At 33.7% G+C, this 60,662-nt stretch overlaps 3 protein-coding genes across 7 annotated transcripts in view; 2 read left to right on the top strand and 1 right to left on the bottom strand.

The window, feature by feature from the left end:
• The first annotated feature begins 413 nt into the window (after positions 1 to 413).
• Positions 414 to 40,002, top strand: LOC105317109 (thrombospondin type-1 domain-containing protein 4). Of its 3 annotated transcripts, XM_066087876.1 has the most exons (17): positions 414 to 761; positions 4,457 to 4,528; positions 9,847 to 9,904; positions 10,050 to 10,129; positions 11,433 to 11,484; positions 11,833 to 11,935; positions 12,629 to 12,762; positions 26,318 to 26,522; positions 30,759 to 30,931; positions 31,418 to 32,033; positions 34,949 to 35,078; positions 36,498 to 36,699; positions 36,931 to 37,101; positions 37,658 to 37,828; positions 38,116 to 38,301; positions 38,700 to 38,853; positions 39,392 to 40,002. In XM_066087876.1, exons 2-17 carry the CDS (start codon positions 4,521 to 4,523, stop codon positions 39,526 to 39,528), a joined length of 2,580 nt encoding a protein of 859 aa, XP_065943948.1. In that variant the 5' UTR covers positions 414 to 761; positions 4,457 to 4,520; the 3' UTR covers positions 39,529 to 40,002. The 3 variants fall into 3 exon arrangements, with proteins under 3 accessions (XP_065943948.1, XP_065943947.1, XP_065943949.1); XM_066087875.1 differs by lacking the exons at positions 414 to 761; positions 4,457 to 4,528 and adding an exon at positions 7,055 to 7,095; XM_066087877.1 differs by lacking the exons at positions 414 to 761; positions 4,457 to 4,528; positions 9,847 to 9,904; ... (2 more) ...; positions 11,833 to 11,935; positions 12,629 to 12,762 and adding an exon at positions 20,187 to 20,511.
• A 3,309-nt stretch (positions 40,003 to 43,311) lies between these two features.
• LOC105338281 (uncharacterized) lies at positions 43,312 to 54,614 on the top strand. Of its 2 annotated transcripts, none has more exons than XM_034468443.2 (15): positions 43,312 to 43,402; positions 44,045 to 44,202; positions 44,616 to 44,772; positions 46,138 to 46,242; positions 46,539 to 46,638; positions 46,773 to 46,870; positions 46,984 to 47,061; positions 47,204 to 47,281; positions 47,682 to 48,086; positions 49,022 to 49,126; positions 49,444 to 49,537; positions 49,741 to 49,838; positions 50,440 to 50,517; positions 50,955 to 51,032; positions 53,654 to 54,614. In XM_034468443.2, exons 2-15 carry the CDS (start codon positions 44,048 to 44,050, stop codon positions 54,338 to 54,340), a joined length of 2,316 nt encoding a protein of 771 aa, XP_034324334.2. In that variant the 5' UTR covers positions 43,312 to 43,402; positions 44,045 to 44,047; the 3' UTR covers positions 54,341 to 54,614. The 2 variants fall into 2 exon arrangements, with proteins under 2 accessions (XP_034324334.2, XP_034324335.2); XM_034468444.2 differs by having other exon boundaries at positions 43,328 to 43,398.
• A 956-nt stretch (positions 54,615 to 55,570) lies between these two features.
• The window catches only part of LOC105338280 (activated RNA polymerase II transcriptional coactivator p15), a 14,761-nt gene continuing 9,669 nt past the window's right edge, over positions 55,571 to 60,662 (bottom strand). For both annotated transcript variants that reach the window (XM_011443323.4, XM_011443322.4), the window contains 3 exons: positions 59,274 to 59,402; positions 58,354 to 58,459; positions 55,571 to 56,286 (listed from right to left, as the gene is read on the bottom strand). In XM_011443323.4, the coding sequence (XP_011441625.2) occupies positions 56,204 to 56,286; positions 58,354 to 58,459; positions 59,274 to 59,402 (318 nt within the window). In that variant the 3' untranslated portion in view covers positions 55,571 to 56,203. The remainder of the gene's footprint in view (positions 56,287 to 58,353; positions 58,460 to 59,273; positions 59,403 to 60,662) is intronic.

Raw genomic sequence — 60,662 nt, 5'->3', positions numbered from 1 at the left:
TATGCTTTGCTTAGAACCTTGATTACGGTGTATCGAGATTATCTGTGACTGGAAAAGCCGAATAATCCGAGAAGTATGACTTCAGCACGGATGATTACGTAATCAACAGCAGGAGTCCCATCCGAAGGCTGGACAGTCTTCTCTTGGATTTTGTAAATACAGCCACTGATTTCACTGAAGTACCTGTCAGCCAATTGAACATGGACTTCGCTCTACAGAAACGTCTTTCTTTAGCTGTATTTTTTTGTGTAATGGTATTAACATTTTAACTTATTAATACTATAAAATGTAATCCCATGGCCTATCAGGGGGCTTAATCAAAACCTTAAACCCCAAGACTCCCTCTTAAGTAAATATAAATCTGTACCGCACATTTTGACGATATGAAGAAGAAAAAAAATTAATCACGCATGCTCGAGATAAAACGATGGGATCACCGAATACATGTCTTTTAAAGTTTTTGAAGCTTGATCCCGAGCATTCCCCGGATAGCATGACATGCTGGTTTCCGTGAGGGGTGCATGTTGATCATTGGTGCGGATGTCACCTGTTTGACTTCAATAAAACTAATCATACCTGGAATTCTATTACGTCTGAGTATTGCTACCTCACGGGTTTCGTCTAACTGAGCTGTTCTGTTTTAAATGTCACCTGTCTTTATTTGAGGAAATATTGTTTTAAAACCCGGAGATTGTCAAAGAGAGTGTGGAATAATATTGAAATAAGACTTCAAGATTCATATTTTTCAACGATGAATTAAGGTGAGTACATGTTTATATGAAACAATTGAGTGTTGCGACACCCCCCTCCTTGCGAGAAAATTTGGTCGACGATTGTACAGGTTTCGTCCCCCACCCCCACCCCGTGCGAAAAGTATGAATTCTGATAGTGTAGTCACTTTTCATATTAGGTATTCAATCACGTTTTGAAGATTTTAATATCTGATATATCCTTTAAATGCATTCATTGTTTTGACCCTTTGAATGGAAAACTCGAAAAAATGATTCGACAAATTGAGAAAGATGGAACCAATTTAAAGTCAAACTAAAAATGCACCCGCCATCGGCTGGAAACTTTTTGGCTTAAGTAAATATTACACTCGAAAATATGTCAACAGCGATCGCTCCTTAAATCTTGGGTTTGCTGTCAAAAGAGAGAATTCACATTTCAAAAATTGGGACCTCGCCTGATATTGAAAACTCTGAAAAAGAGGGGAGTGTATATACTGTAGCATTTCTATTACAGACATATTCCATGTTTAACCTCTTTTGGGATTCTTCTTTTTTCTTCGCCCGACTTCGCCTGCCTAATTAGTAACAAACTACCGATCGAAGTGCACAGCATTTTAAAATTTTAAAAGAAAATTCGCATTACGTGTCATATCAGGCTATGAGAGAATGAAGGGTATTTGCTGTGCCATAAATTAAGCCCGTATTAAAATCATGTCACTCTCAATGTAAACCCCCGGTTTAATGTGCAACTCGTCGGCGCTTACTGTGTACGAATTAAGTATGTCAATGAAATTCACTGCTTTTCATTACTTTTTACGACAAGTAGTTTAATATTCAAGCAAAAAGTGTCTTTGCTGACATAAATTTACTTTCTGGTAAGACGAGTATGCTCAAATTGAGAGGACATCTACATGATAAATCATTTTGAGGTCGCAGTATTCATTTTACAACGTTGCTTTACATATTGACAAGTTTACACGCACGAAGATCTGGTTGAGAAAATATAAAGTACATCTAGTTATATAACTCAAAATTACACTGGTATTTTAATTACCTGCACGTTGTAAATGTTCGAATATTAACATGAGCTTTTGGGGGCAATAAATTGAGATACTCAGACATAAATTCAGATCTTGCCACATTAATAAATGTGTGGTATCATCACATATAAAATACATGTTTAATCCTTTTTTTTTTTTTTTAGAACGGCCACTAAGTAAATTAAGAATGATAAAATGGCAGTTCAATTAAACAATTTTCTAATGGGATTTTCGATATCAGAAATCTTTCATCAGTCGCTTAACCAATGTTCTCTTCGTCTGAATAAACAATATCATCAATTCTATTGTAATAAGTCAAAGCTAATAAATGAAATTAACGCAATGACTATAGAAATTATTAATGTAATTAACGCATAGATTTGTTTCTATATGAAAGGGCCTCGACATGGGTGAAAAAAAGAAGCATTTTTATACTAAAATATTTTAAACTTTGTAAATTAGAAAGAGTATCTATTACTAGCGGAATTCAAGACGGGGCGAAAACGTTTGCAAGAGTAGGAGAGCGAAAAAAAAACGGGACCAAAATACCCATGTATACAATGTGCGGGGGTATTTTTTAGTGTAGCTTTTCATCTATTTTCTTGCATTTGTCTGTAACTAAACAAATATACCAAACCCAAAAACATCATTGTCCAAAAAAAAAATTGTCAATTCTTGACCGCATGACAGTCATACGGCAATACACATAATGTGTGTAAGATACAGGGCGGAGCTGAAAAGACCCCTCCCTGTATCTCTTATAACACAATAGGAAATATTCTCTTCTCATATACATACCCTCTGCTCATATAAATGCTATTCATATATGTATGATATATACGGATATAATGGGACAAAATTGTACAATATTTGAACGACACAGAGTGGGCAGATTCGTTTTCTAACCGATTTGGGTTTTTTGTGCCTGCCGAAAGAGATAGATACTTTAAAAAAAATAATCAGATTTACCTGTAGGATATTCACAATTTTTTCAAAATTCAAAATCACAAATTTAAATTTTCCATTGGAAAACAATACGTAAAGAATTAATTACTATTGGAAATATAGCTCTATACTAATACTATATATGGGAAAAGGCATTCATGCAGGATTTTAAAAATCCGAAAGAAATTATCAAAGCCCCGCAGAATATTCTTTACACCATACCAATAAATATTCCAAGATCAAGAATTTCCCTTTTCAACGAGATATCTATTTTCAAATGATAAAATCTCATTTGAGATATGAGAAACATAAAAAAAAACCCGAAAGTGATCAGAAGTTATATAAGTGAACCCCAATAGATATCTTATCTTTAATGCGCAGTTTTCGGAAACACTGTTTACGGGTGCGTTGTACAACCTTTGTAACAATATATAATCGTCCAGTAAGCTTTAGTCTGGTTCCTATTTTTTTTCATTATTTTTTCTCCAAACTTACTTGTTTCCATAATTGATTTATTATGATTATTAATGGTCTAATTATCATGACCCTTGGTGAAAACAAAAATATAAGCAATGAAAGCGGAGAAAAAAAAAATAATGGTCATAAAAATAGAATGTAGTCTAAGTTGTTGGGAGACCTTCTGGAATTAGAATCCAATGTCAAATATGCCTGGCATGTCGACTGGCCCTGTAAAGCCAGATTTCGTTAAACAAAATCAGTGTAAAGCACATGGTCTCATGACATTTCTGTGGAATAATATTTGTATTAGAATCCTGTTTCTTACACAGCCCACAGCATATTCCAGGTGCACAGTTAGAAGGGAACTGCTAACAATTCTTTTTTTTTCGAAACCGCCCCAGGTTTACAATCCTATTATGTTAAAATTTTAAAACACTACCTGACTCTGTGTGAAATGAAAATAGGCTTTCAATATCCAGTCGGCAAACACGTTGTCTACATATTTAACTTAAAATACATCAAACATAAACCCGTGAAATGAGAAAGATTACTCGTGAAGGTAATTTTCTTAGGAATTATTAGAGAGTTTAAGTAGCCAGTTTGTGTATCTTATTCATTACATTACACCCTCCCTCTGAGGTTTTCTTCATTTCTCCTCTTTGGAATTCATTTCTTTTGTGCTGATTTGGCATGATTTTTGTCTTTGATAAAACGGGTCAAAGAAGAAATATTTTGAAGGTAGTCTTTGGATGGTAGTCTTCTAAAAGATCTTTGGAATACCAGCAAGTCTGAATGTTTGGATAATCTCTGACTTCGATTCTGATCGGTTTCGACACCTGTTCTGGGGCCCTTTGCCTTTTAAAACGCTTACGGCTGGATTTAGCAGCCAGAATAAATTAAGACTAGAATAAAAGGTCACTTTGTTCTTTATTAACTTTAGTCATTTGTCTGTCCTTAATCCATGTGGAGGACATACGTATACGCTTCCATGGTCAAATATTTTACCAACGAAAATACTAACTGCTAGCAAAATTTTTGATTTAAATTAAAAACATTATTCTTACAAGAATAATTAAAATTTAAAAGTATTTGACAACAGATAGTTTTATCACCCGAAACATTGGAAACAACAAATATTCTGAAGATTGAGAATTCAAACAGTAGTAATAGTTTTGTGTCACAATGTAGTTGTTGAAAGATTAATCCACACCTGTGTTAGCATTTAGTCCATAAACATCAATCTAGATTAAGGATATAAAATCCATTTTATTTCTATTGCAGAAACGAGACTAATTCAAAATGGTGGATGACACGTGACCCTGAGGTGTAAATCATCATCAGCAACATGGACAGGTAGTGCCAAAGCAAGTCGTTCACTGATTAATTCGACTCTTAATATCTGGAGCAAAGAGCAAAGCAAACATTTGATTCTCAAACATATTTTCTTAATGGAAACATTAATTCTTCTCCTAATATTCCCATACAGAGGTTAAATTCTTCCCATGATGTTTGGTCATTGCTCTTTTTCACGCAGCAATCAAATTTTGTAAATGGACCATTTATCATCATATGGCGGCTTCACAAGATTTTCAATGTAGTCACTCTTGTTCCATTTCCTTGTCATAATAACTTCAATTCGTCATGTGCATTTTACTTTAAGTTAAACGTCTGAGTTTTGCATATCTTCTGTTTTTAACCATTTTAGCAATAGTTGTACTTCGTGATTCTTTGAAGAAGTTTTGAATAACACTCTCATGCGTTATCGCCAAACCAGAAGTCTAGACTCTTTAAACGCCGATATAATCGGAAGAAATTGAAAAATATTTACGTTAACAGTCCTCCGAGTATCGTTGAATGGAGCTATCAGTTTGGCTCATCAAAAGGGGTATTTTGGGAGGTCTTAGCAAAGACAGCCAGGTATACTGTGGCAATATGCATCGCAAAATATTTTATGTCATATACCGATTGCAAACCATTGAAAACTACTACCAATTATGACTTCATGTACTATTATGTGTACGTTCTTTTATCGCAATTGTTTATGTATTTGTTTACCATACTGTGCATGTATATTTACATTCTTTCAGCGCATGGTGCATATATACATTCATTCTCCGTAATATTCCATCACCTCTCTGTGCATGTGAATATTCGTTCAGCGCATTGTCCATGTACATATTCGTTAGCAGTATATATTTATAACACATGAGAGGACATAATTATCTATGCATTTTGTCTTTTTGTGTACATAGAAAGAATCTTTTTATCGAAAAAATCTAGACAGAAACGGTTACCTCGCATCAATTGTACGAAACTTTGTTAAGTTTGAAAAGGTGGTATTTACTCGTTAAAAGTTAAGAAGGTTTCCGTCAATAAGGGTGTTTTAATGAGTTCACAGACAAGTAATTCACTAATACAAGTAGTCGATCTGTATCTATCTCTCTGCTGTTTGTTCTAATAACACAATTTGTCTGTACAAACAAGACATAGACCGAATACACAGAACCCCTATTTGTCAAGCAGACGACACTTTCTGATTGAAGTAAAAAGTACTATTTAATATTTTCTGACTATCTGATTCAGTAAATATATATTAGCAACAAAAATCCACGGTCATCGCTCGCCATTAATCCGATGACAAGAGATTCCGTGGATTGCCAGATCTGATAGGCCACGGTAATTTGGAGCAAAGGCGTGTGTTGTCCGCCATGTTTACATGGTATATCATGATGACCTCTGCTGTTTTTCAGTTAACACCTGGCTATTACACAGTCATTTGGTCACCGTCCAGCTACATGCCTGCTTCTTTATTTCTAAACAGAAGATTTAAAGATGATGTTTTTGTACAAGTATATCGCCCAAGGTCATTGAAACAAGGTCATTTGTTCACAGGATTTTTTTCTTCAACAAATTAAATCGGGGTAGCATTAAATCGAAATATCCTTAAAGAGGTTGTGTGGTCTTACGAAATACGCTTATTAATCTCAATTGAAGTACATCTTGACCAATGAAAATTAAAAATCGCATGCATTCTGTTCGATTTCCGATTAATTTCCACATGATGATGTACACTTGAAATTCGAAAAGTAGATATTTACCATAATATGGGCATGACCACTTATATAACCTCATTAAATTTTATCTTTAAAAAACTATCGGGACCCTTTGAATATTGGTACAGTGCAAAATGACTCTATCGGCGTGATATTGATATCATTAACAACGATTTCAATTAATTGCACATACACATGTACTTTAATTTATGTATTTTTTAATTAAAAATGAGCATAACGAACACACATCAAATAGTTTATTCTTATAAATCGGAGTACCTTCAATCATTCATTTTGTTTTCTTTCACAAAATATGTCAAATTATGCATTTCCGCTTTTTTGCAATTGTCATTCTTTTTTCCAAGAAGTAAATGTGTTGTCCATTTGTAATGTAACCTGAGATTTTATTGTTCTCTTTAAACTAAAACAGTAGACAGTTTGCATTGAAACATTTAATTTATGTCTGATCGTAATTACAGTGCCGAATATGTAGGATACACATTATTCTGGCCAATCAGACTGAGGCCGAACCCATTTATGTACCAATACTGTAAGACATTTCTTAATACATGCCATCACAAATTCCTGACAGTGTACTTTACGTGAATTTTTTATAAGCTACACCGAACCCCCCTTAGTTCTACTCTCTGAATTACAATACGATGACCACCGGTCTCGCAGATGTTTAAAAGTCGTAGAGGGTGTAATTTTAGCTCAAACTGTGGTCACAACGACACGGTGACTTTTAATGGTCTTCAAAAGCCAGGTAAATTACAGGTATCTGAGCCGATGATGTGTATTGCGATGTAGCGCTATGCCAAGATATGCTAGGAATTGTAGTATGGCTGGGTCATCTCTTAGTGCCAGGTAGGACCTTGATTTTTTTTTTTGGTAAATAGGTTCATATAAATACATATGCATTGTGATATCCTACATAATGAAGATTTTGATACATATTTGATACTTAAATTTTGATCTACTGTAATAAATTTATGAATAAATTTTGATATCTTTTTAAAAACTATTTTTACGGCTTATTATTTCAGTGCAATAAAAAGAGAACTGAATATTTAATTTTTTATGCAATATTATTTTTTAGCTGTCTTAAGTAATGTTGCGCCATTAGGTACCCGGTACTCTTAAAACATTTTTTTTAATCTTAAAGCATTGTTTGCATATTTTATCCTTTTATTGGGAATGGAAAATGAATTGAGACACTGGCTATATGGATGGACACTGAATATCTTTAAACCATTTCTCTATAATTTTTTAACATCTTAGTCTGTCTCTGCTTGAAAAGGGAGACATTACCTTTCACATAGTTATGTCAAATGTGTGAAATGTATTATAATGATAGATCGCGTCCCTTCCTACATAAGTGAAAATGTCACGTCACATGGAGCTGTTGTCTCTCCTTAATTAAGTGTAATTAGTTCTACATAACATCTCTCTTACAATGGTGGACCCGACGGCGTGGGAGGGGGTACGGAAAAGGGGGGGGGGCATAGATTTCATTGGTAAGGATTACGGGAGTATCATTAAAAGATGAAATTCTCTCTCTCTCTCTCTCTCTCTCTCTCTCTCTCTCTCTCTCTCGTTTTACAATAAAGAAACAGATTACTCATTTCGTTTATACCATTTATTAATTATCTTTTAATTGCAATACGAATGCTGATTATACTTTGCATTTAACACGATTCATTCATCTGAACCATATACAATATGACTATAAAATTGAAAGTTTCAGTGGCTATTAAAAATTTTGACTTAATTTTAATTGCCTGCCCATGTTGATATGGATCAATCGATAAATGTCTCTGGGTCAACATCAAATTACCGTCCCAGGGGAGTTGGGGTGGCTCGCTACCAGCACTGTTAATTTCATTATCACTTTCGGATCATACTTCAAACAATGACCCGATCCTGGTCAGGCCGACCCTAGGACAAGATTAGCTCTTGATGCAAATCACCGCCTACTTATTGTCTCTCTACTAATCCCGTAACCTGTCTCATTCTGTTAAACGGGAAAACCTGGCATGAATGAAACAAAATTATAGAGTAATGGGGTAATAATTGCTACAGACAGATCTTTTGACAAACACAATTTTGAGAACTAGCTTTAATCAGCGAAACGTTAGTTTTTCATTTATAAAATTGTTGACAATTTTTGACACTGTGTCAGAATATTGCGAGTGTTGAAAATAATGACATGCAAATTTGTGTACTAAAAGGTTTATAAATAAACGGCACCAAATCACAAGTTCGAACATCAACGAATGTTTACGGTTTATTATTTTATCTACCGGTATCTTTTTTTGTCATCAAAATAATTTTAAAAATGTAACCAATCCATGCATCATTTGATTATTTTGAGTTTGCATGTTTCCTTACACCGCGATGATTGCTATGACAATTTCTCCCTGGATCGGTTCTCTTTATTATATTCATGCATCCGTTTGTTCGTCTACATTTTCGAAAAATCATTCAAAATACATTGCATATACATGCAAGTCAATTTTTTCCAGACCGTGCAATGTGATAGTTAAAATTTTCACATCTCAAGGTTAAAAGTGAAGGTCATATTACTGGGTTTGGACATTGAATTGTTCTTGAATTTCAATGTCATTACGGAGTATAATTCAATTCTACATTTATAACCCCCCCCCCCCCCCCCGAAAAAAAGTAAACCTATTTGCATCGTTTTTTTTCTCTCTTTTTTACGAAGGCTATTTATTCCTTGAAATATTTGAAAACTTGCTGTTGGGCGGGGTATCAATGTCTGTCATTGTTTTGATTACATTGTTTTCCTAAATTGGTTTTAAGTTGTTAAGGTATAATAAGTAAATTTAATATTTGTCTTTAATAATCAAGTCAACGTCCTATCACTTTATATACTAGTACATGTACCTAACATTCTGATATATCGCTTCTGCAACTCCCGCTATTTTCAAAGGCGAGACCGTCCTCAGGTACAAGAATAATAAGATTTTCTTGATTCGTATTTCTGTGATCTTAATTTTGTCATGACCTTTTCCCTTTCATAAAGATTTTTGAATACAACAAATATCTAGTACACTGCATCCCGAGGTTGCATTCACATACATTCCAGGGTTGATTCTTATATCCTAAGACAAAGTGTCAGTATTCACGGATGGTTTTTCTTTTTGCAATTAAAACGAGAAAAGGGTCTATAAATATATGGACAATGTATACGTATATATCTACCTGTGTTTGTATCTTGCAGTCAGGTGAGAAAATATACGATGACACCCAGGGAACCATAACCTACTTAGTAATCGCTCTCACAACGCTGTGTTTTTATTATTCAAAATATGCGTGGTATTTCATCAGTGTATCTGCATTCATCATAAATCTTTGAAATTAAATTACATAAAATTGTTTTGAGTGAAATATATTACATGTTATAGTTATCAACTAGACAACAGTAGAATTTGAAACTCTCTCTCTCTCTCTCTCTCTCTCTCTCTCTCTCTCTCTCTCTCTCTCTCTCTCTCTCTCTCTCTCTCTCTCTCTCTCTCTCTCTCTCTCTCTCAGTGTAAAGAAATAATAACAGATTGAATACACGTTAATTATAAGTTCTCGATTTTTCATTTTTAGGACTCTCAGTAAACTGGTGATCTTGTTAACAGTCATACTTCAGCTTTCGACTGCTCAGGTATATTGATTAACAGAAGTTTATTCTATACGATTATAAAAAAATAAAACATTTTTTAAACAAATAAAAAAAATCACTTGCAAACGATTTCACGTCCCATCTCGTGCATCCTTGTTAACAATAGCTTCTGTGGTTGTTTTTTCAGAGAACATGGACCGAGTGGTCGCCATGCACCGCTACCTGTGGACCGGGGGTTCGACATCGGTACTTGCAATGCTTACCAAGGTAATTATACTAGCTTTATATCGGTACATGTAATTACAATGCTTAACAAGGTAATTATTGTATCTTTATATCGGTACTTACAATTCTTACCAAGATGATTATAGTATTAGATGTATATCGGTACATGTATACCAATGTACCAATAAATGTAACTGCAGCAGCGATATATCTGTACTTATATATCTTATTTATGTAGATAGATATACAGGTTAAATTTCGGTACTTACATAGAGTGCCTACAAAGGTATAAATTAATATATACAGGTTTAGAACTTACTAATGAAATTGTAACAACTATATATTGATACTTACTGTGCTTTCAAAGGTAATGACACCATGCAGCTATAAATCGGTACTTTCTTTGCTTAATAGTTAGAATACTATGCATCGGTATTTACAATGCTTACAGGTCTGAATAATTATACAAGAAATATTTCGGTACTACTTACTGTGCTTAGCATGATAAATAGACTCAATATCAGTACTCATTGTGCTTATTGGGTAATTTTACAGGTTATACCGTACATCCGGGGGTTTCACGTCTCACAAAATTTTGGTAAATTGGGAAAATGTGTAACTTTTTTTCATTTGCGTCAGTCAGGCCAGTTGTCATTGCACTAAGAGTATAATTACAATTTTTGTGTGAAATTTATTAGATTCATTTCTGCATTTCATCCATTATGATAGTTTTCATGAATGGGAGCGAATGGCTGGGGTCTGACATCCACTAAACAAACTTTGTAATTCATTGACGTGTTTATATGTGACCTACTTCAAATTAGTTTGGCATTCCTTCTGTATTTAGATATCGCGTCTTGAGTAAATTCCACTTGAAAATAGGTTAAGTCTAATCAAATGCAAATTGGATTTTTATCAATATATAATTTGATAAAATAAGATTAATTAAAACGTGGGGAGACTGCGTATTGTGTGGAAGCCTTGGACATCATTCTATAATAAAAACCATTTATCGATTCGGATAAAGTAACTGAATTCTGCTCCCATTCACAAATATCAAAATCTTTTCCCCACAAAGTTCACGACCTGAAAGAAATTGAGTTAGGTGGAAATTGGGTGAGAGAAACAAAAAAGGATATTGATTAGACTTTTCTATTTCACCTTGTTGAGTCCACAATTGCCGGGATCTCAAGTACAGTTAAACATGGAGAAACTGAATTAGGCCCATGCCTTCTCTTTTTTATCACAATGCATGGTTTAGCGGCGATGTAATAAAATTCAAAGTACCGTAACAGGGGTTGTCTTTCCTTTATCTAATATACCTCATTGATTTGTTACATTTCAGTGCTCAAAATTGCTATGGAAATCAAAAGCAGTATAAAGTTTGTAATGTTGAGGTAAGCAACCTATAGGTACATATATAATATAATATAAATAAACGAGAGAGAGAGAGGAGAGGAGAGAGAGAGAGAGAGAGAGAGAGAGAGAGAGAGAGAGAGAGAGAGAGAGAGAGAGAGAGAGAGAGAGAGAGAGAGAGAGAGAGAGAGATTCCTTGGTTTGAAAATAGATATTTGTCATTGGTAGTAAACAACAGAGTTCATAATATTAACTTTCAATTGATTGCTTAAAAAAAAAAATACACACAAGTCCGAATTTATGGTTGATTGTATGTGATATAGATTAATCAAAGCATTAATTAAGGACAGGTATTATCCTTAACCTAACGCGTGGTTTTATATTTCCAGGACTGTAAGGGTAAAGGCAATGACTACCGATCAACAGAGTGTCGGAAGTATAACTCAAAGAAGCACAGAGGGAGATTCTTCCAGTGGGAAAAATATATTCTCCGTATGTTTAAGTCATTAATTATTGAAGTTTTAAAAGTAAATTATTGAATTTTTTAAAGTAAATTATTGAAGTTTTTAAGTAAAAAAAAAACCTCCGCGATGGAAAAGCTAGAAAAATAGTTTAGTCACATTGATAATTCTCTACATAACCATTGTTCCTTTTTTTGATGAAAGAAAATTTCTAGATGTTTGATTAAGTAAGAAGTGTTACATCGGGTTTGGAATTCTAATAAAAGGAATTTAATATTCCCGCGAAATTTACTCATGGTATATGACTAGATGGTGGAAAATCGTTCATATTGGGAGATTATACAGACCCAGCAGCTTGATTTCCAGATACTACCTATCAAGATGGTTAAGTGTTTAAACATTGAATCATAGACAGAAATGCCATTTTAATAACCCCATTCTCCATGTCGGTGAATGCCTTTGACATGACACTCGTAAATTTTATCAGCTGATCAGTTATGATCAACTGATCAATGTACTCACTGTCAAAGTACCATCTTTTAAACATTGTTAAGAGCAGCAGTATTTGCTTTCTAGCAGTTAGAGATTAAATGCATATTTCAGATCAGTTGAATTGTGTGATTAATAATCTAGCTACATGTATCAGTTTATTAACATATTAGCTAGACTTGTTAAACTACCGGTAACACCTGTACATACATGTATTCCAACTTTGACTTTGCAGCCTCCCGTCAGTGTGCATTAACATGTAGAGCAGTTTACTATGGACTCCACCAAACATTTCGTGGAGAAGTTCGGGATGGGACATTTTGTGACGACACATCAACTGATAAAGTCTGCATTCAAGGAAGATGCATTGTAAGTAATTGGAGTATAGTTTTGAAATTATAGATGGCGAACCAGCCAAGGGTATCTGGTTTTGAAGTAGATGGCCAAATTTCTACTTACCAACAAGCATATTTGATATGTAAGAAATTAAATTGAAAAGAGACTTTACAGATAGCAATATAAATGAATTCAAACTTAATGCATGCCAAAAGTTTGTCAAGAATAAAAAGATTGAATATAAATAGTTACAGATGAAATGACTTTTAGCACTATCGATATCCTGATATGAGTTTGGCCACGGCAGGGATTTATGTGCTGTTTTACGTACAAAACATCGGCACTGTATGTGGCTAATCAGACACAGTAGGTAAGAAGTGTGTTACCTCTCTGTGTACAAACAATTTATAAACAGCAGGACACCTGTCAATAATGGTGTCCCTAAGTCTGACTATTGACATTATGTACACAGTGGTCAGGTGATGAGCTCGCAGGTGACACTTACGATTGCTACTAGTTTAATTTCGGACGACTAGCTCCCAATTCTAGTTTGGAGGTTGCATGAACAAGGCACTTCATAAGCTTCCCAATTTTAGTTGAAGACTGTGTTAATAATAGCTCCATTGGCTTGTATAAAAAATATTGTTCTAAAGCAGTTGAAGGGGATTTTGCATTTGATATTTAAATGATTTGATATCAAAGCTTATTGATAACACTTAGTTCCACTATTTGATTACCACTCCCCTTATTGAAGAACTAAATTGTTTGAGCAGTATCTGCTAATTTGTTAGCATAATTCTTTGTAATTTGTAGTTTGAATGAAATTCTGAATGTAATATCAAAAAATGTTATTATTTTTCTATAACCCCAAAATTTATTTTTGATAAAATAAATTGACTGAAATAAATTGACAGCAAAACACAAACATATAATAGTTACTTGTATGTAAAGTAAAGATTTTTTGTTAAGCATAGATGTGTATTAAATTTCCACATAAATTTGTATGAGAGAGAGAGCAGTATATATACTGTTATACATGATCAAGTATGAAAGAGAAAAATCATACTAATACAGAGGAAAATGTTCTTCTTACATGAAGTAAAATTGCGAACAAATACAGTACGGTATATTATGACATCATGCAGTATGGAAATAATTTTTTAAGATCATGTGAAAAAAACTTTAAAAATGTTGGTGTAAATTTCTCTACTTCAGGTATACCAGAATCATTTATGGATTTTTGTCAGACCATAGTTTGAAAGATTTACAGCAAATTTAGCTTTTCAGTAATTTGGATCAGTAAATATTTGTTTGCATTTTCTGGATTTGAGAGAAAACGTGTTGCTGTTGAGAAAATTGATAAACGATTTTCAGTGAAGGTGAACATTTTGCAGGGTAAATAGAAAGTAAAGTCCTGGTGTCGAGAGGCAAAATTTGGTCCCATTTGTTGATGTTAGAGATTAATAACGCAATCCTTTACAGAAAACTGCCACAAAATATCCATGATCCTTTGATCATTACGTAATCTTAACTCCTCAATATTTATTGATACCGCATAATAAAATCTCGACTTCAAACCCACAGTCAAATAAATCTTTTTTTCGATGGGTGTTTTTCCTCCTAAATGCTTTCCAATAAATGCTCTATTTTACATCAGATAATGGCGCTGATGGGGAAATATTTGTTACACCTTGCTCTTGTTGCCCATGCCTGAGATGGTAGAAATGCTTTGTTTGTGCCCTATCATTGTTTATGCTGTATCACTGAATCACACCCCACATGTTAGAGATGTCGCAGAAATACTGCCTTTGAAGTGATCTTCTAGATTCAAGATAAGTCCACTCACCAACATATAGGGATGCAGTAACATTATATGAAAGTCACAAACTTGTGTATTTTATTACCACAAAGATTTTTAGATTTTCTCTTTGGTGTTTATTATCAATGATTATCATATAATCACAGATACCTTTATTCATTTAGATTTTTTTTTAAATTTGATCATGAGGCAAAAACTTTACTGCATGACCCACTTATTCGTCCATGAGTTAAGTATGGTAATGATGGACATCTGCCACAAATTGAATGATATTAGTTTAATATGAATGCTTAATTATGAATGCTAATAAGAAACATGCACATAATTTGATACAATTTCAGACAACATGAGTTATTAAGATCATATCTGTTCTGCTAGATTGAATTTTCTATGACAACAAATACTTTGTTTATGCACAATTTACAGAAAACTGTAACAGATGTTGATGAATATATCCTGGACTAAAGAATGTACATCATCTGTCACCAAATCTACTAATTATCAAAATGATGCAAGTGCAGGGTGAAGCATAATATATTTATGCACCGATTTACTAATTTGAAAAACTATCAATGACCGATGAAATTATCACATTCCTTATTAATTGCCATATGTTGGCACTTTAATTGCAGGAACACAATCGTTTGTACCTGCATAGTTTAGAAACAAGTAAAGCACTTCAGACTTCCTGAACCAATTCAGGTCAAAGAGAGAGGAAAGCAATTGATGAATCAGAAACGATACTCTGGCCTTCGTTACGTCGGGCTTTCAATGATTGAGCTCACCTAAGGCGTTATGTAATCGGGGACCACACCTGAGTTCTCGTGAATTTATAATGGAGATAATTTCTGCAGTTTACATAGTATGAATTATTGGAAACAATTTGAAGAGGCCAATTTTACTTCAATGCCCTAGACTTAAACAATTGTGAAAACCGGCAATTTCAACCACTTAAAATCTTTGATGAAAACGGCAAGACACTGACAATGGTTTAATTAATCTCTTTTTAGCAAATACCCTTGTCCTCATTAATTTGGATTGAGGTAATCTTGATGTTCTTCAAACTCAAATTCCACTGGACCGATTGCAACAAAACTTGGCAGAGATTATCCTTATGTATTTGTTTAAATGATTGAGGGTCATACCATTTTCAATAAAATACATAAATTAGATTGATTGTACAAAAGTATTTTATTTGCAACCATTTGTGGCTTATTGTGCACAATCACAACCTTCGCATTCGTTTCTACATTAATATCACATAGTTTTATCAGTATTGGCAGTATAACAATGTTGTTGTACATTGATGTTGTATTTATTGATCCTTCATTAATAATCTCTATGATACAAATATTTCAATTAATATCATCAGTTGAGTATGATAAGCAAGAAATATATGAGTGGGTAATTAAAATTCTTCTTGTGCATGCAAGAGCTTTTGTTGTCAATTCTCAGTCAGTATGATAAGGGTTGAGATTTTTCTTCACATGGCATTCTAATAAAAGTAACATTATTTTTACTAGATGGTGAAACAGCCATTTTGTTAAGCCAAGGCATAAATATACCCCGATTGAGTCATTTCTTTGGAGCTATAACAAGAAATCTTTTGTGTTCAAACCTCTGTCTCTCTCTCTGATCCAAGTTTTCTGTTCTTTGTCTAATTGTGCAACAATAGGATAATGGTGCAGATTTTTGCAATTCTCCACATTTCCCCGGCTGCTGCACATGATGACAACCAGATCCATGTTGGAAACTTGTGTGATATACTACTGGTGAACATTCTTAGTTTATTTACAACATTTTAACATCTTTAGAAACAAAATGCAATCAATCTTGCTGGAAAATATTTTCATTTGATACTGAGGTATGCTAAGAAAATATTTGTGAATTTGTTTCAAGATTTTAGATAGTTTTCTTATTTTCTGTTTTACAAGATGGTTTGAGATTTGAAAATTTATCAACAGTTATGTTGTTTAGTCTTAAAGGGTTCTGATGCAGTATGAAGAACAAATTCTATCTATAAGAGAATGAGAGGAAAAGAGCAAAGGGAAGAGGGAAAAAAGGTGGGGATGCTTCTATCCAATCAGAAACAATCTGTTTGTGGAATCCACATTTATCACAAGAACAGTGCTATGCTAACTCTTTGTCCCCTTATTTACAAAATTCTTTATCATTTTCAAGCTGCAAATATAAAACCTGCAGTAGCAACTTGAAGTGTTACTGATGATGCTCAGATTCCTGGTCCCTGGAATATGAGGCAGTCATAAATCACATAACACAACAGGTCTTGAAGACTTGCAAAATTACCTTGCTCGTAATGAAAAGTTCCAAGCTGTGCTTTATGATTCTTATTTGAAAAAAAATGACAAGAAAAAAATGAATGGAAATATAGTGTCATATTTTTTGGATGCAATAATATATGAGTGCAAATGAACAAAATAAAAAATATGTCTCATGTAATTACAAAATAATATAGCATATATTTGAAACACTTTTAAGAATGTTGCTTTTTTGGGGAGGAGGGGGCACTACATAGTGGTTATCACTTATAATAAATGATTGAAACTTGTTTTTTTTGGTCACTTCTCTATGATCCTGAAGGCAGATGAAAAGTGACTGATATTTTATTGACAGACTCAGTGTATATGAGACACTATAAACTGATTTAATACTACGCATCAAAAAGCATGACTCCTGAAATCATATGACTTTTAATTATTCAATAAATAACAAGTCCTGATGAACATCACATATACCAGTACATAGAGAAGTGGTTGACATTTTACCTGATGTGTTTACAGCCTTGGCACACCTTATTTTGTTCTTCAGGCATGGATCTTATGGGAGCTTTTTAAGTTACCTTTGTTTTGCAAGATCATGCAAATTTTAGCTGCAATTGTAGATTTTGACATGGTATTTTTTTCTTTTGACATACTGTACTTTTTATTGTGTTTGTTCTGGTGTATTAAGGTTAATTAGCTTATCTATCTGATAAGGGAGATAACTTTAAACACGAAAACTTGCACTAGCTGTCTCGATATTTCTTCTTCCAATTACCATTGGTAGTTTCTATTTTTATGCTTCTAAAAAATAGTTGATTTTCTTCTACCCAAATATTTTAGAACCGAGGCACTGTCTATGCAATTTCAATGAGAATTTCATCTTATTTGAACCAAATTAACTTATTATGCCCCCCTTCAAAGAAGGAAGGACATATTGCTTTGCTGCTGTCCATCTGTCTGTCTGTATGTCGGTTGGTCAATAGGTCCACCAGTAGTTTCCATTCATTTTCTTCGCAGAGGTTGCATGTATTGAGATGAAATTTTGTATACACATCAAGCAATTTTCAACAGAGTTATGCCCCTTGGACTTAGTAAAATTCCACTTATTTGCGGTTTCCATTCGTTTTCTTTGCAGAGGTTGTACATATTGAAATGAAATTTGGTATACACATTTATTATAATAATATCTAGGTCAAGTTGAATTTTGGGTATGTTTGAGCAATTTTCAACAGAGTTATGCCCCTTTCACTTAGAAAAATTCCAATTATTTGCAGTTAATAATTTCCATTCATTTTCTTCGTGGATGTTTCCAAGGGAGGGGGGCATAAGTGTTTCACAAACATCTCTTGTTTTTTAAGGTTTTGAATTATAATTTTTAAGTATGATAGATATGGTTGATAAAATTAGATTGATACTCAATAGGCAAATGTTTTGATCAGAAAATCAAATTCCATCAATACAGTCTTTCCTAATTACAGATAATGGAAAGATACAGAAATTGTATAGATATATGTGCAACAAATGTTTTTTTCAAGAGTTTTTCAAAATCAATGGCTGTGACCAACCGCATTAGTAGAAGAGTGAAAAGCTATCTATTGCTGTAAAATGCGCCTATGATACAGATCTCCAAAGATCTGAAAGTCAGCAATTTGGACATCTGAGTGAGGTTAAAAAGGCATAGGACAAAAGCTCAAAAATTTTGTAGTTTAAAAATGATTTAAAAGATGACATTACAGACACAAAAATGCATCAAACATGGCAAGATTATTTTGAGAGAGCATGCAGTAAAAATTGTAATGCCATTATCGATGCAATATGTAATAAGTAATAGTATGCCGCATGCCACAAATTATGTATATTGTTTTAATCTTAGTCAACACCAATCTGAAATTTTGTGTAAATAAAAAAAAATTTGATGCTGAGAATAGATGCATAACTTTGAAGAAAATGCATTGGTTTTGAAAGTTGAATGAAAATGTCACACTTGTGTAATCTAGACAACCCTAGTAAAGAGGCAATTTCTGTTTTATTCTGCTCCTTTATATATATACCGTATAACGGGTATTTTTTACGTGCTGCTAAGTTATACTAATTTTTACTAGTTTTATAAATCCTTAAATTTTAAACGCGTAAACTTTCACAGAAGTAAAAAATCACTGCACATGAATTTTCTACATCGTACATATGAGAGTAATGTTCATGACCTTCAGCTAATGAATAAACACAATCATAATAATTAAGGACTCGTTGACAGAAAAACGATTTTCTGATATGTATATATGTGTGTTTACTGTAACAAAGTCATGGTGAAATTTTCCCCCCTTTTACCACAGATGATTTTTATTTTTACGGACATGTCCAATTCGTAAAAAAATTATGCGAAAAAATTCAAATCGCCCTATTTTAAGACTAAATCGTAAAAAATCACAGCATTATAAATTACCCGTTATACGGTATATATATATTGCTGAAATTGTAATGTAGGCTAATGATTGATTTAAATCTTTAAGTTCTCCGGCAAGTGAACTTTATTCTTGCTGATCTGACATTTCTTCTCTATCCCCATCAAACATGTTTTGCCTATAACTTACAGATTCATTGCTTCAGTAGAACTTTGTTACTGAGCCCAGCATTGTGTGTCACACTTGTATTTAACCTATTTCATCATGATAGAATACACTAGCTGTTAGATTTATAAGTAGGCAAAACCAAATTTGAATATTTTCTGTATTTGTGAAATGGAAAAAAAGTAAATTATATAGTTATTGCTCTATGCTAAGAGGGGTTCTTTTCTTTGGAAGTTATTACCGTACCATTTTCAAAATATAACTTGAAACCCTTACTCATTATATTGCAGCATGTGAAAATAAACATGCAGTCATTTGATATTCAATGATTTCTTAAATTTAAAGGCATTCAACATGAGAAATATACATGAGGTTGGTGTCTTTTACAGGATAATTATTCACAAATTTGTTGTTCACTGGTTTCTTTTCCTTGTTTTTTACATTAATTTTTTTTTTACTAAATGTAGTCTGAACAAGATAAATGGTTTCCGAGTGAAGTGACCTGGCTTCTATGACGTTAATGACAAAGAGATACTCATCTTGGACAACTCTTAGCATGTAATATTATATCCTAAATGTCTTCCATGAACCCATCTTCAAGCGGCCTGGGATGGTACAGAAAATGCCTGGCGCACCATTTAATTGCTCGTCTCTCAGTGGAGGGGGGAGGGAAATTAAAATGAAATGTGCACAATCACAATGCAGATTCTTTTTTTTATCAACTCTCTACCTGTGTTAAAAAGTAGAGGGTTAGCTCTTTAAGAAATTGTTATCAACATTGGCCAAGCCCCACCACACATATAAGGCTCTGTCAATACTTGTTAACCGACAGTGGTATTTTGGCAGTTGTGTCGGTGTGTTGGAAGTTTTCTCTTATTCACCATACTATTATTTTGTGAATTGTGAAAGTTTGCAAAATGTCTCTTAACATCTTTTCTTAATGGTACTGTTTTTTAAGAATTTTAATTCAAGGGACATGAGATAAGATTTTGGGTTGGACAAAAATTCTTGCATTTTTCAAAGGAGGTCAAAAACCCTAAAGGAATTGAGCAGAACTCATGCATGGTGCAAAATGGATTTCACTTGTTATGTAAAAATCCTGATTATTTTGCTGGTAAGTTTTAAAATTTTAATGTTTAATGAAATATTTGGTCAGATTTTTATTTTTTTTTGACATTATCAAGGAAGTTCTGAGAGTGTAATGTCAGCTTCTGCATAATGCATCTCTCTGAATGGGGTTGACAAATTGCTCCCTTATGCCAGCTTGTGCCGATTTGTTATATGAGTGCTTCTGAGAGCTTGAGAAGTATGTCTTAATGTTCCATTTGTTTTAAGAATATTACAAAGGGTTTCTTATTATTTATTGTGTCTCTTGACCCAAAGCTCATAAACTTTGTGTTTTATATGTAACAGTTATATCTGTGCATGCTGACATGGGTCATCATCTTTCATTCTCTGTGTACCAACCACAGAGCTCTAAAAATTACCGGTAACAAGTTATCTTCATTAAAATTTATCAAATGAAATAAAAGTTAAGGATTTGAAAATTGATTTAAAAAAGAAGTTGTAGCATATAATTGGTTGTATTTGTAAGTTGGACCTTAAAGGTGATGTAATCTAAAGGAAAAGAATGTAAAAACTGATTTCTTTTACTCACTGGTTTTTAACAGTATATGTATATATATGAATAATTATAATGCACAGATTGTTGATAGAAATAATTTACTTCATAAAGATGATACTGGTTTTTCCTGCATTCTTGATAAAAAAGGTATGTTAGAAATGTAAAATGTACGTAGTAGCAATATTAAACAGTCCACTTAATTGGCTCTCTCTCTCTCTCTCTCTCTCTCTCTCTCTCTCTCTCCCTCTCTCTCTCTCGTGTATTCAGTGATGCCTTCACCAAGTTGTTAATATACTCAGCGAACATTTTGGTGGTTTAATTGTCGCATTAGAAATCCGTTGGATCTCCCTTGGGCGTCCCTCTCTCCATAAGAGGATCAACTTGTTAACAGCTTTTGTTCTTCTGCTGTCATAAAATTTATCATCGTCTTTCATCTCCGTACAACCTCTTCAGATGTTTTCACTGTCGGTAAAAAGATCATAATTTAAAGTTCCTTTTTCAAAAAAATTTCATTATTTGAATTGACAGTTGGACAAAACAAGACAACTGGATTCAATATTCATGGCTTCTCTTTTCTCATGTTCAGCTCATCGTTGAATTTAAATAGATGACTTGGACTTGGATGAAAAATAACAGATTACAAAGAAAAATATATGTAAGCATGATTTACATGTATTTGAAAGAACATGTACCTTAATATGTATAATTGCATGAAAATTTAACTGAAGAAGGAAATCGGTTAAAAAGAAAAATATGTGAAAACATAATTTATGTGAATAAACATTGTACCTTAATATGTATAATGACGGGATGTTAAAGAAGGAATATCAGTTTTTGGGTGTAAAAACAGGCATTTCAAATGTCCGTTTGATAGATGGGGCTAGACCATTGTAAGAAGACTGTCTCATATACTAAGGAAGGCCTTGACCACTATTTACTGCCTTTAATTCAATCCATAGAATGATCTACAATGTATCACTTAATGGTGATGTGTCATTATCTTCTTTTAGTTGAGGTTTTTTTCTTTATTGGTTTAAATTGATGGTGTGATTTTGTGGGGTGGGGGCTGTTATTTACAATAATTGGGGGGGGGGGGGGGGGGGGGGGTGACCTATAAGATTTCAGTATTCTCTCTGTCTCTCTGCAATATCATATCACCGTCTGCTTTTCTGAAGTGGGTTATAAAGAATCTGCTGAAATGTCTAAGTTTTGGATGTGTTATGAAATATTTTAATCATTTTTTTCTCTTTCTTTATCTCTATCAATATGTTTTAAAACAATTTCTTTAATTGTCATGATCAGCATATCGGTGAATATTTGTCATTTTTTCATTCCTGTTTCAGACTTTGACTTTATTTGTGTATACTGTTAATTGAGTTTCCTACTGGTTGGCTCTCTCTTATTTTGATATGTGTACTATTCACTAAAACCTCTGTTTTCTAAAAGATTAGTGTCAAGTCAAGATTGGAAGTGTGGGCAGAGCTAGGAAGAAAAAATGTATTCAGATATCTAGGTTTTTATGTTCATGGTTTCACCGGTGACGTTTTAATACCCCTGCTCTTCTACAAAAGACGACTGCTGCTTTTTCTAATGGTGTTTGGAATCTGAAGAAATGGACATTTTATGAATTGTCATTCAATGTATTTCTACCCCACTGTCATTACAAACCTTTTTATGTACACAAGTTTACCCAGTAAATATCTTTTATCGTGAGGAGTATTTTTGAAAAGAGGGAGTGTCCTGAAATTAAAGAGAAATTTGTTTGACCGACTAGTCTAAAACAGCATTACAATCTCGCTAAAAGAGGAAAGGGATTAGCAGAGTTTTACCAGTGACAACACTGTTGATTGGACAGATGCTTTTTGGACTCTGAGAGGTCATACCAGGTCACCATGTGACCATTAAGTCTTATCTCAGAAAGTGTCTAAACCCACCTTGATTATCACAAACTGTTGCGCAAATAAAAAATCAATTTGTATTTCTCAAAATATCAAATAATTATGCTCTATTTAATTTCATAGCTTCTATTGGTATAGGGTGCATGTTTAGAGGAGGCGGAATGGGGGTTCAGTATACATCTCTGATCCTTACCCATAGTGTTATTCAGACAGATTTTATCAATTCACTATAAGTGTTACTTAATTAGATTTAATGCTTAGTAGAAATTAATTTTTAACAGTGTCTAAAAGCTCTCTTTGGAGCTAAGAACAGAAATAAACATGTATGTGGCTTAGATATGGAATGATTATTAATGTTCATTTTCTTTTGCATGTTCCTGGGGAGTACAAGTGTTATGGGTGGTAAGGGAAAAGATCTCCAAAGCCGACAGTATCTAAAAAAATATTTCCTACCTCACTCTTTCTTTTCCTGAAATAAATAAACCTAGATTTGATAGAAAGAAATGTATAAAAATTGAGATTTAATGTGTGTTTGTTGCTGATTTTTAATGTGTGTATGTAATACAGTTTTTAATGATGTAATTCAATGAGATGCAGGCTCTTTGATGTATGCAGAATAGAGGAGGATAAAGCGCTGTGAGAGAGCATTAAAAACCCTGCTGATGCTCATCTCCTCCCTGCCATGATTTAACCATTTCAAATTTGATATACAATGAAGATGAAATTCCAGGCAAATTAACACTTATCTATAAGACAGTGGGTTGGGACGAAGCGTAATAGATCATTTGCCATCCGCCTAATTATGCAGGCTGATCATTCATTTGGGAAGTGAAAGGCGGGAATAGTGCTTTGAAATGTTTTTCATTATGCAATTCAGTCTTATTTGCACAGGTGCATTAGATTGCAGGTTTATGTGCATAGAAATATGCACCCTATGAATAAAATTTGCACAGTTAAGTTTGTATTCTTATGAGTGGTATTTGAGATGGCTATTGAGGGCTTTTGCTGGTCTCTGAAATATTTTGAGAGATTAAATCATCCAAAAAGGTGCTAGTTAAATTAAACTGACTTAAGAAACTCCATGAAATGCAGGTTTAAGCTATGCAATATAAATAAAACTGAAACCAAACCAAACGTTGTCAGTGACCTTCTCCAATGCCAGTTTTAAACATATTGTCTGGTCTTTGGCTGCATGTTGTCATTTATCAATGCATTATCATTTCAGAAGCATTTTAGTATGCATAGAGTTGAGTGAAATATTTGTAGAGAACTTTATATCCAGTGGAAGAAATGCAGCGAAAACAAAACTTGGACCATTTGTCAGGGCCCCGCTGCAATAATTAATTCTGTAGTTTTGAATTCACCTGAAACTTGATACTCCAAGAATTTCTGGTATCTGTAATTTTTAACTAATTACATCATGTTTATTTAACATAAATAGTGTCAGGTGAAAATTAATTTTGGAAGATAGTTTTGGAGAAAAAAGTCTTTCCAACTGGAATCCTTTAAGCAGGCCTATATATAAATTACAACGAGGTACATAACACTCGATCATTCACTGTAGAGTTGCTGTTTTTTGCATCTAAAATATAACTGTTTCAACAGAAAATAATTATTGTACCCAAATTCTTATTCCACCCCCCTAAAAAAAAATAGCTTGAAAGGAATGGACATGCATTTTGGTAATTGATAAAAGTTGAGTTTGGTATTTTCTGCATCTAAAATATAACTTTAAAAATGTTTCAACAGAAAAGAGTTACTTTATCCAAATTCTTATCCCCCTCCTCCCCCCCCCCCCCCCCAAGAAAAAAATATCTTGAAAGGAATGGACATGCATTTTGGTAAATCGATAACGTATGTTTTGAGGGAATTTGATTGTAAAAAGAGTTCAGCAGCAGGTGCTTAATATTGCCACCCAGAGTCAAGACATGTACCCTTATTAAATCAGCCTGCTAGACAGGGGTCAGTAAATGAGGGTTATAATGATCACCAATTGGTGGGGGACACCGCTGTATTCCCTCCTAATTATCACATGCATCGAAGGCTTTGTTATATGATCATTACAATTTTCATCATTTGAACATATTTTAGCAGGTTGCTATTGTACATGCATTTAACTGATAATTTAAAAATTTGGTCTGAAAAGCATGGTTTTTAAACAGAATGACATCTGTGTGAGAATCCAGACAATGGAAATCAAAGATAAAGAAATAGGAATTCAATGTTTATTGAGGCTTGTGGTGATAATAGCAGATTGAATGTTTGTTTAATGCACTGGGTTCTTTCAATATTCTGGTTTTGTCTATTTTAAAGTTCCCGATAATGATTTATCGTAGAAAGCTTGACAAGCATTTAGAACTCCCAAGTAAAACTTGGATATATATTTCACAACCATTACCCCTGTCTAGATTTCTCTGACTCAACCGATCAGTTGTCTTTAATTAATTTATTTTGGTAATCTGCAATGGAGCTCAATATATTTACTTAGCACAGGTCGACTCTGATACGTGAAAGAAACTTCAATGCTCTGATTTCAATCTTCATATAATCTTGTAAGTCCATAATGTTATCAGGCTCATTGGACCTGAAATATAAATCTTAACTTGGTGAAATTTGTAATTAATTGTACTTTAATCCATTGCATGAGGCAATAAAGAATACACTTTACCAAATGTACATTGTGTCTGTTTTGATTTTTGCTGAAAAATATTTTGAATTAAACTTTTGTTTTATGTCCTGTCTGTTTCAAAGTGCATGGTGCTTATAAGTGATGATGCATTAAATCACAGTTTTTCACTTCTATTATCCATCATAAAATTGTTTAGGGATAAAGGCACATGTATCAATAGTTGCTTCATAAATGTTTAGAGTTGTGTCTAATGTTTTAGAGACATATACCATATGTGGGATATGTACTGGAATTGTGGGATCTGCATGCGTAGAGCACAGGTGCTTGAGGACAGGATCCACCCCCCCCCATCCACCCCACCCCCAAGTATTTAGACCCCAGGGACTTTTTTTTTTTTATTAAATAATCCTTTTATGACATATTTCTAATCTAATTTATACATTCATTAGTTTTTGGTTTTACAGGTCATGATGGGATTGTGGGATCTATGCATGTGTTCAGATTTATGTCTTGTTAAATGACAGTTGGATATGAAGGGATTTTGGGATCTGTCTGTTCATAGTTGTTTCTTGTCAGACAGTCATTAGAACAAAAAGAATTTTGGTGTCGTAAGATCTTTTTGTTCAGGATTGTATTTTGTTTTACTGAAAGGGGGTTATGATAGGATTGACAGATCTATATATTCAGAGTTGATTCTTGTCTTACAGACATTTAGATGTTTAGAAGTTTTGGGATATTTTAGTTATTAGGATTATTCCTTGTTTTGCAGACAGTGGGCTGTGATGGGATTGTGGGATCTGGAGCAGTGGTTGATCGCTGTGGAGTCTGCAACGGGAACAATCGGGATTGCCAGACAATATCTGGGATCTACACTCGAGCCTCTCTACCTTATGGATACAACCTCATCACTCGCATTCCAGTTGGAGCCTGCAATATCAATATAACAGAGCTAGGAGCCAGCAGAAACTACCTAGGTAAAGAATATATAGTTACATGTACTATAGCAATATCAGATGCAAGACAGTAAAGTAAAAGTGAATTTAACCTGATACTTATTAAAATAGAAAGTGGTATGTTATAATTGTTAAAAAACAAAGGAACATGTCTTCATGACTAGAATTATATGTGAAAGTAGGTCTGTATTGTCACACTTTTGCAATTGTTGGTAAAGTGTTAGAATACTTGTACAGATTCCGATGGTGTTATGTGTTGACAGTTAGGAGACCAAATAAAACTTGTGGATTAATCCTAGCAAAACATTAAAAGATAAATAATAACAGACAAAGGGTCATACAAGATGTACTTGGGCACACTGATGTAATGATTGTCAGAATGTGCCATAAGAACTCACATCATAGGGGCAATGGTTGTCAGGGGGAAAGGAAGGGTGAAGCCAAAGATGACTTTGTAGAACCTCACTTTGTCAGATTCACACAAATTGTGTCGTAAGTTCTGTTGCACCTGAAGGCTGTGAGTTCATTGTGCAAATAACAACAAACTGAGAACCCATAAAGCAGAGTAGAAAGAGGTTTTCCCTGTATTACCTATAGAAACGTCAGACACGGGGGAGAAAATAGGTGTGCAATTTTTACCTAATTCACTCCGACTGAAGTACCTCAGCATTTGTTATATGCTCGAGAATTTCTATTTAAGGAGAAGGGGTTTCTCAGCGCTTTGTCAAATCAATCATTTATTTTTATTTTTTTCATTTTATTAATTGTTTACTATTTGCAGAAATTTCAAATTTAGACTTCAGGATAGGCATTTTAAAAGCAATAGTGTGTAGGGCTTAAGCTCCTCTCATACAAGTATCCTCGCATCAAAAGGCCGTTTTAGAGTTGTGCAAACTTGGTAATCTTTCTGAAAACCTTTTTATTTATGTTTTGTAAACCAAAAGCTTTTAGACATAAAAAGCAGGGTATCTCTTTGTAGAGATTTCCCTGAGACAGCAAATCAACAAGGTGTGAACTTGTGACAGGTCAAGATAGTAGATAAAAGCAATTAAAGTATCTTATAGCCATCCACTCAGACCCAAAAGTAAAAAAAAAATGGAGAGGAAATTTTTGTTTCAATTACACGTAGCACACTTTGAGGCTCATTAGAACAAGCTTTAGATACAAATTTAACGAGATTATACTGTTTTCCACTGATTTTCCCTGACAGAGTTATAGATTAGCTATTATGTGTACCTGCACTGAGGGGTTGACTTCTATGTTATTCTGTGCAATGAAGGCACTTTTGAACACTGTTGATTTTATGTATGAATTAGATTCTTAAAATGCAGCTAAAGAAGAAAATTATTATTATAATATCATTGGTTAAGAAAAGCTAACATTTGTGGAAATAGTTTTACAACTTGCATATCTAATACAGAAGTATATAAAGATAAGAATCTCATAAAAATAGTTTTCAAGAAAAATTGTATAACACATTAAATAACAATTTACATTTTATAAGCCATAAAGGAAGTAGTGAAATTAATGAATGAATATCTTAAGGATGTGAGTGGGCGGGGAAGTTGTTGAGTGAGAATAATACAGCACTTCAGGGGAGAATGGTGTTAATTCAATAGTCGCAGGATGTCAACAACCTAACAAGGCCAATTTTTAAAGTTTTTTCCTTCCTCAGCAATTTCTGAAATGTAGTAAGAAATAAAACAGGCTTGGCTATAATCTACCCTAAAAGAAATAAAATAAAGAATTTTTGAGACATATTAATTAAAAATGAAATGTTAAAATCATCTTTAGCTAATTTTTATTATTTTTTCAAGGGGTGCAAATTTCTCCAAAATATTTTGCAATGTAATTTTCAGTTTATTTTATGAATATAATTTTGTCTGGTGTTTTTTTTAGGGCATTTTGATTTTACTGCAAAAATAATTCCACCTGACAGAAAAAAAAATTGAATACTCTAAAAATGACAATATGTCTTCAATTGCTCCCTATCCATACAATGTTAGTAATGGCAGCAGGACTTAATTTTCTGTTTCTCAAGCAAGATAAAACAAGGCCCTTTGTAAACACATTTATTACACAAGTTGGACATTTGGCGGACTCAAATCACATTAAGATTGTGTCAAAATTCCTGATGGCTACATTCTGTGTTGGCTGTGAAATGGTCGGACTCAATGAAATAGGCAGGGTACCTAGGTAGGTTCTAAAGCCCGGCCAACCAAGCACAGGTGAAACACTGGTTAATGATTATAAATGTGACAATCTTGTTACAAGATTAAAAAAGCTTGCAACTTTTACATAGTAAAGGTCACTCAAGGATTAGCATAAGATGAGCACTTGTCCAGGTTTTCTGTTAAATAGAATACACCTTATTGTGTTTTTTCAGGTCTAATTAATCATTTCTGATAAAGGTCCAATTTTGAATATGTTTGTTTTTTGGTAGGAATTCCTCTGTGTATCCCCAGCTAGCCCAATTTGCTTTTATAGGCAGGTAAATATTTATTTCTAGAATTGGTAACCCTAGGAAGAATGCAACAAAAGATCAAAGGAGGATTGGCACAATGTTGCTCCTTAGATGTGCAATCATCCCATTTAATATTCCGTTTTAGATAGTTTTGTATTGTGAATAATGTGATATTTCATTTCCCACCAATATTGAATGAAGGAATTCCAATACGACCCGACACACTCTAAAATTCAATATGTTTCGAAGTTTGTACCTGCATTGCTTGAGGATAATTGTTTCAAGATAGTTTATTGGCCGTATATATTTCTAGGGGAACTTTATTGGTTGAATGCAGCTTTGCTAAATTAGAGGCCATCATTAAGTTTTAGTGCTATTTGAGGGAAGTTGTTGCACTGGTACCACAGATTGGGAGACTTACCAATGTGTATCCAAGCTATATGTCCCATCCAATATATTTTATGTCCTATTGCTCACTTCATTTAGAATTTGTTTATCTATTCCATGTTTGATCATTTGAAGGTTTATGCAAGGTTTCTGGTAGTTGAAACATCAATTCAATCTGTCATCAGTTTGTGCACACACACATATTAGACTTTTATGTAGTCCCACCTGCTGTATTTAATCTGTTAATTTATTCATGACAGGAGTAGTTTACAATATTGTAAGTGAAAAATGGACTCCTATTAGTAGTTTCATGACTTATCTGAAGATGTATTCTGTAACTATGTAGCAGATAGTTTGATTGCACAGTCAAACCTGGGAAGACAGGCATGCCTTACTTGCTGTTCTGTTTTAATTTCATTAATTAGGGTCTCACTCTGTGGGCACCCTATAGTGATCAGTCTGTTGGTCTGTCTGTCACTTGGACATCATTTGTCACATACTTCACCCACAGAGTGCCTTTGGTTAGAGGGTTTACCGTGACCTTAAATTAAGTTTCTATGTCAAAGGGCAAGGTCATATCAGAAGTCTGACCTTGTCTGGACCTTTTATTCTTTACCCTTGACCTTATTTGGCATATTTCACATATAGAGAGCTTTTTGAAAACGAATGTGCACTGTCTATTAATCAAGTTTTTTAAGCCAAAGGTAAAGTTCAGATCAGATCTCCTTGGAATCCAATTTTACACAATAATTTCTCTTTGCTGGACCCAATCTTGCTCAGACTTTACCTAAGAGTGCCTTTAGGTTAACGGTATATATTGACCTTGAATTCAAGTTTCTGTGTGAAAGGTCAAGGTCATAACAGCCATCTTTGTGAAATCTTTTCTAGACTCTATGAATTATTTTCTTGGTTCTATCTGCCTTATACTACACACATGCTGTGCTTGTTTGATATACATGTAGGATGTGCAGAACCATAAAACTTTGATATTTCAGGGATTTATAAAGGTAAAGCAAAGTTCTCTAGATTCTTCTCATCAATATGTTCTTTTTTAGTGGGACCATTTGAGATGGTCACTGTCTCAATGATGTCTAGGTTTGATTGTTATTCTAAAACCAAACATCTTATAATTAAAGATGGGTTTCATTGGATAAGTTCCAATGTTACTAAAATTAACCTGTACATGTTGTAACATAATGGTAGATTGTAAAGTGGCATTGCGTGTCATTAGATGCATGGATACCATACAGTATGATAAGTATGTACAGACTGATTATTTTAACCAGACATGAGCAGGTAGCTCGAATTTAAGTGGTTCACACTAAGGGATGAAGGACCTACAGTAATAAAAGACACTGTCTCTTGCTGTCAACATTGAATGCATTTTTTCACCATTTATTTTCCAGCCTTCCGTCTTCAGAATGGAAGTTACGTAATGAATGGCAATAATCGCCTCAGCAGAGCGGGTGATTACGAGGCAGCGGGGACTACCTTTACCTACAGGAAGCGGGAGGGAGCGGGGTGTCCAGGGGAGTGTGTCAGGGCCAAGGGTCCGGTCAATCAGACGGTAGATGTACAGGTGTGTACTAATGGATATGTACAAAGAAAATCAACCACCATCACAATGAACGAGTTATTTAATATTTACCATTAACTTTCAAATTGAACTGCAAAACAATTCATTCAAAAAGCAAATCTTAGTTTTTTTCCCCTTGATCGTAAAATAAACTAATCGAAGAAAATGATCAATTACATTTATTACGAATCAAAATCATTTTTTTTCTAGCTCTTCTCTATAAATGTGTTTTACTATGTGTATGTATCATGCTCATTTATGATAGACAAAATCAATTAAAGAGAATGATGATACACATCAAATAATTCATCTACGGTAAACTAATGTGAAGGGTGTACTGCTCAAATTATTATTTTTTAAAGTCATTGATAGCAAGATATAGATTTGATCCACATGAAAGGGGAAGCAGAGATTAACAAGAAATTTGTTGGTTACTAAAGATGTATACCATATATAGAATTCACACCACTGTATCGTCTGATATTGCAGTTGCTGTATTACCGAACAAGCCCTGGCATCTTGTATCAGTTTACAATTCCTAAACACATGACCAAAGCAGCGATGGAGGCAATCATTCCAAGACTGAAGGTGGGGAACCAATTTAACCCTGCGGTGGACCAGCCTTTGGCAGACGGCAGCATGCAATCCGCCTACGAGACTGGGTACGAAAATATTCCTACTGGAGAGGGAAGTTACCCCTTCCCTAAGGACTACAGACCTAGGATCATTCCAAACAGGAGGACTTCAGTGCAGTCCCCTCCCCAGTACATTCCATATTCAGGGGTCAAACCTGAACTCCAGAGTTTGACTTTAAGTGGGCGTGGTCAATCAAGGAATCTTACCGAATCCCAACAAAGACAGTACTCCGCGTACTACGGACCATTCAAGCCCAACCAGGCAGTGTCCGGAGATTACGGTAGAAGATATGCGACGCTTTCATCCGATACTGCTCGTAACAATGCGATCAATCAGGGCTACCCTGTACAGAATAACAATGTGATCAATAATCGGCCTCCTGTTCTTGCTGCTAGAAACATCCCAGATGCGTCCCGATATGATTGGAGAATTGTGGGATTTACGGAATGTTCTCTTACTTGTGGAAGAGGTAAGAAAGCGCAATTGGCTGGTATCAGCATCCAATAATTTGCTACTCTACTTACTCTGACAAAACTGTATCAAAATCCTGTTGTATCATTTCAATTTAGTTGTATTCCTGAAAAACATGTAAACCGATGTTCATTTCACATCGGACAAATAAGTTTTTCAAAGTTTTAAGGACAAAGCAATGGGTGCATAGAAAACAATACTAAAGTGTTTTCATTGCAAATAAAATTGGTTCTGAATTAACAAGTCAAATTGCTGATTTATACATGTAACAGTTCCAAGTAATAACATGAAAGTCAAAAGGATTTTGAGTTAGCTAATGTCTGTTAGCAGTAACTACTCGAAATGTGAGAAAGTGTGCACGTTGTTCGAAAACTTTTAAAAGTACTAGCTTTCTCAGTTAGTAAGTTTAGGTCTCAGATTCAGCATAGGATACAACTTCTCTGGTACTATCCTTTAATTTCACTACAAGCAATCTTTGTATATTCAATTTTTTATAGGTCTGTTTGTACATATAATGAACCTTTTGTAATAATTTATTGGAGATGTCGATTTATGGACAAGGGATACCTTAAAATTCATGAAAGTTGCTTTAGCTTTCATAAAATCTAATGATTTGACAGTACTTTACACCGTTTTGAATAAACTTTTAATCAACCAAGTACAGTAAAACATGCTTATATTGACCATGCTTACAATGAATTTCCTGTCCCTGGCCCTTTGTTATAAGTGGGTTTTACTGTAATATCATTCTGTGTACAAATCTTAATTAACTTCACTCATATTAGTAGATATAATCAATCTACACAAGAAAAGGTGGACTTTGGTATAAGATAGAATTGAAGGAAGTTTCCTACATTTAGAGACAATATTAAACAAGACAATCTTACATTCATACATTTATTAACATCATTATTTTAACTTTTTATCATCGTAGACATCGAAAAATTGATATAATTCCTTATAAGAAAAAAACTCTATTACATTGTATCATTGAATATGTAAAAAAACCAAACCAAAATCACACAGGCAGGTGTTTTTATTACATCATCAGATAAAAGATTTTTATCAGACAGGTAGCAACATAGGTTTTATAGTTTAAATTTATTCGCATGCATGCTTATGAAAGTAATAATGCATAAAGCTGCTACCAAGAATTGTGGTTATTTATTTGAAGTTGAGCAAAACTCTCAGATGGGAATTAAATCATATGGAACTGTCAGAAATAATATTCATAACTTGAAACAAGTTGATGGGTTATAGGGATCTGCAAAAATTCAAGATAAAATGCACAGGTTAGGAACATTAAAATTCAACCGTGATTTATCAATTTGCATAATCTTCAAAGCAGTAGTGGCAATATCAGATTGTAAGAAATCTAGGTCATTATCAATATCCGCATTGTTAGGAATCAGTTTATCGGTAGAATATGATTTGACATTAATGAGAATTTTAATGTAATCTTTCACAGTATTTCTTGTATCAATGTGAAGCCCCATTTATCATCCTGTTATCACAAAGTCCATCAGATGCATGTAAAATCCAGACCAAAGCCGGGGACATTATGGGATTATCCCTACTGTTTTATAAAGGCTTGAAAAAAAACGGAGTACACGCCAGTTTACCATTAGCTAATAAGTTGAGGGATTTAAATTTGAATTTAAATAAAAATGCAACTGAAAAGTTAGAAAACAGGTGGCAGAATTTTTGGGTTGAAGCTATAGCCCCCATTGTTTAATTAAATTTGTAGAAAACTGGGTTGTGGCCCTGTATGTAAGGGGAATTTAATCCTTTATTCTGTAAATAAATCTCTGCATAATGGTTTTAACTTTGGGTGTAACACGTTGTGCACATCTGATAAAATATCAAATATAGTTTTTACAGATGCTTGAGAGATAAGAGTCCATTTAGTGTGTGACACTAGGTGAAGTGGGACACCTACAGAGATCTCTGTGGGTTGTATGTTTGTCTGTCTGTCTGTTACACCTTAAATTTTTCCTAGGGTCATGAAAATAAAAAAAACTGAAATTTGTCCTAAAAATATTTTTTTCAACATTAAATTTAGCAGAAATGATAGTTTTTTAATGCATATTTCTGTTGTGTCATGCCACAGTACTTTTTAATTATCAGATTATATAATATTTTTTAATGTTTGCGCCTTCTTCTGCCTGTCTGGCTGTTTGTCTTTCTGTCTGCAGAAACTTTACTATTTGGTTTTAACCTTTAAACCATATCAGATATCTCTTCAATTTGGTACAACTCTATAAATGTACTCTGTTTTATTGAATAATACAAATGTCATTGATAAAATAAGAAATAATATAAAAAAAAAAGCACTAGACAACATGGTCAGAATTTGGTGCATTTCATCAAGTTGATCTTGATGGTGCAATGGTGGTTTGGACACAGGAACTATAACGCTCTCTAAATACTAGACTTCAATCAGTGTTTCATTGTTCAGCTGATGAATAGATAGATTACTTGTATACCATTTATCTGGTGATTTTTGCGATGACCTTAATTTTGGTTTTTTCACAAGTACATGTACTATTACATCGCAAATAATTAAATATACACAGAAATTATACCCTGAATAATTTTCTATAAGAAACTTTTTAAATCGAAAAATATGACTGGCGCAAATTAAAAATGTTACACATTTTGTGATAAGCGGGGAAGAAAACGGATATACATTATATATTTGTTTCAGTTTAATTTATGTATTTCATTTTCTGTTCTTAGAAAAGATATATTTTTACCCTATTAAGAACTCTTGAACCTGCACACCACATTCAACTTATTTGTTGCCTAGTAATCTAAGATTGATGATCTCTTAAATATTTTGAATTTGCCTGGTGTCCATGTCTGATGAAATGTGCTCAAAATACGAAAAGATACATTATGATATTTTTTCAGGCGTACAACAGACTAAGATTGTGTGTTTGGAGAGAGACAGGAATCTGATTGTGACGGACGACAACTGTGTTCCCACGACGCGACCCGCAGTACAGACGATCCAGTGTAACATCAGAATATGTCCGCCTGGGTAAGGGAGTCGGACAAAAATCCAAAGTCAAGCTCACTACATTCTTGAATGGAAGCGTTAATTCATTCAGTTAATCAAAAAATTCGGCTAATGTGACCAGTAGAGACATTTATGAGCTATCTCATTCAAGGAAAGAAAAAAAATAGTTCGCACGTGCTTTTCTTTTCTCTGAAAAGAAATTCTGAGTAAAAATATTTTCGAATAAAGTTGCAGTAAACATGTTATAAGATTTCACTGGTGTCCCATTGAGGTGCTTTTATGAGAACAAACAGGGGGGACTGACGAGGGAAAGGGAGAAACTGAGGGGTAGTAATGAGCTGGCTGTCAAATGTTATCTAAGCTGACGCGGAGGTCATCAATCTTCTGAAATTAATACACTACAAAGGTAGCAGAGAATCTTGTTTTAACCGTTAAATCTGTTTAAAACTGTTGACGTAGTCTAACCAGGTTGAACTTATGGAAATCCATTCTCTTCAGGCTTGAAATGAGAGGAAATTTTCTGCATTGCTTCTCCAAGACCTACAGATATTTTAAAATCTGCAAATGTATCTGGGAAGAAGAAAATTCTTATAAGAGAATGAAACCTGGCTTGGGCCCTTATTGTAAGAAAATTTCAGAATTCTGTGCCTATCTGTCTCTTTCATCATGGGGTCTTCCCAGTAGCATTTTGAAAGCATAAATTGTGCAATTCTTGAGAAAATGAAGATTAACTCTTCACCTTTGATAAGTAGGACTGTTTGCTCCTACTTGTAGGTCTCTTTGCCTAATAAAACTCAGAATGTAGGGTAATTTACAGACTGATTGACTTAAATAAATGTGGTTCTTTTGATCATCTGTAGAGGGTGGGGAGGAAAATAATGTGATGTACAATCAATATTTGTTTTCCTATCGAAATTACAAGGTTTGTATTTAAAGTGACAGAATTTTGAATTCTGCTGTGCACTTAGAATGAGAACAGAGCAGTAATTGTCATTTGAGATTTTTTAACTGTGGATGGAGATATTTGACACAAGGCACATCAAACGAAAAAATTCATAGCTATAACATGATCTTTTACAACTCATTTTGTCAGTTCTAGCTCAATTCTCAAGTGCAAATATGTCGTATGACTTGTCCTTTCTTCAGATTTATTCAAAATTTTAAGAAGATGTTTTGAGAAAAAATATCTCCACTTCAGTGTTGTTGGATGCCGTAATGGAAATTTTATACCAGAAAACAAAAATTAGAATGTTAAACATGTAGATATGATCAATTTATTTCAGTTTCAAAGGAGATTGCATAACATATACTGGATGATGTAGAGATAGCACAGTTTATTAATTCTTAAATTTAGTAAGGATGACTATTCAGGTCGAGATATGACTCTGTGTTTCTCAAGTTCATGCAGCTTAATGCATCTTTTATTAATTTCTTTATTAGGTGGGACATCGGAAATTGGTCGGATTGCAGCGTGTCTTGTGGACGTGGCATGCAGACACGCCCAGTGGTCTGTGCTCAGAGAGTCTCGTCGACTTCCAGGATCGACGTTCAGCCCAGCAAATGCCCTAGCCCTCGACCTGAGTCCTCGCGCACTTGCATGAATAAACCATGTGCAGAGTGGAAGGTTGGAGATTGGCAAAAGGTCTGTCTGTGTACAAATTAATGTATAAAGGGATTTTACATAGTTAAATATTCTATCATAGAGAGTTGACTCCAAGTAATTGGAGTATGGGTATTTTGTTTCTAGGGTCATGACTCATTACCATATTTTGTTCATCTATATAACACCAGATACTTAAATTGCATCAACATGAACATCAGCATTGTAGACTTTGCATTTGAGAAGAAATGATATTTGAAATGATATTCGCAGTGCTCCAGTGTGTGTGGTAAAGGAGAGAGAAGTCGGTTGGTGGTCTGCCACAGTGTGGATGACAGGAATGTAACAGATGACCAGTGTGAGGGCCTCAAGCCGCTGGATATCCAGATCTGTGACATGGGATCTTGTGCTCAGGGCTGGTTCCACAGCCCATGGTCAAGGAAGGTCAGTTCTTCAAAGGATGTAGCATTACAGATGTACAGTGCACAATTTGCGTATTGAAAGATATGCTTTAAAAGTAACAATACTGACTCACAATGTACATTTTTCAACAAGATGTGCTCTGGCCATCTGTAGCAATGCAAATTTTACTAAAAGATCCATGCTATGGATGTAGCAATACTGAATCTCAAACCACATTTTACTACAAGGTTTTTGATAATACTGATGCACAATGCACATACTGTGGTTTCATTAATATTCAAGGGTATCAATTTTCGTGGATAAAGTGAAAATTACAGTTTCAAGGATACATAAATTTGTGGCCAATGCCCTATCAATATAAAATGTTGATAAAAATTGCACTTCAATGAATATTTAATTTCAGGGATCAACTTTACAACGAAATGCACGAAAATTGGTATCCAGTGAATATTGATGAAACCACAGTAAAACTGCTACCATATGATATTCATATTTACAAGTACTACATGTAGCAATGCAATAGTTACATAGAAATGTTCCATTTGATCAGTAAATTTGTGTGGGATTTTTCTTGCAGTGCTTTCCTTCCTGTGGAAGAGGACATCGCAGTAGACAAGTGTACTGCTCATCTCCCGACGGATCTCAGATATCGGAGGCCAAGTGCCAGTCCAAGAAACCGAAGCAGAAGAAAGCCTGTCGGAACAAGCGACCCTGTGGAGGCTACTGGTTTGCTGGGCCCTGGTCAGAGGTAAGGAGTAATCAAAGAGAGGTAACTCCTTATTCTGAGTGTGTGTGAAGGAGACGAAATCAGATTTTAATTTTAAGAAATATTTTATTCAATTATATTTATATACAAATGCATAAGAGTACTTTGAAAAGGATTGAACAGCTAGTAATATGCCTGTATATGTTCTCACCTTTTCAAATTTCAATAAACTCTAGCTATTTTTTGTCAAATGTTGGTATGTATTGTCATACTATTAATCTGTCTTTCTATATTGGAGAAAAAAGGTGTAAGTTGTGTACTTTTTTCAGTGTTCATCAACCTGTGGGTCTGGGGTTCAGGAGAGGAGTGTTATATGTGTGAAGAAGCTAGACAAGAAGTTGTTTACCATTGTGGGTAAGGAGAACTGTAGAGGGAGGGATAAGCCAGAGATGGAGAGACCCTGCGAACAGCTGCCACCATGTCAACCTCAGTGGTTCATGACGCCATGGACTCAGGTACAAACTTTGTAAACACTCGAAGAATTGATTTCACTGCAGGTCTGTTGTATTCTACATCTTTTTTCACATATGTTAGCAGTATCAAAAGATTGAAAAGAATTCAAAGTGATAAAACGTCTTTGGAGAATGGTAAACATGTCAAATTTGACTGTGTATCATATTTAGGATCTTTGGAAGAATGCAGGTTCTGCTAAATCAAGTTCAATGCAGAATTCCATGAAGTTATATGTACATGTTAAATACCAATATCTACATTCAGAAATGCTCTAAATCGAATTTACGCATAGATGTTGAAAAACCAATTTCCACCAAATATATTGTACCCTCACATTAGAATATGTATACAACAAGTTACATTGTACATTGAGCTGAGAGTTTGCTGTTGTTATTTTCAGTGTTCTGCAAGTTGTGGGACAGGCACCAAGACGCGAGAGGTACGCTGTATGGACCCAGAACTAGCCCCCAGCTCTACCTGCACCGCAAACAAAAAACCTAGTCAACAAAACATCTGTAACACTCAGCCCTGCACGGATGAGAGTGTACAACAAGGTATGACAACAGACAAGTATAACAAAGGGATTCCTGTTTGTTAGTAACCAATTGTTGAGACTACTGTGGAATCATTAGATTTCGTGGTGGCTCAATTTTCGTGGAATTCGTGGGTATCTCTCATCCACGAATTAACATCCTCCATGAATTAATAAATTATGGTAATAAAGTCATATTTCCTTTGTAGGTTTAACAGAATACACGAAATTACGTCCCCACAAACTTGTAAAATTTAAGCAATCCACGAAAATTGGCCCCCACGAAATTTAATGATTCCACAGTATCAACAAAGTTAAATATTCATTAAAGTAAAAAATGTGATGAAAATTATATAACCAGGATTGGTTTGACCTACACTGACCAAGAATTAAGGTACCCTAGAAACAATGAAATGTACTTTATCCATAATAATTGACGCAACAAATATTAATGAGAAGAGTACACTGTATAAAAATGTAATAAAAAAAGGTACATGGTATTTAGTTTACTTATATTTCCCCCTTTGACTATTGTTACAGTCACTCTGCTTGACTTTCAGATCCCAGCTGTAAAGATGTGTACAAGTTCTGTAGATTGGCAGGGCCAGCCCGGCTATGTTCATACCCATTCTATCAAGAAAACTGCTGCTCCTCATGCCAGACATATCAACATAGAAAAACCAAAGAAAAGCCATAATCTGTATTAGCCCACTGACTAACTACTCATCATTTTATGCTTCTAAAGTACATGTCTAGGGTAATCTGTCGGATTAGTCTCTTTGTATGCCAGTGTCCAGAAAAACCAGAGCCTGGAAAATGCACTGATATATTTAAAGGGAGAGAACTGTAACATATTTGAAGAGGACTGATAATCTCATGCCTGTATATGGAGTGTGGGTCAAAACGATGTAGTGCCCTGATGGTATAGTGACACAGACCGGCTGTGCTGTACCCCCCAGGAACAATGGCGGGAAATATAGTGCTATATCTCTGTGTTAGGTTTGTTAGGTTTTATATTTTTTTTTTAAAAATCAAAGTACTTGGTATATTTGTATACGTATGGAAGGTCTGACAATTTGTAATGGCTTTGTTGTCAAGCTTTTACTATTTTGTACTATGGTGTGTTTGACCAGTGTATGTGTGTGAAGACAATATAATTATATAATACTGATGTGTGGAAGTTATTTATATTTGTACCTTGTTTTTTTTTCTTCTTTAAGTATTACTGACTAGAGTTGTTATATACAATTATATACTTACTATTGTTGCAGCAGCTTTGAGTTGTAAATCCACAATCAAGTACATGTATATTTATGATGAAAACTTTACATTGTTGTAATTTGCTATCCCCCCAGACCAAAGCATTTTTATTGATAAATAAATTTAATGTGAAAAATATGTATTAAATTGTTCTGCTTTTAGTATCAATTTATTTGAGTGTGTCTAGTAAGTTCTGAGTCATTAGAAGTGATTGAGATATGCACCACATTCCTTTGATGTTGCTGTATAAAAGAGAAGATATTGCAGGTGCAATGTATATACAAACGTTAGATAACAATTAAACTTTAGATTTAAGCAGCAAATAGTTGGGAAGAACATGAATTGTTCGAGACTCTCTCTCTCTCTCTCTCTCTTTAGCCGCTGTAGAGCGATCGCCGCATTGCCAACACCTTCTCAAACATTGTGATTCAAAAACTGCAAATTGCAACGTAATTTTAACGCATTGGTACTATGTATTAAACACCTTACAAACGAACAGAAATTAATATGATTAATTCTTCATTTCTCATCTTTTGTTTAAATATCAAGATGTCAACATTTGCATATTCTCTCCATTCTTGATTTTGTTAAAAAATCGAATTATTTCCAAACGTCAAGTTAACCAAAAGTCAAATTACTTTGAAATGTCTCCTACAGTTATTCTGTGTACATGTTTTGGAACTATTGGCATCATTAGTGTGTAAAAAGTACTTGATTTTTAGTCCCTTTGTCTTAATTCTAGTTAAACAATAAGTGAATTCGAAAAAAGACGATAAACTGAAGCTTTTTATCCTTTGCCATCGGATAGTTTTTGTTTTAGCAACTAGATGGCCTGAAGAGGTTTTTTTCTGAGATTTCCACCAATTTGATGCATATTCGCTGCGCCGCCTTGACGTCAAATTACAATATTCCGTCAGTCAGATTTCTATTGCTTGGTAAATATATCCGTATTTCAACTCAAACACTAGTGAAACTTGATCAAAAGTTAGTCACAATAAATAGCAAAATGAACACACAATGTATATGATTTGATTCCTTTTATAATGAACTGTAGGTGACTCTACGGACACTTCAAAAGATGTTTTAGTTTTTTATGCTCCGAGATCATGCCTGCGCCAGGTACCCCGACCATCGATTTGTTCATGATCATCTATCGTTGTAAACAAAATATTTAATATTTTTTTAAATTTTACTTTGTTTAATTATTTGTTGGGGTTTCCTCAATGTTTATTCAAATTTTCACCCTAATTCGTCTCTTATAAAGGAAAATATTCGAGTTGTCTCAATTTTCGAACATCCCTCATATATGAGCAAAAGACCATATAACTAAATGTAATTCAAATACCTAGACATAATTTTGATGTTGGATTTTATCTTACTACATACTTAGGAGGCTTATTTTTTTTCTTCTCAAGATATTACAAATACGTGTAGGTTGATATTTTTATAGCAACATTAAAAAAAAAAGCAAATCACTGTCACTTGAGGTGTGTACTTGTTCATGTGACCTAATGTGACTGATGAACTCTAGGTATTAGTATTTTGAAGAATGGAAGAAGACCGAATTTAAGGAGATAGATGAAGAGAAAACAAGGGATGCACAGACAAGCGACGACCATGTTGGCTCCTCTATATACACTTTAATATTCTGATTGTCACTTAGTACGATATTTTAAATACCTTTACTCATTAATTTCCTATGAATTATTTATTAAAGATCGTTGCGAAGAGGGGCGTAAGTATAAACAGTAAAATGCTTTTTAAGTGGCCCCAACGTATGCCCAGGCAAAAAATACATTACTTGGCTGCTTACTCGGGTTTTGTATTTTTTTCCCCTGCAATGCACGCAACTTCAATCCTTCATAAACCACCAAAGAAGAACTTCGTTGTTTAATAATCCCACCCTGTTTGCCATTTTTTAAGCTTTTTGACACTAAAATGTGAGAATATACTGATACAATGTAGTATACTTGGGGGGGGGGGGGGGGGGTCCTTAAACTCCTTGGTTCTGGAGATTTTAATTTTAAAAAGAGCAAATATGAAGAGTTCAAAATTTTTACTATTTGCTGTCATGATTTTAAAATAATCAAACGTTAAAACACGAATATTTAAGGTCTGTAGAAATATAGGAAACATAGTCTTTTACTGTCTAAAATCTTTTACTAGTATCTGATAAAGACACAAACACATGTACACATACTTACTTACTGCCCGTGACGCCTTTGGCGTATAGGGCAGTAACGAGGGCTATCCATCCTTGTCTGTCACTGTTGGTGTTCGGAGTGTGACCCAGCTTCTCTTTTGTTCTTTCATTTCGGCTTCCACTGTCCGCCGCCAAGTGACTTTGGGGCCTTCCTCTCTTCCTTCCTTCTTCACAATGACCTAGCTGACGTTATATGCGTTTCACATTATAAAGAAATATATTTACTTGTGAGAAAAATATAGAACGTCAGGTGCTATGGATGAAAAGGGTAAAAAATATTAATCCGTTCAGTAAAATTTTTACATTGTTATGTATACATGTATAAATGTTAAATTAGGCCTTAAAATTAATGTCGTAGCATTGTGGAAAATAATCAGCAGTTTTTGTTTCAGTAGTAAACTTCATCTGTAGAATATATTGATAGATAGAAAATTACAAAATATGAAACGGACCAAGGGACGATCTGAACGAATTGAAGCTAAACAGCAGAAGATAGCCTGGTTAGGTATAGCTGCCTTTGTACATAAAACAAAAGTTGTAGGAGAGACGTCAAAACCGGTAAATCACACTGAGAGAATACTATAATGTTACATATGAATTAAATAATCTACAAATAGTTGATAGACCCATAAGTCTGAAAAGCAATTCATTTCCTTTAAAAAAAAAAGAAGGAAATTTTACGTACGTATCATTTTGTTTTTGACAAGGCGGATATATAGGAGGGCTACTGAACTATATAAAGATCACGGTTATTATATGACCAAAAGGGGGAAGGGGTATCTAGTAAAACTTATATGACCAAAAGGAGGGAGGGGTAATACATTATACTATCTTCATCCCCCACCCTTTTTTTTTGGCTCAGTGAATCTGTAATCACTGCAAGTCGATCAAATTAACACATAAAATCAGTGAATTGTATACTAAGTCAGCGTTAATATCTCTGATAAAATATATTTCTTTTTTATATACAAAAGTTTTGTTTGTATCAGATAATTAAAAAAATTAAAAATCCATCGGGTTCGATATACGAAATATTTCATGAAAATGCATGGTGGTGTGTGAAACGAAAAGTTAACGTTACCTCGGCAAACTCTCCCATCAGTAGTAGGTATGAAGAGTGTGTTGTATTAATTAACTTTTTCAACGATACGTTTATGACTTGCAGTACATTTCATAGCGTTGTCAATTGTTTATATCATTTGTTGGCCTCTGCAGCATCAGTTTATCACGTGACTACTATAAACATTTATCATGTTTATTGCAATATATTAATTTTGTGGTTTAATCTATCCAATATTAGAGTTGTAATCTTGAAAAATATTGGTATGTTTTTATTTTCTGTACTTAACATTTTGAAGAGATCCATGAGTGAATGGAAAACTAAAACTTGAGATTGAAAATTTGACTGAAAAATATACTTTCTGATCGGCATTATTTTTTATATGCTGGAAATTTATAAAAAATGTGCTCTGAGACAATTACCCGACATTACTGACACTTTGAAGTCACATGACCCGAAAATGGAGAAAATGATTTGAAAGTAGGGAAACCATATGCCTTGTTGAAATGCCTCTGTAAATATTGTTTCCGGGAATTTATTTTCAAAAACAAAATGAATGCCTTATAACTCACAAAATGTACTTTCAATATACATAAAGTAAAAAATTTAAATAGAACAGCTTTGCAAAATATCAAAGAAACACTCTGACGTGACCAGGAATTGGCGACTTCACTGTAACCCACATTTCAGATAATGGATGAACTGACAGAGAAGCTTGCCGGGAGCTTTAATGTCACTTTGGAGCAAAACAGCACCGCAGCCCAGCATCCAAGATTTGCTCAGTACAAGTGTAAAACAAAAGTGGACCAGGAGACAAGGAGAAAAAGAATTCTTGACGAACAGAAAAAGTATCTATTGATCGAATTTAATATTTACACTGAAGTTCAAAGTGTATTCAGAATTGTTATTGATGTTGCATGATAAATTCAATTTATTTTATGGGAATATATAAGGATTTAGATGTATTATTCTGTTCATGTAAACATGGTAAAAGTATTAGAATATGACATTTAACAGTAAAAATGTGTTTGGGAGATGTCTCTGGAAGCAATGAATTAGCTAATTGAATGATTAAAGACTGTAGTTTCATATAATAGTTGTTTGTAATTTTTAAAAAATAAATAGACCTTTTTTTAAATACGCATTGCAAAAGGTAGGACATTCTTCTCAGTTTATTGGCTGGGTGTTATTTTTGTACACATGTACAACATTGTGTTCTATAGTATGATGATGCTGAAAATTTCCTGACTTGTGTTTGCAGACAAAGGTTTGACTTCTTGAAACATGTGCGAAACTTGGCTGAGGATTCCTGGGAAAACACTGATGCCGAGTCCGTGGCCTCAGAAGACTCCATGGATGTGTCCATTTCAGGGGACAAAGTTCAAATAAGGCGACCTGGAAAATACTACAGAAATCAGGTAACTTTCAAAAAAGAATTCAATCATCAAGGCTTGGTTTAAATGTGTTATTGTAAATTGCATGAGGTAATAATATTTACATTTGCAAAGAGTATGTTCACCAATATTTCTTAGGAAAATTAAGTTCAATTCAAAATCACAGCCAAAAATAAGCTACCGTATTTTTCGAAAATTAGGTCGACATGGTTTATTGGGCGAAGGAGGCCGTTTTTAGCCAAAAAATTAAAAAAAGTATAAATAGGTCGACTTTGAAGAATTGGTCAAAAAATTACCGCTAGTTCTAATGAATAAATGGTTTAAACCAATAACATTATCATATGGTAGCCTTTAATCTTATTTCACGGTTTTAAACAAAAGGGAAATAAAATGTATTTCTTGAAAACATTGTAAGAAAATGTCTGAAAATGCATCCTAATTTCAAACCAATTAATTCAGTACGGCCGATTTTAATTTAAGATCGTTTTTTATTACTTCCCTGCCATGTGTACAAACTGGTGTTAACCGGGGGATAGTAACCTAGCCTGGAGGCATGACTACGGTAGCACATGCCACCCTATGTCTCTGTGTGACTTTTTACTGTGTTTATACACACGAGTCAACCTCTGATCTTATTGAAGCTTGCAGGCATGAGTAGCACGTGCCGAGAGTTCAACTGTGTATAAACAAAGTAAGAGCTACCCAGACTGATTTCAGAGACACCTGGCTAAAATTTCATTGAAAGTTTTATGTTGAATATACAGAAAAAACTTGTTCATGTATTCTATTATGAAAACAAATTGGTTTTTTTTTTATTTCTACCCGACGATATTTTTCCCCCGTAATTACCCTTTGTACGGTTCTCATTTTACTTTTACCGCGCGTAATCGATTTCCTGTTTATTGTAAGCACACGATCAAAATGCATGACAGCATATAATAATGATCGAAAGATGATTCAGTCAGTGATCTAAGTAAGAAATGTAAGAAGAAATAAATCTATTTACATTTAATTTTGTTTAAATGATAAATTACTACAGTATATTGATTAAAATCCATAGTTACGATTTTTTCACAGAAATTCAAGCAGTATTATAGTAAACACTCATGATTGTATTGGAGGGTTGCATAAATTTTTGCAAAATTTCATATCAAATTTTCCAACCAAAAAAAAAAAAACATAAATTGGGCGAAGCGATGAATAGGACGAGGTCCACTTGTCTGGGAAAAAAAGTATCGACCTAATTTCCGAAAAATACGGTATTCATTAAGGCAGACACTATCAAAACTGGTTAAAATCAACTAGTTTATGTACTTCATGAAAAGACCAAACAACTGCAGCAACAGTTACCATTACATGAAATCCATCTGCCTTCTATTTTTCTTACAGATAATGTATTCAGAGTGGCTAGTAGAGAAACCAGTGGACTTTGAGCAGGAATGGCTGGCTGTGATTTGTCCCTGGGGGAAAAGAAACCTAGTTGTTGCATCAAGAGTATGTAATTTACACACAAAATACATATATAAAAAAGTCCTTCAATGTACAAACTATGAGGGTAGTACAGTACTGTAGGATGTGTACATTATTATAGACTTAATGCTTTATTAATAACATGTACAAACTATGTGTAGATGTATTTATTAGAAAATTCTGAAACAGGTTTTTCATAATGAAAATTTTAAGAAGACTTCCAATGTGTGTACATGTATATAATGTAAGATAATATTATTTAATGTAAAGTGTACATGTGCCTGTTCTTTGACAAAATTTTCTATTATTTTCTACCGCAGGGGAGAACTCATGCTTACGCTAAAAATGGAGGTAGAATAAATTCCTTTTCATCGCATTTACCTGGAGGAAACTATGGACAAAAAGGGCGATCCAAATCAGGTATACTGGTACACTGAAGAAACCTGGCCCCCTTTATTTGATTGACATCTGACAAATTTCTTTTTACAACTTACGTACAATTTGATTTTGTAGAGTTATGAACTTATTATGATAGGAATTAAATCTTGTTTCAGAAAATGTGATTTTGGATTGCCTCTTCGATGAAAAGGAAGGGATATATTACGTTTTGGATATCATGTGCTGGAGCAACCATCCTGTGTATGATAGTGAGGTAAAGTATGAAAATAATTCATGGATTTTCATGAGTTTCATACAATTTAGATAATATATATATATTTCAAGGGTATATACGCATTATAATACATTATGCTTCTGTTTATATAGACTGATTTCCGATTTTTCTGGTTGGCAAGCAAGTTCCAGGAGATCCCACAAATTATGGAAAAGTCCCCAAATAATCCGGTATGTTGACATATACATGTATATGTGTGTTTGTACACATCATTCATTTATTAACGTATACATTTGTAATTTGCATTACTATTAAAAACATAATTAATCTTAAAATTTGTTTTCCAAAGAAAGCTTTTCTTCTCTGTTTCAGTACAAATTCATTCCTCTGCCAAATTTCCCTTGTACTAAAGAAGCTATTTCAAATGCAGTCAACTCTGCAACATTTGATGTAAGTAAAGTAAAATATCAATGATTAAAGTGGTGTGGGACATCTGTTGATATTAACGTGGATAAAAGTACATTATATTCAAAATGCTTTTCCCGAAAAGCACAAGTGGGATTCGAACTCATGACTTACAGATTCATAGTGAATGCTCTTTCTCATTTTGCTACATTATTTGGTAACAATTTTAGGAAAGAAAAGACATATAAAATTATACCGGTTCTGGATTTTATCGTTTATTTGGAAGTGTCCCATATCACCTTAAACAAAAAATGTACTACATAATATAATTTTAGGTCGTCCTATATATTTTTCAACAGGGACACTGCTCGGGGTAAAATAACAAGCATACAGTTTAGCATTAAAACTTTTTTTAGAGATATTATTTTGTATGTTTATTTTACAGATTGATGGACTTCTGTTTTATCATAAAATGACACACTACACATTTGGTTCTACCCCCCTTGTGGTCTGGTTAAAGCCATATATGTTACCAGAAATTCTTGAAATTGAAGTCCCAGAAAAACTTTTGGCTGAACGCCCAGATAATTACTCAAACTATGCTGCCCATCTTGAGCATGTAGCTGAGATGAAGAAAAAACAAGAAGAGGAGAGAAAGAAAAAAGGAAAAACTCCTCCAAAAGGAAGGGGTGCTGGTGGGGGTGATTGGAAGGAAGTCAAGGAACCCAGGAAAAAGAAAGGAGGAAAATCCCCAGGGGGACCCCAACAGGGAATGGAGTACTGTGAGAACAACCAACCTGAGAGAGAGCCATACTCAAAGAGAACTTATGGACAAGATTTCAAGATGGATGTGAGTGTTGATGTTGATGAGGATGATATTGAAACATGTGATACTATGGCCGCTATTCCTGAATAAGTTGTGATTTCTACTTGAATTCTTCAAGAAATCAATGCATAGGTGCTTTTCTTTCGACCAAATATGAGGTCAGAGAATTCAAGGTCAAACCTAACCTGCTTTTTACAGCTGAGGTTGAAAGGTTGAAGGTCAGAAAATGAAAAAAACAAACAAGAAATACATGTACATGTATGTTAATGGAGTTCATTTCAGAATACTTCATGCAGATAAAAATTGTAATGATAGTAGGTTGTAGATGGATCTTGCAGTATGTTACCATGGTTGTCAGTAAAATGTCTTGAGAAACATAAACGATTAAAAAATATTTTACTATTCATGTTTTGTTAAGTTTGTTTCATTGTGAAGCTAAAGGTTGAATTTGAAACTGCAGTAGAAAAATAAACCAAAATCTATTATCTGACATTTTTTTGAAAATTAAAACAGAGATTTAGTCCTGACTTTTTATTTTAAAATTTATTAATTTGGTTATACATGTATTTTAATTAAGAACATTCATATGAATAAAATCTATTGCAAGATCAAATCAACAACTTAGCTAACATATGAGCATCTATCCAAGACCTCAGGGAGATAACTCTGTTGTATTTTCCCCCCTCGTTTTAATGAGGTCAGTCACAGTGCTCATATGTTCATTACTTACTTGTTCTCCTTCACCTTTAAATGCAAGTTATTAAAATTCAAGTACTGGTTTAAATTTGTTTTTCTTTATCAATTTTGGTTGAAAGCTGCTAGGTTACAGTAATTATAATGTGTATCAGGGAACAGACATCACAATGTATCTATCTTTGTGCTTCTGTAATAATTATAAGGTTTTACAAAGTATAAATGTATATGTTGTATCGTGCATTCTCTCCCATTTGAACATTTAGCTGATGTTTTCGGAGTGGCTAATTGAAGTCCCTGAGAATTTTGAGACTGAGTGGTATGCCATCATCTGTCCTTCAGGAAAGCGCCATCTAGTGTTGTCTTGTGAGGTACATACATGAAGTATTTGTTATTGTTGATACAGATTTATTCAGTATATGCCAATACAATGAAAATCTGTAACATACAATCTCAACAATATCCTTGTTAGTCAATATATATTGTGTGTTGAATGTTGAAAAATTTTTTTTAGAAAAAAGAAACATTCACAACTGCATGCACGGGATGGTCAATTAATGGGTACCTTCAACCAATAACTCGAAAATGTCGCCTTTATGTGACTTGCACACCAAACATACTAATTCATGTAGGCCTCAAAATCTCAAATTATATAGGCAACTTTAATGGGAGTTATTTTTTACTTTAGGGAGAAACAGTCTGTCAAAGCAAGAGTGGTATTCTAGTCAAACCTTTCCCGTCACTTCTGCCAGGGGGTTTTCCTTATGAGACAGCACACCGAGGTATATACACGGATATGTAACGTAACTTTCTCTCTGTGATTCACTCTCTCCAAAGATTCAAAGAGCACAATTAAACCAATACATGTATTAAGGTACCTGGTACAGTTGAGATTAATTAAACAATTGTATAAAGCGATATTATATCGGTGACATAGGTTTTGACTTGGTCATTTGAATCATAAATTGTGTTATCCATGTGACAGAGAGGTGTATATTGGACACATTCTACAGTAAACAGATGGAGAAGTTCTACATCCTGGACTGTATAGCCTGGAACAACCAGCATCTGACACAGTGTGAGGTACAATCAATCTATCTGTTCATTATGAATGAAATACTGGTATATATACCCGTAGTTCAGTAGTTCAACTGGCACAGCTAGTACACAAGGCCCCAGGATCATGAAGCAAACTTAGACTTAAGTCAAAAATTGTAAACTGTCTTGATGTACGTCTTTCAATTGAAAACACTGACAAAATTGAAATGCTATTACATGTAAAAGTGTCTTGATATAATGTTGTCAATTACAAATTTCCATTGTCATTTTATTATAAACCATTTACTGGTAATATTTTTAATATGGCTGGTTGAAATTTCGACTTAGTCTGAAATTGCTTCATGATCCTGAGGCCAGAAGTGTTGCCTTCAAGTCTATGTTGAGACTAATTTTCCCCCAAGATAACTTTAAGATTTATAGCTTATTTATACTTGTTTTTAAAGATTTAGCTATTATATTTATATAACCTGCATTTTAAAAAATGCATGCATACCGGTACATAAATATGTATGATACATGCCAGCTATAGGTACACACCAGTACCAGACAAAAACCCTCCGAATTTATATTATAAACTATGATATATTAATATACCAGTAATTATTTGGTGAATGTATGCTTTCAGGCAGAATTCAGAATGTACTGGCTAGAGGAAAATCTCCCACAACTCGGGAACATTGGAAAGGTTTTTCGCAATAACCAGGTCAGAAACGATCAATTAATATTCCTGTTTATATAGAGTTATACTTATAAAAAGAGTAGTGCATATGCATATACTTAGGTTTTGGTAATATTGAATATAATGATATATCATAGTACATGTAGTCGTACATGTATATTATTGACTATTGCATAATTTGAACGTACATACTCTCCAAAGCAAATTGAACGAAATAACTTTTTACACCAATTTATTGTTAGATTATTGTCCAAGCACACTTACTCATTTGGTTCCATTCACTGATTGGTAGCAATTAACACTGTCATGTTGTACTGTACAAAAGTCCTTAAATGCACATGCTGTTAAAACATAAATATATGTTTAAGTTACAAATACAATGTACAAGATAAGTCACTGGTAAGCTTTTGCCTGATGTACATAGTACATGTCAGTGATATGTTTCCATTAAATGTTTACAGTTTCCATTTTGTCTGCTGAAACGCATTCCATGCAATGCGCAGGCCTTGACAGAAGCTCTAGCTATAGTGGAATATGGAGTAAGTAAACTGAGGATATGTAGTGCCCATGTTTACACCTTTTATAGGGAAATAAAAACCTAACTTTAAAACTAGGTTAAAACTAATTACCCAAGCAAATTTATGAGACTTGAGCGGGTTTTTTCTGATTAGAACTTTTTGTAATATGAAGAAGTATTCAATAATTTCTTCTTTGTATGAAACTATAATTTGAATTTAGACTTGTTTTTAGGTCACCTGAGCTGAAAGCTCAAGTGAGCTATTCTGATCACATTTTGTCCGTCGTCTGTCTGTCCATCTGGAAACTTTTTACATTTTGAACTTCTTCTCTAAAACCGCTTGGCCAATTTCAACCAAATTTGGCACAAAGCATCCTTATGGGAAGGTGAATATAAATTGCAGAAATGAAAGACCGATCTTTATTCAAAGAGGAGAAAACCTCGAAACTGTAGAAAAAGGGGGGGTGCATTTTTAAAAATCTTCTTCTTAAGAACTACTGAGTCAAATTCAACATAGTTTAGCATAATTCATCCTTATTGGAAGGAAAATGTAATTTGCAAAAGGTAAGGGCTAAATCTGTTTCAAATTTGAGTAAATTACAAAAAATAATGATAAGTCAGAGAGAAAGGGGTCAATCAGTTTAACTTCAGGCTCGATATTTCATATATCGAAAACCAGTCTATAGAATAGGGAAAACGTTCAATTCTGTGTGAATTTTTTCATGACGTCACAATGATCATAGCATGCGCTAATAGCTTGTCTCTTGGATTATTGTAAATTTAAATTTTCGGTAATTTTAACAGTTCTGAACGATTTGTCTTTTTTCAAATGTAAATATACCGTAAGTAATAAACAGCAATGTTAAAAAGTTTACTGGGATATGAAGTTGGTTGGTACGTGATCAAATCTACCGAGAAGCCCTATGGGCTTCACAGGATTTGATCACATGACCAACCAACTTCATATCCCGGTGAACTTTTTAAATTGCTGTTTATTTCTTTAATGAACGTTTTCGTGACGTCACGATGATCAAATCATGCTCTTATTGCTTGGATTATTGTAAACTTAAAATCTCTGTAATTTTAACACTTCTGAGCGATTTGTCTTTTTGAAACGTAAATATAAGTAATAAACAGCAACGTCAAGATGTTATCCTGGTGAACTTTTTAAATTGCCGTTTATTTTTTTATTGAACGCCCATATAAAGCCTGTGTTGCTTAGGTGAGTGATGTGGCCCATTGGGCCTCTTCTTGTTATTTCATATACTAGTAGTTCTGCTACCGTAAATTTGTTTTTTAGGTCAAAGTAAACTACTTATTTTGCTCTGTACTTCTAAATGACCAAACAGCTGTCAATTACTCTCTATTAAATCTTTAATACCACGCAGCACAGTTAAGGCTGTCAAAAAACTCCGTTCAGACAAAAAGTACGGGAAATGTGCATTATGACATCACAGTATATTACAAACCTCGAAAGTACTTATTAATCTATTTATTATTGTAAAATTAACTTATACTAATCTTTTAATTAAAAACAACAAATGCTATTACTTACAATTTTGATGTCCGTTATATCGTACACACTGAAAAATAAGCGAGATGTCGTTCTCGCGGTACTACAAAATATGACGTCATATGCTTCAAAATGACGCATTAAGTTAAATCATTGAAGGCTATCGTGCAGTTTTATAGCGAAGAAAAATAAATGTCATACATTAACGGAAAAGTATAAATGAATATTTTGTTTAAAATTATGATAAGTAGAATGCTACCTATATAGTCTTATTTTCATTTTGTTAAAAGTATGCATCGTATAAAGAAGCCATCTCGGTTTTGTATAAAATATCGTATATCTAAAATCTGAGTACCTAAATAAATCACTTAATTGCAAGGGCATACACTTACCTGATCCCGACAAACTTTTACATGTGAATTTGAAATATGCTATGTAACTTAAAAACTTCTACGATCCTTGTAAAATCTTACAAATTAATTATTTTTTAATGAAATTAACCCTGTGACCTTCAAAATTATTCAACATATGCATTATAAATTACGGTTTCTACTAACAAATATTCTTATCTTAAAAAGTTCGCACCGTTTTTCAAAATCTACGATATAACATCAAGTTATTTCATAATTCAGTTGTGAATTTTGACATGATTATGCCCTTGCAATATTGAATTTTTTAAATGACCTCAAAACCACAAATACATCTGCTTGTACCATGCGACTGCCATATCACGTGACCACTATGAACATAAAATATTGTACTGTTATATATATATTTTAGAAATATATTGCATTTGAGTGACTGTTATTGATTTTAAAAAGGACATGCCAGTTTAACTAAAGTATACGTGTTTTCGTCACAAAAATTTGCCCATATTTTTATTGACCGCCTTAACTGTACTGCGCAGCAACAAATCATTTTTAAAAACCGATTACTGGGTACTTGGTGCTTTAACTTTCACTCGCATTTCTGTATTCACTTAGTGTATCTATGATAATTGATCATAAATAATACTGGTAATCTGACATCCACTGCTATACATTTCATTAAAAAGAGGTACATGTAAGCAATATGCATTATTAACTTGATCAGGATTGTATGTACCTGTAATCTTTTTGTGATTGTTTTAGATAGATGGAGTCCTCTTCTACAAAAAGTCATCACCCTATATTTCTGGCCAAACTGACAATGTCTTGTGGACAAAGTCTTACATGCTTCCAGAAATCTTTCCAGACATCATTGTGCCATCACACCTCATGAAAAGAAAACCTCCCGACTTTGATTACCAGAAACACTTGGAGAAAGTCAGGAAGCAGAAAACGGAACACAAGCAGCCAAGAAAATCTGGGCCCAGGAAGCAGAAATCCATAAATATTGATAAACTGGTGGATGATATTAGTCGTGTTTACATTTCCAATCAAAAGAAAGCAGGTATCGAGCTTACCCCACAAGAAATCGAGATCTCCAGACAACTGGGTCCCTCACCAAAAAAAGGTTTGCCTGGCAGAGGGAGGGGCAGGGGAGGCAGCGTGGGGGATTACCAAACACAAAACACTTCTTATTATGGAGACAACTTCTCATATGAAGACTATTGTAGTGCCAGTTACTATGGAGACTTCTGTTACTATGGTGATGAAGTTAACAGAGGATATGCCAAGCATCATGCCAAGAATTATTCATTGCCTTCTCCAAGATGGGGGTATGAGGATCACGGGACTCATAGAAATTCGGCACCACCTAAAGGAAGAGGCAGGGGCTTACTGGATGCCAAAGCAATGGCCGCTTATTCTCTCACTCACAAAACCTTTAAAAAGTGATTTGGAGAAATGCATCTCATAGTGCAGAAAGTTGAGTGGGGCCACAGTTTCGAAATTAACTAGAAGTTGGAATTAAATGTTGTTTATTTTAAGGTGCTGACTGGGTCTCAAAACCATAATTGAGAACAGACTGTCAAAATGTCAAAATCATTTTAAACTAAGAATTTAAATTATATGAAATTTCACCTTTCCTTGTATACTCCCAACCAATGGGGCAACCATGTAAAATTTGTGACAAGTGTAATTTTCTTTTCTTTTTTTGAAGAGGCTCTTCTCAGTTAATGATTTTTGAACCAGGCAATTTTGTTAATTTTTAATTAAATTTTTTTTTAAATTTGTAGTTGTTATATTAACAGAATTACTCATTAAGTTTTTCAATAAATACATGTACATACATGCCAGGTAAAATACAGAAACAATGTTTTTATAATTTACCTGAAAAATTGGGTTTTTGGTACAAGGGAAACATAAATTGATACTTTGTTGCTTTTAATCTTGGCCAGACACCACACAGATTAATAAATAGTTTAATGGGACCCAATCTAATTAAAATTTGACTTGTAAAGTCGCTCCTTTTTGGTATATGCTGACTTTGATCTAACAACATCCTGTATGGGTTTATCTCGGAGTGACCAAAAAGACAAAGGCGCCTCAACAAAGACTGGTTTCATTTTATTTCTCAAAGCACCAATAGCCAAATACTAGTAAATGAAATGCAGTTTCAGCAGTAACTTTAGATCATGAAATATTAAATAATAAAGAGGTATAGAGCCTTTTCCCATTATTTCGCCTAATTTTCAGTACGAAGACCACGTTAAACCAAAACTAATTCAATGTAAACGTGTACTACAATACCTGTAGAACATAATTCTAATCGGATGTCTTTGATTTAGAGTGGTTCAAATAGTCAAATATCCAATTTTATCCAATATTCTAACCACTTTCCTATATCTCCCTAACAAAACCTGAATATTTTAATGATGTCGTGTAAGATAGTCAAGACTCTTAGAGCATGGTGATTGTGTAATTTGCGTTTCTTTGAATATATTTAAACTAAATATTGTATAATATTGAAAAATGTCTGATGTTTGCAAAAGGCTATATTTGAGGCCAAATCGTATATTAAGTGCGTTATACCTCTTTATAGTAAGATTTATTCAGTAAATGCAAGGATGTGTTTGTGAGATGGCAATATTCTTATAATTAAAAAATACATTCAAAAGATAAAAACAGAGGATTCATCAGTTTAATTAGAAAGCATGGACATTATTGGTGGACAGAAAAACAATATCTTAATTTGGAAGATGTACAATTTAAAGAAGAATTCTGACAGAGATTTACTACAATAAAAAGAAATTACTCTGTACAAGCTTTGATTTATGTAATATATTCATGTAGTAGAACTAGCTTGCTTTATACATACATGTATAGCTCAATACAGAGAAAACCTGGTGATAAAGTTCAATGCTATTGTTTGACTCTTATTTTTAAAATGCTTTGTTGAACTCTTATTTATCAGAAATATCGCACTATAGAAACTTGATGGCACTATATCCAATATACATGTAATGTACATCATTATCTTCAATTATAAAAGACAAACAGAAGGCAAGATCACTCTTGGAGCATTAATATCTATTTATAAACTGAAGTCATTTAAAACAGTACGCATTACAATTACTGTTTGGTCTTGATAGACTTGACTAGTAAGTGGCCCGATAGTTATCAAACCGGTTTATGTAGGTCTTGAGTTTTAGACCTAATAAAAGTTTACTTTTAGTACAGGGTTAATACATATTCCCCATGAAAGTACTGCCACTTGTGAAGTTTGAGACCACATGAAACACTGGGCAAAGCTGAGCTCTATGAGAGTTCTTTGACGGCTTCATCTATTTCATCCATCTGTTCTTTTAGACTTGTCCACTGTTCCAATGTGAGGGAAATTCCTATATAGAACAAATAAATGAAGCTTTTAGTGGCATACATACTACATCTCTTTAGAGAAGTGGACAGACAAACCTTTTTCATACACAGCTTAATATGCACATCCACTTTTCTACAGAGAATACCATAAAAATTAATACACATTAAACCCCAGTACAGGTATTATAAGTTTTAAAAACAGTAAATTTGTTAAAGAACCACATAGTTAAACATTGCCAGTAACATGACCATGCACGGTACATGTACTACAAATATTCCACCCTGTATACCGTAAATGCATTTTGAATAAATACCAGTAATGATCATTTTGCTGCAAAAAGCCTTATTTGGAGCAAAATTGAATTATTGTCATCCTGTACCAAAATTGATTTGTTATATGTTCCTTAGAAGAGAAATCTTTCCTCTGACAAAAATTAATGATTTTTTAAACTTTATTTATCATAAAAGTTATATGCAGACCTATCATATTAACAGGTTTTTGCAGCAAGATAAAATTCTAAAAAATACAGCTCATACTGCTTTAAGAAGTATAAAGGTTGATTTGAATCCTCTCTAAAACTTCTGATTGTAAATACATAGAAAATGGTAATAATTTATGGGCGACGGGAAGGGTAAATTTTAAACACGTTAAAATATGAAACAGCTAGACCAGTTAATATTAAAACTAAATCAATTAACAGACAGCAATGCAAAACCAATGATCACTGATGCAAAAACAACAGTCATGCACTGAATTGGGGAGGGGGGGGGGGGAGGCCCAAGATGATTTTGTTTTAAGCTGGTCTGTTTCATATTTTAGCATGTCTTTAAAAATTAGTTGTTCGTTTTGCATTAACGTCTTTTTTACCCTTTCCACTGCCCATGATAATTGATAAATGTTATGAACTGATAAATTTGAGACATCAAAACATCCATTATATTATAGTAATTGGAGTTTTTGCTCCATATGGTTATGATGTTACATGCATGATTAAATGAAGTGTAAAACTGATAACAAAAATCAAAGGCCGGAACGGCCACAAAGGCGTCGAGCTGACATTTTCTTTTATATAGAATGATATCAATAATTTGAATTTCTGTACTAATATATATAGTCGTTTATCATATAATATTAGAATAAAAAAGGAAATAAATTACGTTTTGTGCTGTTTCAAAAACAATAATCAGTAGATTTCGTTATAAAATAGGTAGTGATGAGTTTATAATACAATAACTCATCATGGTTAAAAAAATCGAAGAAATTTCAAAGTTCAAAAAAAATTATTATTTTCTTTCTGCTTTAAAAAGTCTTTGCACATTTCACAGGCTCATAATTTGAATACATTAACAGTGTGTCCCTAATAATAATAATAAAACATACTTTTATTTATTTCAATTCCCGTTTGAAACAAGATTACCTATGCTATAGTTGTTTACAAACAAATCCACAACACGTGCTATCTAAAATGCTCGACCAAACCAACTGCATTATCGTGTTTATTAATTGCAACAAAATCTCTAGATAAGTTTATCGCTTACAATTATTTTGGTACATATCAAATTTTATTTCTATCGGGCACAGTCTCCAATCAAAATGTAAGCGATAAACTTAAATAATATTTTAGTGAATGTGTACGTTGCACCTTATTGTATTCATCCGCCATTTCTTGATTAAGCAAATTTATACTAATGCAATGAGTTGTCAATAACCAGGGAGGCAAAGTTGTTTTTTTTGTACACAATTTAGTTGAATAAAAGGAATAAAAATCTTGTAATACGTTTAATACTTCAAGGAACTTATTTTTTATACGCATTAAAAAGGCGGTGCAGTGCATGAATTTTTGGACGATTGCCAATCCAGACGATCGCTAGAAGGCTGCCGAGCATTAGCTCGACGCCTTAAAAATTACACTATCAAATAGACTTGAAGTCTTATACAATGCAAGTCTGATCAAAATCCAACACTTACTACCTACTTTCATGATGACATGCTTCTTGACAATCAAAATAAAAGGAGCTGTTAGGCTAAAATTTGTTCATGGATGTAAATTTCTGTGCCGGTGATACAGAAGTCAGAATTGTCTTGTTACCTTTCTTCCCTGGTTTTAACTCTCCCCCTGCATCGTAATACTCTCTAATCCCCACCATGACTCTTCCACGGAATTCACTGACAGTTGCAAATCTCATCGTGGAGAGCTGAAAAGACACCAAGAACATCTTGCATATCAATCAGAAAGTATAATTCAAATTATGAATCGGAGACTGCTGAAACCACTGGCATTATACAGCCATAGATATTCGGTAAATTTGAATACCTTCATTGAATTATCTTTAAAGTTTAGTATTGTATACAGGGTTATTTTCACCCTTCATGTGAAACCAATATGAATTCGCCCAGAAAAAGAATGTTTAAAGAGAGATAATTTGAGACTTTGGAATTTGCCCAATCTGAAATTTGCCTAGTGACAACAAGGGTGAAAGGGGTGAAAATGAATCGGGAACAAGTATTTTTTCTGTATACAGTATTTACATCTGCAAACATGATCTCAGGCTAATGAGCTGTTATTGAATCTTAAAAGAATGGAGTAAAATATATAACTTTCCAATAAAGTGATAGTTGTTATTGCATTAATCGGCAACTATGAAAAAGGTTTGCTTTTTTAAAAGGAGATATCAACAACATAAACATGTCCATATTTACAGTCGTTGATATACTATAGATTCCAAATTAAATGCGAAGAATTAATTTCCACCTAAAATCGTGAGAGGCAATTCTTGCCGAATTTAGAATCTCGCTTTTGTTTTTCAGATAGTTTTTAGCTGTAGGGAATTATAACAAAAAAAATGGTGATCATGATTTTATATTCTTGTGATTTGATAAAAAACAGCGGAATCGAAGAATTAAGTACTCACGTAAAATAAGGAATTAACAGTAACTACATGGAGTACTGCCACTGATATATTACTTTCTTGATCCCCCCCTCCTTGAGACTTGTACATATGCACTGACCTGAAACATGTGTTCTCCTCCAGGTCCTTTTGTTGATGAAGATGACTTCTCGGCCTTCTTTACTTCTTTTTTTATTTCTTTTTTCTCCTTTTTCTCCTTTTTCTCAACCTTCTTCTTTTTTTGTTTTGGCTGTAAGATAACGTTCAATACATAATCATATTCAACATATAATCATACTATCTGCTCCTTTCTGATGCTTCAACATAGAACTCAGTGAGAAATATACATTGTATCGTTCTGAACAACATTCTAACGTTCCAACACAAATATTTACGTCCTCTAAGTATGATTCCCTCTATTTCTTATGGACATTGATTGTATAAACTGAAATCTACATGATTCAGTTCTAACTAATTTATTGATTGCTCGAAACTTTCTTTAACCTAAGAAAAATCACAGACTGCACGAAATTATCATGATGTCAAACTCAAATTCCAATACACAATTATTAAGTTACATGCTCTTACTTATTCTTTATGATCAATTCATTACTTTGTTAAGGATGACGTTTACTCAGAATGAAAAAAAATTCCACTGATGATAATGAAAAACCAACTATTGTGTGTTATAGACCTTACATGGTAGTGTCATTCTTCACTTTCAAAAAAGTAGGTCAATGTCCTAATTTGTGAGTAAATGGCCATTGAATATTTTTTGAAAATTTAAGAAAAATCCATAAAAATTTTACACTATGATTGAGATTTTCTTAATTGTGAAAATAATACAAATTGCTTAACTCTTTAACAAATGAAATACAGTTTATGAATGGTAGTGACATTAAATAGATACAAAGCATTAAGTTTTCATTCACAATTTTTATAGATATTCTAGTCCGAATTTCCTCTATCAGTTTTCAAATTACTACCCATTTTTGATTCAATATAACAAACAAGAGGCCCATGGGCCACATCGCTCACCTGATCAGCAGTTCCTTGTAACATTACATTTCGTAGCATATGCTTTTTCTATTTTAAACATTGAACCCCTTTCTGGGGACCCAGTTATGGTCCGAGGTTTATGGTTGGCTTGAACAACATAAATAGTAACATAGGAATGAAAATGTGAAGCACTGCGGTGGGACCGCACGTACACAACCTGAAAAACTGAACATAGCAGAGTTCCACTTCAAGAGGAATAACTCTCAGACTGTACAGAACACAAGAAAGATAACTCTTGGTTCCACTACATTAGAGTTTACACAATTTGAGGATCCTTGCATAGTAATCTCACAAACTGTAGCATTATAGTTCTCGAGAAAAACTTTTTAAAAACATTTTCAATATATCTTTCTATGTTAAACTTTGAACCCCTCTTGGGGCCACAGTATTAGTCCAGTGCTAAAGTTTTAATTATTTGGAATCTACATTATTTAAGGATGCTTGCCTAGTT

Source organism: Magallana gigas, chromosome 6 (assembly GCF_963853765.1).
Source record: "Magallana gigas chromosome 6, xbMagGiga1.1, whole genome shotgun sequence".
In the NCBI taxonomy this organism is placed as follows: Eukaryota; Metazoa; Mollusca; class Bivalvia; order Ostreida; family Ostreidae; genus Magallana; species Magallana gigas.
This window is presented reverse-complemented; position numbering and strand designations above follow the sequence as displayed.

Bases quoted from the DNA above. Each gene is read 5' to 3' on its own strand.
- LOC105338281 (XM_034468443.2), top strand. From the start codon at position 44,048: ATGGATGAACTGACAGAGAAGCTTGCCGGGAGCTTTAATGTCACTTTG. The intron at 47,282-47,681 runs GTAAGTAAAGTA...TTTATTTTACAG, and splicing joins TCAACTCTGCAACATTTGAT to ATTGATGGACTTCTGTTTTA. The intron at 51,033-53,653 runs GTAAGTAAACTG...TGATTGTTTTAG, and splicing joins TAGCTATAGTGGAATATGGA to ATAGATGGAGTCCTCTTCTA.
- LOC105317109 (XM_066087875.1), top strand. From the start codon at position 7,070: ATGGCTGGGTCATCTCTTAGTGCCAG. The intron at 7,096-9,846 runs GTAGGACCTTGA...TTTCATTTTTAG, and splicing joins GGGTCATCTCTTAGTGCCAG to GACTCTCAGTAAACTGGTGA. The intron at 11,485-11,832 runs GTAAGCAACCTA...TTATATTTCCAG, and splicing joins ATAAAGTTTGTAATGTTGAG to GACTGTAAGGGTAAAGGCAA.